This window comes from Tinamus guttatus, unplaced genomic scaffold (assembly GCF_059628265.1).
Source record: "Tinamus guttatus ecotype Peru unplaced genomic scaffold, ASM5962826v1 Tinamus_guttatus_pri_ptg000240l, whole genome shotgun sequence".
Taxonomy (NCBI): Eukaryota; Metazoa; Chordata; class Aves; order Tinamiformes; family Tinamidae; genus Tinamus; species Tinamus guttatus.
The window spans coordinates 3,371,565-3,443,653 of NW_028288774.1; the positions used below are offsets into that span (position 1 = coordinate 3,371,565).

At 38.7% G+C, this 72,089-nt stretch overlaps 2 protein-coding genes across 3 annotated transcripts; one reads left to right on the forward strand and one right to left on the reverse strand.

Annotated features, from left to right (window-relative positions):
- Positions 1-28,821: 28,821 nt before the first annotated feature.
- IFTAP (intraflagellar transport associated protein) lies at positions 28,822-55,570 on the reverse strand. 2 transcript variants are annotated; one of them, XM_088525767.1, is made up of 6 exons: positions 55,439-55,570; positions 43,483-43,643; positions 42,487-42,558; positions 41,375-41,429; positions 34,838-34,968; positions 28,822-29,038 (listed from the first exon to the last, which is right to left on the reverse strand). In XM_088525767.1, exons 1-6 carry the CDS (start codon positions 55,539-55,541, stop codon positions 28,874-28,876), a joined length of 687 nt encoding a protein of 228 aa, XP_088381893.1. In that variant the 5' UTR covers positions 55,542-55,570; the 3' UTR covers positions 28,822-28,873. The 2 variants fall into 2 exon arrangements, with proteins under 2 accessions (XP_088381893.1, XP_088381892.1); XM_088525766.1 differs by having other exon boundaries at positions 41,375-41,441.
- Positions 55,571-67,526: 11,956 nt separating this feature from the next.
- Positions 67,527-69,125, forward strand: RAG2 (recombination activating 2). Its single transcript, XM_010215589.2, has one exon. The coding sequence runs from the start codon at positions 67,527-67,529 to the stop codon at positions 69,123-69,125; it is 1,599 nt and encodes a 532-aa protein (XP_010213891.2).
- The last annotated feature ends 2,964 nt before the right edge of the window (positions 69,126-72,089 follow it).

Sequence of the window (72,089 nt, forward strand, 5' to 3'; positions counted from 1 at the left end):
GACCAGAGTTCTTTTAATTTCAGGATTTTGCTTTGTCAGAATATGTTATTGATAGTGAATCATGTGAAGATAGTATTTAAACTATTATATTGAAATACTGCCTTGAAAAAAAAAGGCTTAGATTCAATATTTGTTTGACATCACTGGATAAGGTCACTGGATAGGTCATTTCCAAATGTTTCCTAAAGCATTCTTCAGTAGCTCCAAGGATTGCTGTAAACATTTTATCTGGCACAAATTTGTCCAAGAGGTCAGTGGATGTACTGCCAGTCTCCAGTGGTTAGGAACATGTTTTGGTTGCTTTCTAGTAATCCCTGGCAGTTGCTGAACACTGAAACTTTTGTAAGAGAGTATTGATTTTCCAGTACATGCAGATATAGTAATTACACAGCAGAGTCTGTGCTAAGCTCTTATGCTCTGGCATAAACTAGAACTTATTCTGAGATTGAGAAGAAAAACACAGTATCTGTTCAGAGCCATCTGACACGTTTTCACCTCTTCTAACTTAAGGCACCTCACAAATTCCCTAAATTGGAAGCATAAATGCCAAAGTTTCCTTTAGTCAACAAAAAGAAATAAGACAGCTCCAGTGGTGTCAACTGGACAGAATTTCTCCTTTTGTGCCAACTATGCAAGACGCCTGTAACAACTATATTCCTAAGGTTAATAACTATATTCCTAAGGTAAGACACCTAGAGGTGAGGGGTGATGTGTCCCAGCTCTTGTCCTTGCATCTTACCTGAAGAGGATGAAAACAGCTTAACTGCTAAGAGACGAGTCACACCTCAGGAAAGCAGCTTAAATGCTGGTCTGCTGGGGACTCCCCTGTGCCCAGAGAGGGTCGCGCCTGCAGCAAAATGTCTAATGTGGATAACAGCAGTAGTGAAGATCTAGCAAAAGCACCTTCAGCTCCTACCCACAGTTCACCCTCCCGCTGAAGTCCCTGTAACTGTTTTCAGTGGAATCTGGCCTAGCTAGATTACTGTTCATGTTAATGTAGCCCCAGCACTGCAAGCAAACCTCTGATTGCAGGCAATGATTACTTTAGCACTCAGGGTTCAGATCAGCTTTTCTTTGCCTTATGCAGTGAGTTGGCATGAGAGCTATTTGATTAACATTAGACTTTGGCAAGTGCTTCTGGATGGAGCTTTTGTGGAAAGAGAGTAAAATACATTCTGCAAAACTCTCTGCTCTTACCAGTGGGATCTAAGGTTTCAGAATCTCCCAGTTCTTTCTTGAATCTTCTTCTTTGCTTCTTTATCAAAAACATCTGATGTAGTCTCCTGACAAGCAAAAATACACATGTTCTGTGCAGGTGCTGTCTTCAGCTAAATGCCAATTTATACTAATCTTAAGTAGCAATGAAGCGCTACCTATGCCAAGAACACAGGTATCTCAAATCTGATTAGATGTGTAAGTGTCTCTGTGGATTAATTACCCATCTTTTTGTGTTGAATTTGGCAGATACACTCCCTGACTAGAAGAACCAAAAAAAGCCTTTCTTGTTAATAGTTTAACATCTCTGGAGCAGTATATTTCTTTCTTTCTCCCCTTCTCCATTTATAAATGCTGTCCAACTTAGAGTGTTATTTCTTCAGTGTTACAAATGGCTGGTCCTTCTGACTAAGCTATCTCTTAAAATTTAGAGAGGAAAAGAAACCATATTCCTTTTTTTTATTTTCTTCTTTTTGTCTATTTGTAAAACAAATTTTTTCTATCTTAATAATTGTGTAATTAAATCTGATGATGCAGGCAAAGAAGACAGCTCTCTGATGCTCCCCGGCAAAGGCAGCAGGAGTGACCTGAGCTGCTTTGTTAGCTTAGCCTACGCCTCGAAAGACAAACTGGCTGGTGCCTCTCCTGAGGGGCGATGGAGCTGGTGTGGGACACGGGGAGGGCTGAGTGCTGCCTCTCCTGGGAGGTACATTTCTTGCCTCAAAGCCTGCGACCAAGGCCTTCTCCAGTAGCCGCTGGGGTGTCAAGGGAGTCAGTGAGGAGGATGGTGCTGGCCTCTTTTCACTGGTGGCCACCGACAGAACTATAGGTAATGGCCAGAAACTGAAGTATCAAAAGTTCCACAGGAACTTAAGGAAAAATTTTTTCACAGTGAGGGTGACAGAGCACTGGAACAGGCTGCCCAGAGAAGTTGTGGAGTCTCCTTCTCTGGAGATCTTCAAAACCCGCTTGGATGCAGTCCTGTGCCACGTGCTCTAGGTGACCCTGCGTGTGCAGGGGGGTTGGACTAGATGACCTCTAGAGGTCCCTTCCAACCTTAAGCATTCTATGATTCTGTGATTCTGTGATTCTGGGCAGAAAGACTCCTGGCTCATCTTAGGGCTCTTGATCCGAGATCCTTACCCATCTCTGACTCCTCAGTCTTAGGTCAACAAAATCACTCCTTATTCATCTCTAAGCCAGGGGTGTCCTCTGAGTAGATTTACTGCATGATGGAAAACTACTTACTGAAAACTTGGCAAGATCCCTTTCATTAGTCTGTCTCTACAAACTCCTGTCTTTCCCTATAAAACAAAATATGCAAAAATAAGCTAATGAATTTTGCCTGTGCAGTGTTGACAAACATACACTAAGTTGCCATCTGGTCTTATTTTTACATGTAAACCATTCATTTCCAGGTTTTGAATTTCTAAATACAATTTCTGAATAGCCTACTGCAGAGCAGTCAATATTGGACTTTTCTGTCATTTAATTTGTTGCTACCAAGTTCTTTCCATTCCTCCAAATTGACCTCTCTCACATGGACTGAGTGTCTCTCTCTCTCTCACTTTATTTTCATGACTTTGGAAATGCATGCTATTAAATGGTCACTGTCATGGGATTTACTTTTTGCGGTTCATCCCTGAGGATTATAGAAATGAATTTTTCCCTTTTATAGCAATCAGTTTGGTGGGCCTTATATGTTTTGTACCCCCATCCTCCCTCATTTTAGAGGGATGAAGAAAATTTAAAGACTTTTTCTTTTTTGCATTATTCAAAGTCTCACAAAGAAGCTAAGCCATTCTAAACTTTAAAGGGCTTTATATTAACAAACAAAACTCAGCACATGAATAATGTAGGCTACATGGAGCAGAAATAAGGACCAGTGACACTGCTGTAAACTACCTGCTAGCAGCAATGTAATAAAATGAGGCAGGAGCAAAAAGGAATGGTCTTGTGTTTTGTGTCTGATTAGACTAGTTTATAGAAGGAGAGATACAAACTATAATGAAGTCATAACTTTGTAATACAGTATGACAAGAAGGAACTACGTTTCCTGCCAGGCCAAATGACCTGCATTTATAAAGTAACGAGGCATTTTGGAAGTCATTTTTCAGTAACCAACATTTCATATCTAGGAGAAGTACAGGCTGCCATCACACTAAAAGTCTTTTGAAGATCTAACAAACCATGTAGAAATAGACAGACACAAAGTCACTAGATCAACACCTCCATAATATGCCACAAACTTGTAGGTAACTCATCCCTGATACCTCCTGCTGCAGCTCTCATTTTCAGGTCCTTGCACTCAGTCACATAAATATTGAACTGTTACAACTATCCAAAAACACCTATTTTTATTTTAAGTAATAGAGTTTACCTATGTGAGGAGACAAATGTATTTTAACTTCGTCGTTTTTTAGTGGTTGGTGGGTTTAGCAATGTATATCAACACATACGTCAAAAGTTGTCCCAAGTGTCTGTTTTATGTAACGGTGAAGTAGCATCAATGCAAATCGATTTTTTCATACTCTTTCTCATAGGCTAAAGTGCACAGTTCAGTGTATATTGAAAGTGAAGGATGCTGTTGTTTGTTTATTTCTAACACAGTCTTTTGATACTGTTTTATCTTTCACCCCAAGCTTTGTAAAATTGTAGGACATCACTTCTTCTCTTTGCTGTGTGTCCTCATCTCAGTCAACATCAAAGAGAAGTTAGATGTGCGCAGTGAAGAGACAATAGGCTCTGTATTTTGGCGAGCTCTGCTCTTGCACTTCCAGAGGACTGCGTATATATTTTGAGCCCTGTAGATGACACAAGCAAAGCAACTTTGACAAGTAAAGCAATCTGACTTGAATTTTATGAAGCCACAGGCAACGCTCATTTTCCAGTCTCATGAAAATGTACAGAAATACAGAACAGTTCCTATCTGTATGCTGAGGAATAATTAAAAATCTTGAAAGGAGAAAGAGAAGAACAGAATAGACTAATACTGTATATTTGAGATCATCTGTGCTACTGGTGCCTAGATGTAAATGTGAAAGTAGTGAACACTTTGTAGGCTCAGACAAAATATTTCTCCTTATAGGCAGCAGATTTGATCTCTAATATCTTACACAGCAACTCAGCTCCAAAAAATAGATGAAAGTGACTTTGCCATAGGAAAGATCAAGTTCAGCAAACTGTACTGCCGTTATCTGGGGAACAAATACATTGAAAAGGCATTAAGATTTCTTTCCCAAAGTTGCTCCAACAGTACTACTGTACTATGGACTTGAGAATACTGCCCACCAAGCCAGTATGTTATAGAGCTCATTATCCAAATAATCATAGTACACTCAGTGAGCAAGACCCTGATATTTTGAGAGATCTACATTACTGCTGCTTCCAACTTCTGCATTACTTCTGTCTCCAATTTCCAGGACACTAATCTGGATAGAACTCACTGATTCCTGCCACTGTTGGTATATATATATCTGTTGCTCTATATTCAATTTATTGTGATGGCACAAACAAAAAGACCTAATTTTGATTCAGCTTCAGTGCTTCAAATCAAGCATACCATCCTTGTAAGTGATGTTATCTCAATGAATAGACATCCAACTGTCTCTTTCTCCTCTTGTGAAACAGTTTTGACTGATTCTGACTCAGGGAGTGTGGACTACTCCTTCCTACCACTCTGTCTATCGGTCCTTGGTGGTGGAGACACACCAGGAGGTTCAAGGTGCAGGTCTGAGACCCTGCAAATTCAGAAAGGAACTGAACCCCAGGGAGTGGCCTCCTACTGCAGGGTCTTTCAGGGCAACAGCTGCCTTTAGTTTGCTCTCTCCCTTCTCCCCTCTCCTTACCTGCTTGAAAGTTGAAAAAAAGAATGTTCAGCAAAAACAAAATTTGAGATTGATATTGGGGCAGCTGAAATTCTTCTTACTATTCAGATTTACAGAGGAAAAAATATGTCCACCTCTAGCTAATAAGGCTAGCCTGGGAGCCCTTTAAAAACATGTGTTTTGACTGGGCAGTATGACAAATCTCCCAGGAAATGATGTTGCTTTTCTATGCAGTGTATTTACAGGTTGCTCTATCTGCTTAATAATGTATCTAGATTTAACTTCTCCTTTGCAACAGAAAAAAATTAAAGAGAGTAAATCTGTCTTGGGATATGAGCCTATTATTAATAGGGATCTGCAAACTGTATGTTAAAATACTACTGTGTTCCTTGAAACATTCTGTTCCATTTGCATTATGGAAAGCTAATGCATTAACTTGGTGATAAAAATGCATGGCCTTCTGAAATGAGTGTATTGGATGAATGACTTCTTCTGGTTCTGTGCACAGTTTCAATGCATTGCTCACATGGTCTTGTTTTTTGCAAGGCTGAGTAATAGAATAGTCCCATGTTCAGCAGCTCATTTTGCATGACTTACAAAAAGTAATAAACCAGTGGTGAATTTATCATTTTACAGACATTTCCTTATGCAGAAATCTATTGTATCCTTTTTTTTTTTTTAAAGGCAGTACTGCCTTTATTCTTAGGTGCCATAAGGGTTTCACTTTGTAAAAGTACTTTTCACTGCTGTTAAAAATGACAGATCTCCAAGACCTCTGCAGATGTGATTCTCTGTGCTTCACAAGCTCTGCTTTCAGTCTACAGAACAGTTTAAAATGTGTCAGCAGCTCTGTTCCAAGCTGTGATTACCCCGGAAACTAGAAATGAAGCACATTTACTTTCTAATGTTCACTGCATCTCATCTTTTCAGATTCACTACTTCACTGCCTGTTGAGTTCTTATGTTTCAACATGTGCCCTTGAGAGCTTTTGAATGAACTGGAAACATTAACGCAGCAGGGCATTCTGATGTGCAGCTACTGAGAGGGTATTAATGGCCTGGTATGTACATCTCCATACAAAGTTCTAGCTGACCTAAACAACTCGCTTGACTCTCCAGCTGTCAGGATGAATGGGTATTGAATAAAAGACCAAGCATCTGGTATTTGGCTAATGCTCACACCAGTTTTAAAGGCTACGAAGACTAGTTGGGGGAGGATCGTGCTTGATAGCGAAGTCCAGCATGGTTTTATTGTACTCCCCTTGCACGAAAGTAATAGCTCAGGGAAAGCTGCACCCAAAATGTCTCCTTTTATAGGCATTCACTTCAAGAGATCAGCCCCTACATGCAGCTCCTCAAGAGTGCAATGTCAATACTCACTCTACAACTGCCTCAGTACCAAGCCTTAACTCCTACCATTTTCATTACACTGGGGCACCTATGGTGCAAACTGGTGTCGTACCTCCCTTAATATTTCTAACTACATGTGCAAGTAGTAGTATCTCTGTGGTCAAATTTCCCAGTTAGACAATCTATCCACATTACAAGCACACAGTGAAGGCACACCAGAGTTCACTTAAATGTGCAAACCACTTCCAGCAATAGCGTATTTGCAGCAGCACTGAGCTGCCAGAGAGGTGTGACAGAGTTTGGTAGCTTGTTCAAGAGCCTTATTTGAGCTTTGCCCTGCCAATTAATAACTAGCAAATACCTCTCTCTTGTTTTCCTGATGTTGCTCACCCAGAAGATGTCTTTAATCCCTTAGCACAGTTAATTTTTTCATTAGCTTTTCTTGAGAAGCCCTGTTAAATTAATTTCATTTAAATATACTATCAAGTAGGTAGAAAAAATATACCTATAATTAAAAATTATTCCTATCCACTCAATTGTGTGGAAACAGACTTGTCTTTTTCTCATGTTTGGTTAAAAAAAATACTGTTTGCTTCCTAAATCTGTTTTGAATCAGTTGCAAACTACTGATTGCAAACTTTAGGCCCAAGTAGACCCTTTTTCTCTGTTTGTTATCTCAGATTCTTTGCCCTTAATACTCAGTCAGCTCCATACATTTAGGGATGCACAGTTAACTTCCAGAGCAATGCAATGGTCAACCAGTTCAGCCCGCACCGTTGTCTCCTTTCTCAAACCGATATTGCAGTCTGCTAGGAAAGGACAATCATACATTGCCTGGGAGCTTAGTGTTTTGGAGAAAGTCAGTGGAAATGGTGAAATGGTGAATCAATCCCATTATGGCCAGTGGAGATCATGCGAACAGGAATGACTATCCAATTGACACTTATTTTCACATACTTTTTCCAGACCATCCAGTGATCCTGGCTGGACAGTGAGATAAGCAGAAGTACAAATTATAATACGTTGACTGCAAACTGGATGACCAAAACTGGACAACACAAAACCTCTTGTGTTTGGTTTTCATAACCTTTTCTGCTTCCATATTTACCCTACCCAGCAGGACTGTTTTCCAGTCATGCTTTTTACTGCAGCCCTCCATCTGTTCTACCCATCCACCAGCTCTGCTCTAATCTTTGTACCCATCTGTCCCTGTGCCATCAAGCCTTTTGTCAGACCATACCAAATGTCCCTCTTTTCCAGTGATGAATAGGACTAAGTTTTAGTTGTCCAGATGATCAGTTATGTGACCAAAACTACAGTAACCAAAAAACTGTTTTCTACAAGTGGGACTTTCCTGCAATGTTAGAGCTTGATATGAGATAACAACTGAAAAAATAGCTGACAAGCGCTTTTTCATTAGTATAATATACTCCACAAAGTGCAGTGCCAAATCTGTACTACACGGTATACATTTCTGAGTGCCTGTAGAAGTCTGTTGCTAGACTTGCTAGAAGTCAGTTACCTCTACTGAATAATTTGATAAGCAAATCATTTCAGACTAGTAAAATAGCACCTTGTATTCCATGGTGATTAATGTATAAGACTGCATTTTCTAAAAGGAAAATCCTTTTAAAAGAAGGGTAGAAGACTTGTTTAATTGATGGTTCAGCTGCAGAGGGAAGAATAGTTTCAGACACACTTTATCATAAGCATGTAGTAAGCTCTGACTTCATACTTTGTCCTTTGAAATAACACTTACTCTGAGTAGTCTGTGGATGAAACATGTGCAGTCTTCTTCATAGGCCTCTCCAATGTCATCTAGAGGTATATATCTAATAAGCAGGGTAAGGAATTCTTCCATGGTGTTAGTTAGCCCGCCACAGCAAGGGACATAGCCATGCACACTTACCTAGTGCTTCACATATACATATGTGTATATATATATATATATATATATATATATAGAGAGAGAGAGAGAGAGAGAGAGAGATAAGACACAATGTAAGGGTTTAAGGGTTTTGTGAAGATACTCAATAGTAATTTCAACAGACAGTTTTGGAGAGACAAGGAAATGATCATCTGGCATCATTTACAGTGGGCTTTTCCATAGAGTAGCAGCAAAGAAAGAGAAGGAGGTCTCTGATCTAACTGGTAGCTTCGTGAAAACATGATTTTAGTAGTTTCCATTTCCCTTCGTGATTTATGCAGCAGTCTACTATATCAATTAAACTGTCTTCCAGGAGATATATAGAGAAAAATCTGAAGGTCTTCAACATGTTTATTTAGACAAAAGTTTTTCAGTAACTGTGATACATTGAGGAAAAACACAGCACACAACTATCACAGAGGCAATTCTTTTGCACTCTTTCAAGAAAGAACACTGTACTGCCATACACTATAAAACATTAGAGAAACCACCTACCTGGGCCACAGTCTGTGTCTGTGTTTGTGACTGCCTGATTCTTCTTTGAGCCAGAAAGATTTTGCGGTGTCTTTTGTAGCATTCTGTTCCGTCCTTTTTGGGAGGAAAAATATAAGAGTAAAGATATACATTAGATTCTGGAATCTGGGCCTACCCACAAACCCAGAGTTTCTGCATAGTTTGCACACTCTTTGAAAAGAGCATACCCTGCAACCTGATTTTCTCAATCCTTAAAAGAAGGCAGGTTTTTCCCTAGTTGCAGACCTGGCTTTACCTAAAAAAGAGAATAGAATCCCACGTTGAAAAAGAGTTGTAATTGAATGCGTTTCACCACCCACTTGGGAGGAATAATGACAGAAACGTTCTTTCCAAGAGAACTTCTAAGATGAAGATTTCTCCTCTGTGTCCCAGACTTTATTTTTATGATTAGGAGACTGTAGGAAAAATTAGAGCTACCCCCGCTTTCCAATACCCATTGCGCCTCATGCAAGGGGAAAATCATCCCTTTTCTTATCACCACTGTCCTCCAGAAATATGACTCCCAGCATCCCCTACACATTCCTCCAATTCTTCATTTGGAAAGAACGAAGAAAAGACAACAAGAAAAGAAGCAGGGGCAGTTTACCTGCAGACAAGTTATTTATTCTGCACCCTGTCCGCAATGGGGTCTATACTGGCAGGCTTGTTTCCCTTCGGCTGTGTCACCAGAACTTTTGACAAGCAATATAAGAGAGAGGGAGAAAAAGCAAGGCAGATAGAAAGTGGAAATGTCTTTCATAAAAAAAAATCTGTTTTGCGCAGATGATGCTTCATAGCATATTTTAATAGCTTCAGAATCAATCCCAGAACTATTCCAAATAATAAAGGAATATGGCTCAATTTCTGGCTGTAAGATAAAAGACATGAAACAAAAATTGTGAAGCTAAGTGGAAAGAATATAGACAGTATTGGTATGCTGGATGTATTTGAACAGAAGCAAAAGGAACTGAGGTACATAGTTATCTCTCAAAGATTAACATTAAGGAAATTGAAGAGAATTCATCAAGTAATAAAATATTTACCCAAAGTGGTTTGCTCTTTTCTCAGCACACAAAATAGAGATATTTGAAACTCAAGTTCTTGGAAAAAAAATTATTTGAATATTTTTCAGTATCATTTCTCAAGAAACAGAAAGAACTGGTAGATAATTACATCTGAAAATGCAAAGGAACCACAGATTATGGAATACTACTCAGGCTTAGTGTGTGATGATGCTATTGTGCATGCTGATTCAAATTTATGATGGACGTGGCTAAACATAATGAGATCCAAAGGTTGCACATTGGAAAATTAGGAAAATTAATAAAGCTTTACCATTTATCTGTCAATTAAAGCAGGAGAAATCACAGGACATTTAGTGAGTAGAATAAGTAAACTGGCATTTTTTGTCATTGCTGGCATCTCTTTTGGAATAACATATAATTTACTAAAATGTAAGAAGGAAATAGATGCAAAAAACATATACCTGGATAACCAAATTCAGAGGCTGATCCAAAACTTGTTTGGTAGAAGTATCTCAATGCTGTCTAAATTGTACCTGCTGAGCCGTATTTTATTTGATGAATGGATATACTTATCTCATACACATTTTGCAAGGACCAAATAGTTTCACCACAGTGACTTGAACCAAAATGCTGAAAGGATCCTGCTGGAGAAGGAGTCTCCGTTCCTCTCTGTGAGTCTCTCCCCACTCAGAGATGCTCTAGAGGGTAATTCCTCATCCAAACTGGCTGCAGCCTAGCTTTAGAGTGTTTGTCTTTACATGACCCTGTAAAGAAGGGTTGTTCTTTGGAGTAGTATCAGGAGCAGCCATGAGAATACCTGCTGATTCACTTGACATTTAGACAGTGGAGAGGCCACATCAAGTGCCCGACTGGGCATACGTGGCTGCAGCTGCTCTGCTGGCAGTGCCCTGGCGCAGAGAGCGCAGCGCGTCGTCCATCACCCACACACGGCCGCTGGGCGCTGCCGTCAGGGCTGTTCGCTGTGCGGGCAGCAAACACTGGTTGAGAGAGTCTGCAGGGCAACCTTCAAACTTCAAAAAAAGGCATCAAGAGAATAAGCTGTGTGATTTAAAGTTACAGAATTCAGTATACCAAGTTTGTTATACAACCTAGGGCAAAGAACATTGATAGAAATATATTAACAAAAGATACCTTATGAATTTTCATCCTGTATATATAGCTTAATTATCTTTAGATACTTCTCCCATATTTACCTGTGTGGGAGTCAGGAGTAAGAGTTACATACTCTACACATAAACAAGATTATTTATGGAGCCATAAAAAACGAAAAGTGTTTAAGCCAGTTTAAGAGTTATTCCAAGGAGAAAAGTACAAAAAGAAATAGTAAGATAAACAGGCTATCGTTAAGGCAATAAAAAGTAGGTACTTTTTTATACTTTCTTGAGAGAACTGTCAGTCAGTATGGTTATCATGAGGTTACTATGGGGAAAAGAAATGAGCCAGCAAATCTCTCTAGATTACTGGAAGCAAACAACGCTTAGCACTATTGTCAGTATGGTTGCTCCCTCATGGAGTAAATAACACTTGAAAATTATGATTAGTTACAATCACACATGAATGTTACAAAAGAAAACAGCCAGTATGCACAACAAAAGGCAGGAGAGAATACATTATTAAGAGGAAGACAATTAATGCATTTTATAGTAGTCAGACAGAAGATGTGCCTTCAGCACATATTCAAGAGGAATATGACCTCTCTTTTTGCTCTAATATACCCAAAGTCATCTGTGATACATTAGCTTAATGCAGCATTAGTGTAAATGCAGCATACCTGTTCTTCTTTAACTCATTTGCGACGACAAAAATAGGTATTTAGGTAACTTTCCCCGAACAACCTTCCCCAAATCTTGAACCCAGAAATGGATTGAATAGAAACTTTCAGTCCACTGTCTGAGCCTTGCAAAGGTCCTTTTTGTTCATGTTCATTCCTATGCAAGCCAGTTTGGTAGCTACTGTTGTTCCATTCGAATATCATATAATGTCCTGAAGCAATGGCAGAGCACAATACATGGCTTTTTCTATTTTTCTTTCTTACAGTAATACCATATATGTCATGTATACAGCAAAAAAGAATACTCTTCTATAGCTGGTTTCAAAATTAAATGTATGCTGTAGACATGTGGCTTACAAGAATAAAATAAATAAGGAACTTGAACAGCTTTCTTAGGTTACCATGTGAACCTAGAAATTATTTAAGGAAATTGAGAAAAAGATGGTTAAAATGTAGACCATGCATAATTCTGGTGACTGAGAAATAAATAATTGTAATTAATGTTTCCCAAAGTATGTTTTGCTAAAAAACATGCAGCTTCCACTCTGCAATACACTCTGGTATTGCATATGTAGCACCCACTCTTTTGCTACTTTTATGGGAAAATAGTTCCTGCTGTCAGCAATTCTGTTTACTGTTGGTAAAAATTAGGAATTAAAACAGGAAATATTTTAGTTCTTTAGTGTCTTTTTCATAAATCACACATATAAAGATTTAAACCCATATTTTCTGAAACATATGGATAATCACTGTGTAAAGATTCAGTATTTATGCATATTCAAATTCACAGTGCCTCAATATTATCACAGTACTTTTGTAGCAGTCTTTTCTAAGAGGGATCTTTGAGAACATTTTCTATCAAGAGACTGTATCTGAACAGCTAAATGTAAGATTTCCCTCCAAGGAGTGACTGTGGAAATGAAGCCACGAGCAAAGACAGAGCACCATGGGAGGAAATCTTGATTTCTGATGGACATTCTCTGGTTATAATTTTATGATTTCTGATCTAAATTCCATATGGAGACAAATCATTTAAACAGCCTTATGCTATATTTGTCCTTGTCCCTAAAGTTAATCTATATTTTAAATGTATTTGATGTATTTTAGATTAATATGAACTACAAAGACTCTCCGAACAAGGTATTGTGCATCTCAGTGAAACAGGCAGCATCTGTTCTAGCTCACAGAATGGCAGCTACCTCTGCAAACTGCCAAATCCCATAAATTTAATGGCCCTGTCTACAGAAAACAGAATCCTAATGGTTATATATCTATAGACAGATTCACGGTGCTAGAAAGGTCCATTCAATCATCTAGTTGGACTTTCTATATATTGAGGGGCTCTTAAATTTCACACTGTAGCCCACAATGTAGGAGTAAATACACAGCTAGTCATCTTTATCACCTATGGCAATTTGTAATGAGCTTCAGAAACCAAGCCAGGCAGGGTCTGCTGTGAGCACATGGAGACAGCTACGGCCTCTAGGACAGAAGAAGGGCATCAGCCAGAACAACTGTTTCTCTCTAAATCTCTTTCTTTGAACTTTTTTTTCATGTCTCCCCTACATTGACATAAAAGTCCAGGGGTCCAGGGCCTGCAACTGTGAAAAGATGCTGAATTAAGAACTGCCTTCTCCTATGCCTTAACTAGCTGTAACACGTGATGCCAAAAGTATCGGAGGACAAACAGGGTCTCCCATTATAGAAAGAAAGAATAAGATGGCAGGTCACACATTTCTGATGGCAACTTTTTAAGATTCTCAAAGCCTCCATCAAGCCTCAGCTTACTAGTTTAAGTAAAGGTTCAAATTAGACTGTGCCAATCTGTAAGCAGAGCCAACACAAAAGACTCCAGGAAAAAAATACCTGACTTAAAGGCCAAGAGCCTTACAGTGTAAATTCTGATGTTATCACAGACAATATTCCAGGCTTAGAGAGAAGAAATCCAGAGACTTTTGAAGCTGACCAGTATGGGCCACAGATAGTCCTATCTTTACATATGTGCTTGAGGATGTAAGCAGGTCTTTCCCAAACAGCATGCAGCAGTTTGTTAGAAATGCTCAGACTTGAAGACTGAGGTTTAGTCTTGCCTTTTCTACTAAACTCTATTGCAGAAATGGGACTTAAGAGAGATATAAAAATTTTATTTTAAATAGTCCAAAAACATGCTTTGAGATGTTATACCTAGGGGTATGAAATCATGTTGTCCTGGAACAAGCTTTTTAAAGGCTAACCTTTGCTAAACAACTTCCAGCACTAGAACTTGGATGAGACAAAACTGGGCTATCATAAGTATGTCCCTGCCTACCAGTGAAGAGTATCCGTGTACGTGAGCTCTGACATGAGCTCACATGAGATGATTCATACATCTAGTATATGATAACATATTCTATATAATATATAACATGCATGTTCTGCATATGATGTTCTGTTGCCGCGGTGTCTTTTTTTTTTTCCCTATGTTACACTCATTTCTCTCTTTCATTAAGCTTGCTTTCCAGGTAGTTGGTTAAGTTAATGTATTTGTACTTGGCTCATGCATTAATCTCTGCAAACTATATGACATTTTGCATACTGTATATCTTGTCATAAATTATTACTTAACTCATAATATGTATCACTCTCCATTTCTAGTTACTATAAATAAAGGTAAAGCAGTAAAGTGATGCATCGGCTGCTGATGACTCACGGAACAGCATTGACAGAAGGAAGCCACTCAAATAGAAAAAATAATGAAGGTTTCTTTTCATTCTAATGGGCACTAGGGAAAATATTTTAAAGTTCAGCAAGGAGCTTGAGTTTTAATATACGAGTTTACTAACAGAACTCCTGGAACTGGCCACAAATTCTAAGAAGGATAAGAAAATGTCACTGCACTACAAGATAAGGAGTCATTTAATCTTCTCTGTGTTATTCCTTTCTCCGTTCAATTTTCTTTTATTAACACGAGAACAACAGGTTTCTTCGGGTCTTGAAGTATTCTTATTTATTTTCCGCTGCTGAAGTTCAGTTATGTAGTGAAAAACTAACACAAGCTCAGTGTCTCAGAGCTCACTGGTGTTTTTGTGATTGGTTGCTGTGATATGAAACAAAATAGAGGCGCTCTTAATATATGCATTAAAGAAGATTAGATCTCATAAACTCTTCCAATAGGCGATACAATGTAACACGACCTAGTTGCACGCTACCCTGGCAGCACTAACGGTCCTCTGGAATTGTGGAATCTAATGATTTGCCCTCCTCAGAAAGACAAGTGTCCTAGAATCACACTGCAGTCCAGTAAAAATAAATAAATCAGTGGAAACTTCTTTCACATCAATCTGGTTAATCTGACATCTTTTCATCATCAAGCAAATGGAAAATGATATTCATCCTGGTACTCTTTTACCCAGACTTTTTACCTGTGGTAAAAAGCAAGTGTTGAAGGCTAATACATAAACCCTTCAGGACTTTAACAAAAGCCTCTTTTTTTCATAATAGGTGCAGTGAGATCTGAAATATTCCTGTTATTAAGGACATGATGGTCCAATCACTGCCATTCTCCTTGACATCTTGTGTGTTACACTGCTTTTCAATGCTGCTGTTGACCTTTCCCATTTTATTGAATTGTCCCAAAAATATCTTTGAATTTATAGAGCTAATGCAGAAACCTGCAGTTCTGAAGCTCAGAGGTGCTCAGACGATTGCAAAACACATTATAAGTTTGTTAGTTAAAAGGGACTAAACTGAGAATTAAGTTAATCGTGGAATGTTTTAATTGGCAAGTATTCTAGTAACACTTAAAAGTAACCACCTAAAGCATCATGTGAGACCTCTGCTCTGCAATTTCAGATGCAAGTGTGGTTCTGTTCACATCGATTTTAAATTTTCAAGTCTTATTTTTTAACAGCACCAGGAATACACATGGTCGTGAGGCATTTAGACACATGTGGACTGTAAGCTTAATACTTGAGTAATGTTTGAATAAAAGATTAGCCCAAAAATCAGTGTGATTCAGTCCTTCCTAAAGGCAGGAGGCCTACTATACACTTTGAGAATAATATCTATCAGTTCTAGCTTCTCTGATGAATTTTTTGTTCCATGTTTTCCTGCATTCTCTCTGACATATGGATCTGATACCCTGTCCAGGTGTAGGATAAATTTGCTTATCCCCTCTTCTTGCGCAGCCTCTTTTCATATGCTTGTTTTTCCTGAAAGAATGGCTGCCCTCGGGAAAGATCTGCTTTTTCCTTTTCTTAGTTGAACTTTGAAATAAAATCCAAACTTTGTTTTATTCAGTGGATTCTCCCACATACATTTCTTTTTATCTCAGAAGTCAATTACATCAGTTAATCATAAAGAATCTGACAACATTATGTGATATATGTGTGGGACAATATATAAATGTCAAGTCCTGTTGCTGCAGGCTAGAAAGGAAATGCTGCTTATAAAATATGTTTTAGAAACTGAAAAGGCCAGAATATTTCTAGGCTGGAGTTTACCAGCAACTTAAGTGCCCTTATCCCTGAAAGCCAGGCAACACATAAAATGAAGCAGAGTGGTGACATTTGCAATTATTTTCAAACAAATATGTGCACCTTCAGAAATAGCATTTAAAGAAAACAAAAATTTAGACGATAGCCTCTGCCTTTCAAATGTTTGAAATAACAAAAATCCTCTATGGTGATCTAAGCATTAATAAACAGATAGATGCTTTTATCAGGAAAAAAGTACATTAATTCCTTGTTATTGTCCAAGATGTTCCTTGCTAAATAAATCTACATTTCAAAAGCACAGGACATAAGATAGGACTAGAAGATGGTCTGTATTTCTGCTACATTTAAAATGTTCAGCTCTTCCCATTCTTCTCACTAGAAGCAAATCCAAGTAAAATTCCTTTCACTTTATATTACTGAATTTCATCTAATAAGTGCTTATTCTCCAGGGAAACCAATGTCCCCCCTGAGCAGTATTCTGGTCCTTTTCTATACTGTAAGCATTTCCCAGCACTGTTGCTAATATGTTCTATTGGCAGAGTCATCCTTTTCATATCACAGATATTAATGAAAGAAGAAAACAGATAATTATCCAGAAAGAAAAGAGTATGGCAGAGAGATGAAAATACTCTATTTATAGCCCACAGACGCTCCTTTGTTTTTAGTAGTGACAATGATGTTGAACATGTGGGCAAAAGCATGATAACTAGTGGAAATGAGAGTCTGAAGCCTAAAATTATGCTAAAATTATGCTTTGAGGAGGAAGCAAACCTCCAAGATCTTAATGCTCTCAGTAAAGGAAACCAGATAAACTTCCTGCCAGAACTGTAAAAGAGTTTACAGATGAAACCACCAGTCCAGTAGTAAGGTATTTTAATAAATTTGTCAGTTAGGATAGTATTATAAGGCAAGGAATAGAAAGAGAACACACATGTGCATGGGGAAAAAATAGATGCAGGCAACTGCTGGTCCACTATGCTGACCTCAATAAAGTACTAGAAGAGGTATTTGAGTTGGGAGAGGGAAAAGGTTGACCAGTGAAACATCTATCAATTGACATATATGAAATTATTCTCAAGGCAATAGATTAATGTGACTGGACAAAACATTTGTCAAAGAATAGCATAGCAAAGATTGGAATGTATTTTTAAACGTCTTGCCAGAGCTCTTTCCCCACCGCAGATTACCAGCACATCCAAGCAAGTTGCTTCTGCTGAGATGTACTAAGGCAGGAAATGGAAGTGACCGAAAGACAACCAAGCCTCAAGTGGTGGTTGCCACAACACAGGTTGCAGCCTGACTGCGGGGTAATAGAGAACAACGAACAGGAATACGATCAGTAGCATTTTCTATGCCTGTGACACTTTGTATGAGAAGAAGCTGGTTCAAGCTGCTAGTCAGGCTGGAGGATGGCATTTCCACCACCTTGTCCGAACTGCTAGTTTTTCATTCCATTCGCTCTTGCACAGGCAAACTGGGAATTTGCCCCTGTGCCTCTGAAAGAGCTTATATTACTTCTGAAACCCCAACAATAAATCATTTTTATGTACTTCATGGAAAGAGGATTGTTAATGCAGCATCTGTATATGAAGTTCACACTACTTCTGTGTGCTATTCCTGAGGAAGAAAAACATATGATGTCACTAAGGATTTTATTGTTTGTTTCCATCAAATCTTGACCAAGTGAAATATTATCAGGGCAGGAAAGCAAAGGTACATCAGCTGTGAACTCGTGATCAGCATTAAATATCACAGTCCATAACCTTCTGGCCCTCAGTCAGCACTCTACAGCATCTGCCTTTAAAGCTATGCTATCTATACCTACTATATTTCTCCTCTGCACCTTTCACTTGCTGAAATACTTCTAGCTGCAGAGTGGAAATAAATCTGCACAGCAAGGAGGTCTTGCTGGACATTCTGGAGATTCAATGCCTCAACTAGGAAAATGACATTCATACTGTCCTTTAAAAAGGCCTGGCAGAAGCTGCTGCAGATCATCCTGCCCTTAATACATAGTGCCAAAAGCATTTTTTTTATCTCAATCAATAACAAAGCAACTGATACACATTTCTTAGCACTTCTTTGAGACTAGGGATCTAATATTCCACTGATGTGTAAGGAAAGAAAACAAAAGTGATTTTTTAAAGAAGTGTAAGTATTATGGAATGAGTCTCTTAAGGCCCTTCTTTTTAAATTATAAATATTTAGCTTCTTGATTTCCCATATTATCACAGATTATAATTTTTAGAAAAGGGAATCATGGTTTACTTACTAACAGTGTTTGAGTTTGTTTCCTGTCAATTCAAGTTCAGAGTTAAATAAAAAGAGAAGGAAGTGGGTAAATCAGATTGTTTAAATATAAAGGGTTATGCATTTCTTTGTGTTTTACCATAGAGTTGGGTCAAGGGCTGATAATGAAACCTGATTTTTAATCAGGTGTAGCCTCATTAGTGTAGCCTGTAAAATGAAGAGTATAGAAAATCATGGAAAATAGTACAATCATACAGCAATATTCATGGAGGTGCTGTGCAAGTGGGGACTTGGCAGAGGCTGAATAAGGAAAAATAAATGAAAAGCAATGCTGATTGAAGGGTTATGGAAGCTATCCCTGTTTTTTCCTAAGCAGGGAAGAAGGGAAGTTGGAAAGAACTTCACTAGCCAAACAGAAAGGCCAGTCTTAGGACTGGTAGTAGGATCCAAAGACACGTAACTGTATCAAGCCATTCTTTTGAGACATCAGCATGCAAGGCAGGTGTTCTTTAATTTGAAGAAATTACAATATTAGAGGCACTACTTTGTTCATCTCTCTTGCTGAAAATTACTGGTATTAGAAATATATTACCATAACCTAGATGTTATTTAGTGCACTTGGAAAGGAATGCTGTGACACATTTCCTGCCTGAATATTTTTGAATGTCTTGGTCTTGGTTGTTATACTCAGTAAAGGGAAGGAACTACCTGCATATCTAACTCCTGGTTATCAGCTGAAGGCAAATTTCCCTTCAGTTTTTCTCCACTACTGCTTGAGCTGTACCTCTCATCAATAAAAACAAGAAGACCTGGAATTATAGGGCTCTTGATTTTCATCTTAGAAATGCAGACCTAAAAAGGACTTTAGACTTAAAAAAAAAAAAAAAAAAGGCAAACTCAATTTCATCACTGCTACGATATCAATTACTTTGGTACATTTTCAGTGTTTCTAGCCAGCTGCTATTTACAGCAACATTAGTAGAGACGTGACCCAAATACTTGTTTAATTCCTAATCTTTATTTTTTACTAGCCTGCATGGATGCCTTGCTCGTAAGAACCAACCTGTATCATTATCTGGAAGTGCTAATCTCCCAAACATGAATCTAACCAGTTCACTTCCTGTGAGTGCTGCCTCTCACTCTTTGATCTTTTTTTCTATTTTTTTATTTTGTGTCTGGTAGAATGGGGAGAAAGGGGCAAAGACAGCACAGTTTTATTTGTGAACTACAGAAACTTAAATCTCCTCCTTGCATAGTGCTTTCAGCCTCTGTGATTTTAAACCATTGCAGCTCCACTATTCGCCTAGACCTCTCCCATTCGGGGTGAGCTGAGCTAGGCTTTTCCCTCAAAATCATCAGTACCACACTGGGTAGTTAGCTTAGTTAAGCCTAGGCAGAAGCACAGAAAAGGGCATGCCTGCCAAGACACAGAGCTCTACAAATACTGGGAAAAAAAAAAAAAAAAGACATTAAAAAATGTGCCTTGCAGATGGGACCAGTGGCACTGCCACAGCACCATAGGCAGGATAAATAGGAAAGATGACAGACCCCATACCTGGAATACTTTCCAGTCAATATTGTTCTTATATATACCTACGAATTCCCCTCTGAAAAGACCTGCTGTCAGGCAGGAAAGGGAAGGTGCACAGATGAATGAACCCTTGGCTCCTCTGCTGAAATGATCCCCAGAAGGGTATGGCCAAAGCGCGCTAACTCGGGGGCAATTTGTTGTGCCCACAGCCACCTACAGCCCACTGACCCCAGCAACTCATGCTCCTGTGTGCCAGACATTTGTCTTGTGAAGAAGCAGGCAGTTCTTTCACAATGCCACCAGCTCTTTGTAGACATTTATGGAAGCTTATATTTAGACTGGAGATCTTTTTGTAAGTGAGAGTTCATGGTTAGCATGTTTGAACTGTAAAGCTTTCTTCTCAAAGCTTCTAAAAACTTACTAATATCTGTATGACACAGTTTCTGAATTCTCTGTGTTGGGTTCTTCTTTCTGTGCATTTTTTTGTTTGTTTTTTTTTTTTTTTTGTCCTAAGTGTTGCTCTCAGGCAGGTATGGTTGGTTATGTGGAATAAAGCTACTTAGAGGTTTTTGCAATACTGGGTATGTTATTGCTGCAAAATTTAAACTGTATCAGTGCTTAGCACACATTCAAATTACACATAGTGGTAAAAAGGGGAAAAAATATTTTTCCTATACCTTACTCTATATTTTAATAGAAAACACAATCAGTGCTACCAGGTACAAGTATAATATTCCCTGAGTAAAACACCACTCTACTGCATCTAACTATTTATTGTTTAGTAAATGAGTGTTGGCTGGGTAAGTACTACACAGAGTAGTTCAGAAGTGATGCAACATTGCCACCGTGCGTTGTAACCTGAGCATTATTTTTGTGGTATCTGTACAGTTATGCTCCTTTCCATGTTATTTTAGAAAAAGATTTTTTTTAAGAAGAGGAAAGACTGAGTGTTTTCTCCCTAACAAAATAGCTTTGATTTGGATTTAGTTACTGGAAAATGGTTGCTCCAAAAGACTACCAACAACCGTTTGGGACCAGAGCGAGGGGACAGTTACTGGGTTAATACTTTCAACAAATGGACTCAGTGGGTGAGCCACAAGTGCATTTGAAAACTGTCCTCAGGAAAAAGTGAATCGCGACTGAATTTAATGGTGCAAAATGCATCTCTCTACCTAAGGTCAGAGAATGTCATGCTGCCATTCTAGTTGCTGGCTTTGTCTCTCTTTTAGTTTTTGTCAATCCTAAATATTTTTATTGGTATATGAAGCTAGAGGGTGCGTTTGACAGTGCCCCTTGCACACGAACATTTACATTCTGTCACAATTCAAAATGCTAGCTATTAATTCAAGGCTCCAAATAATGTAGGACGTACTAGCTCAGAATATGCAAGCCTTTTTGGACAGCATTTGTAGCATGGAAAATGCTGTGCAGGTGATTATATATCTTATAGAAAAGATCCATGAAGGAAGCTAAACTGACCTACTGATCTACTATCTTAGCTTGACAAAATATTTTGTATTATCAACAGGGACAAATCAAAAAGAGTATTATTTCAATAACATAATGCAGTATTATTAATGATATAAGAACATACTCTTTTTGTAAAAACATAGACTACCTGATTTCTTTAAATATGCTGTATTTTGCATATTTGCATTAATAATGTAATTTAAAAATCTTTTTCTTAGCAAACATAGCAAATACAATCCTTTTCAGCTAAGAGCTTGAGGTAAAATTAGGGTTTAAGAAGCAGTTTACTGTAGATACTATACAATGTAATGCCAATAGTTCCTAGCTGAGCAGCTATTTGCCTGTCATCTGGGAAATGATGCAGAATCATACCCACTTCTCATTTCAATCCAATTTCAATCCAAAACCAATACCAATACAAATTATATTTCGAGTCTGAATATTTCCAAAATAGATACTGTGTTGGAATTTGGGCTCTGGAAGTTTAACTCATGTTTCTCCAAATTCTGGCCAAGGGAGGCTTGTTTGAGACTCTCTACTTAAACTGGCTTTTTGTTTACTCCATTTAGCCTCCCTAGCACATAAAGGGCCCTAATAGCTTTTATGTCACATGCTCTGCAATGAACAGATAATTGCGTCAACCCAGCAAGAGCCTGACTCACTAAGTGAGCAATACCCATTTTCAACAGGGCAAAAATATTGGTGTGGGCCCACTTAATTGTTCCATGATACAGTTTAGCACTGCTGTAGTATGTATTGAATTAATTAAAAGGCTTTCCTCCCCGTCAAAGGTATAATCAAGGCAATTTGCTTCCAAACATAATCAAGAAGGAAAGCTTAGCATTATGAGCTATTTTTTCATGTGGAAAGTTAATTGATTTTCGATCATTTTGTTCCTCTGGGATTCAAATGAAGCTTCACAAAAAGTTGTTGTTCTTTTATGTATAATTGGTCCACTTGAGCTTTTAGAGGTTACCTGAAACTAGGCCAGTGAAGTACTTTTTTCTCCTCTTCTTGTGAGAGATTGTATCAACCATTATAAAAAAAATGACCTAGAGGCCATGGAAAACTCCAGAGCACTTAAAACAATTAACATTTAAACCAGAGAAACTTCACTGTGAGGTAGCAATCAGTTTCCTCTCTTACTGAGTACATGAGCAAACGTCTTTCTGAATGTTAATAGGATGCTGCTGGTTTGAAGAAACATAGATTTTGTTTCCTCAGTGCTCGGCACTACACATAAAATTCCATCTGGAAAAGAAAGGTTAGGAAAGGTGAACTGAAAAGCAAAAATGAAAACTCGGTTTAAACTAACAAGTGGTAAATGGTCTAGGCGCTGATAGTACCTTCTAGCAATTCCTTATGGGAGGATAGGGCAAGACAAGGTTACGTTGTGGTGTATTTTGGAACATAAAGAAAAATAAAAAATACTTTCTATTCTGAGGGAGCCTCTTGGTAAGCTGCAGTTGACTGAAAATGTCCCAGTGAATTACAATCATATATAAGAGTCTAATTACAATAGACAAATGTTTGGTGTGTTGCTTCTGATGCAACTACAGAGGAATTAAAGTACCAAGAGGAATAGGTACCAAGAATTCCAAGATAAATTCTTCCTAGGTCTAGCAGATTTCAGCAAATGCTTACCCTTTTTTTCAAAACTTAGCACTATTTAATTTTGTGTTGTTCTTAATTCCATCATTTCTGTTCAGAGCACTCCCAAGTTACTTACTTTCAACATCACTTTTGAAGGATGACCTTGTTCTGCTGGTTCTGGGGTAGCCTTAATGAAGTGAAAAGTATCAAAGAAATATACATTCCAAAAATCAAATTTTGTGAGGTATGAAATTTCGAGCAGTACCAGATAAGTGCTCATTTGCACATCTGTGATCAGGGTTTAATCTCATGAATTGGTAAATACCCTCAGTTTCAAGTAACTTGTAAAACCTGGCCCATAGTGAGCAATATAACTCTTGGAATTTGGATAGCATCTATTTTTTTCTTGGGGTGGGGGGAGAACTGTTATTCAGCCATCTCTTTTGACAAACAGAATTCTCACACTAATATTGCAAAAGAATGAAAAACAACACAGCAAACATTGCATACAGAGCACAGTCAATACTCTGCTGTCCAGCCAACCACTCTCGCCATTATTTCCCTTCTTTCTGCTCTCACCAGAGAGATACCTGCTGAGCCATTATTTTTTATACAGTCTACTTAATGAATGTTCACGAATGACAAAAATATCAGTGGATTTCAAGAAGTGTTTTGCAACCTAAAACAAAAGCCTTAAATGGATTGCAGGGAGGAAATGTTATTCAGCTAGCACTAGCTGTCAGTGTTTTTGACAGTCTGGCTTTTGAAATACACTAGTTAACAGAATCCTTGGTGGGCAGACGAACTGAAGTGTGAGCAGCTGACTTAAACAAGGGCAATCTGGACTATGAGTTTCATTCAGTACACAGACTGACCATCATTTACATTTTTGGTTGTTTTTGAAAGCCTTGCCAATGCTAAGCTGGTGCAGGAAATGGTAACAGTGCTTTGATTTTTCCTGGCTAGACACCAGCCTTCCATCTTTTTTACTGTAAAATTTCTTCCAGCAGGAAAGTAGCTCATTGGATTAATGCCTTGTCATGTTTGGGGAAGTTAGTTGTAAATCTGATACAGGAAAGACAAAAAATAAAAAATAAAAAGGAAATGAGAAGGAAAACATGCATTTCAACATTTCTCCCTTAAAGAACAAACGTGCAATCTACAGCAAATCTAAATGGCAGAATCAACACTTCTAAGTAAGGAGTAGAATTTATCCTCTAGCTGTATTACTCTGAGGAGCATAAGCAACACGATAAGTGATGCTTGCCTCCTTCTAAGAATTATGCATACCATGTTACATATTACATGGTTTTGTATGCATGGCCAGAAAAGCATGAAAGTTAAAAAAAAAAAAAAAAAAAAAAAACAGCTATTAAAGCTTACTTGCTGTAAGTACCCACCTTGTACACTCCAGAAAAAGTGGTGACCGCATGTGCAAGCACAACAGCTCCAAAGAGCAAATTCTGTTACAACATCCAATATGATGAGGCTAAAGCTTTAATTTATGGTATTAGCTGTGCCACAAAATACACTGAAGAATCCCACACAGTTTTAAATCTCTTTTGAATGGGTCAAGAGATAAATGTGTTGTAAATCCAGATACATTACTAAGTGAGTAACTAATTTTTCAATAGGGTACTGAAACATTTTTGAGAACTCTATCAACAGAGTATTTTACTGTTTGCAATTGGTTCACTTTCTAAAAATATGATTTCCCATTTGATTCTACTATATTAAGAGTTATTTTATAGAGTAATAATACCATCCTATAGTGTGCAGTTATTCTAATTGTTACATTCTGTAGATGGTTTTATATAGGTATGTCCTTGATCACTTTGCTTTTGGTTGTCTGGATAGGTACTGAATGGTTGCTTGAGAAATACTTGGTTAGAGATTTTTAGAGTAATTTCTGCTTCCCCAATGCTTGAGAAAGCTCAATATTCCCAAATATATCAAAGAGGGTTTTGAATACACAGTTGTTACAGCCTGAAATTCAGTGTGAAGTTAGATTTAGGCATTTTTTTCAGATCCATCTTTGCTTATTATTTTGAAACATGTTTCTGTGGATATATGTAGTGAGAAAGCACATAAAATTATAGATCGTTAATCAGGGGAATTTTATTATCTGCCTTTTTTGGAAGTGCTGTAAATGAGAAAAATATTTCTGCATTTTCATAAGGCATTGAAATTGATTTCCATTTTAACTGTGGGACACTGCAATTGCAAATAAACTTAGCCTGTCTATAAAAATGACACTACCTTTTAACACTTGCTTTTCTTCTTGCAAACTTCTCATAAACCAGCACAAAGGTATCTCCAGTTTAACTCCGTGGCATTCCACAGCTCATATACCTGCAACTTTGCCTTATCGCACCTTGAGGACACAGACCCAGGTGTCACCTCCAAGGTGACATATTTACCAGACTATAGTCATTTGGTGAGCTCCAGAACTCCGTCAGTTTCAGGGAAAGCAGCCGTCCGTGCTTTCCCAAGGGGGGGCAGACATTTAGCCCTTGGGAGGATTTCGCGCCAGGGACTCACCTGGCCAGGCTGCTTTTCGGCGAAGGGTCCAGGGCCTCCGCGAGGAGCCCAGGGCACCCACCTGCGCTAACTGCCGCCGCGCCACAAGAAAGGCCCCGGTGCTGGGGGTGCCCCCGGCTATCACCGCAGCTCATCTCTGTGGCGCGGGGAGCTCGTCTCCTGGGGCAGCCCAAACCCTCATCAAGGGTTTCCTTCCTTCACTGTGCAGCTCCACTGATCCTAAGCTGAACCATAGGTGGGAACTAGGTGGTGAGTTCAGCAAGCAGCCCAAAGAGGCAAGCAGCTCCAGGGAAGTCGTGTCCCACCCCTGTCCATCACCACTTTCCAGTTTGGCACCTTCAGAAGTATAATGCTCACAGCAGTCGTGACACAAATCTTTACATACGGAGCACTGCAGAGAAGAGGCGAATAGCAACCACTGGTTTAGCTTCTTTGGTCAGTTTAACTGACTTGTCTCTTTACAGGGCTGTAAAAAATTGTACCTAAGTGGAACAAAGCTGTCACTTAGACTCCTGATTAGAAATAACAGTCGAGAAGACTCTAGGATATTTATCAACCTGCTACCCAAGCAGACTGTCTGATAACAAGCGGCTGTTCAGCCAAACTACGTTAGGTTGCTGAAGAGCTAGAAATTTAGTCCTATTTTGATTTCTGCAACAGGAAGATAAAAATCCAAACTCAGCTCCATCACTAACTGAGAGAATCCTCCTTTGTAATGTTTTTACAGAGAACATGAGGCCTTTTTGAATCAATTCCAAAATAAAGCAAATTTGAACCTTTCCAAGATGAACAGAAAAAAAAAGAGAGAAGGAAATTATTAGTATCTATTAGGATCTACATATATGCACAAGTTTTGTGATTTGAACATGACTTGAAAATATAGCTGATATTTTTATTAAAGCAAAAAGCCGATGTTCTGAACAAACAACACTGGAGGAACACTCTAAAATGGCCTGTGTAAAATTAGTAATTGAACAATTAAGATATGGTTTTTACATTTCATTTGCATTGGTTCTGCATTTAAATGCTTTTCCATAAAGATAATGGGTCATATACATTGCTTTATATTCAGTAAAGTTAAATGAGGAATTGATTTGGCTCCATATTCTTTCAGCTATGACTGTAAATACCAGGGTCCTGTCTGCTATGCATGAATATAAATGGCTTCAGTAGAGTTCTGCCAGTTTATAGCAGCAAAAAATCAAGGCTAGAGGATCAAAGGGTCTTTTCTGTAAGAGCAGGTATTTGTTTCTGTGCCACCTTCTTCATAGTGTTCTCAATTATCTTGTGAGTGCTCTCTACTCTAGAATTACTTGCTTTCAGTGGTACTGTGTGTATACAACCATATATAAACATACCTTTGTGCATTAATAGAAATATATTTAAAACTATAATAATGTCTGAGTCAGATGTGTCTGCTCCTCTTTTCATTTTCTTAATTGTTATCTTTTATTTTACTATCATTATCTCAGCAAATAATTACTTTTCATCTTATATCCACGAGGAATAACTCTTGGCATTTAATATCCATTCTTGGATCATGGCCAGTCAAGAAAATATCTCTTCAGATACCTACTTCATTCATCTCAGAATTCAGGGAGCTCCTCTCCATGGCCCAGGATCTATTCAGACTGTGAACTTCTGCAAACACCACCTAAGCAATAAGTTTAATACTGGTAAGCTCTGTGACTGGTTTGGATTCATATGTGTACTGCACTGCAGATATTAATGAAGCCAGGAAGACAAAGGGATTAGGGAGATGCATCAGACATCCTTGATTTCCAGTGAATTCACCAGCAAGGCTAGGTTCATAAGCAAGTCAAAGATAACAGAGGCAGGTCATTAAAATGAGATGTGCAGAAAATCTAGCCTATATGTCTTGATCTCCACTGTGATCTTCATCTCAGTTAATAAACAGCAAAAATATAACTCATTAGTGGTGTAAATGTAAGAAGTGGATTATCCCCATTTCTTTGCATAAAATGAATGCTATTATAGGGCTCCAATTTTGTTGGGATATTCTGCAGTGAAGAAGAATCTAACAGAACCATATAATGAATAGACTGAATAACAGTTAGGGAGCATAATATGTAGTCTGAACATTTGGTAAGAGAATCATCAGCCTATGAGAGAAGGAACTGAATGGCTGAATGTATCCCTAATGTACAGGGGGAAATTGCTAATGAAATGAATAGAAAATGCAGTTAGAAATTCCAGAGTTGATTTGACTTGAAGATTGTTTTGAACCCTTGAACAAATTTTGTCATTGACTGTAGTAGTAATCAGACTTCAGTAGGACTGATCTGTAGTTTGTGTCCTCCACATCTTTCTAGCAAACACGCAAAAAAAAAGTTCCTTTAGTAAGCTGAGAAAAGTTGAATTTTAAACACCTTATGGCAGCAGTACATACTATCCTGTGTTAAGAGATCTTCTCTATCACCTCTCCTATGCGTACTTTCTCAAATCTAAAGCTTCCTGTATTGGGTGATGGTAAGTTTCAGTCCTAAACTGCTATCTCGAATCATGTCCTGTAAAAAAAATTTACAATCTGGCAGCACTTCAGTGCCAGTTTCTTTCTGGAAAACTTTTAGTAGCAGTTAATTTTTTAATTACCAGCAGTTACACAGAGTCAATTTTGATCATCTGTTTTAAAATGTTTATTGGAAATAGGAATATTTATTTATATGCAGAACTAAAATCATCCAGAGACAAAAAACATTCCTGGATTTATTTGCTAGTGTAATTCTCTATCTTTGAATAGAGATAGGGAGAGGTTAAAGGCCGATTCCTCGGCCGCATAAGGTTCTTACTTGCCGTGCTGAATGAAACAAGCAAAGGCAATTTTGGGACTTGCTTTGAGTTAGTCAGGAACTGGAGTCACTACCAAGTACAAGTTAGAGCACTCAAACGGCTATTCTGAATTGCACCAATTGTGTTGGTTTTAAGGAGCAGTTATTCCTGCATGCCTCACCGGAGGCAGTGCAGGCTTCGGCCTACTCAAGGATTCTTCTAGAAGAAAGAATTCATGGCTGTCATTTGAGACATGCTTCCAAATGCCTCCTACAATCTGAAAAACAACAAGTCCGTGTACATACATATAAAAGAGAAAGAAACACTTCCTCACTGGCTGAGGGGCTACTACACAAACAGCCCTTCTGTTCTGTGCATGTATGAACTAGAAGAAGGTGGGTAGGTAGGAAAAATATGTTAGGGCTCCAAGACACTTTGAAGGAACAAATAAAAAAATCATGAGGATGTTACTTACAGACTACACAGATAACAAGATTAAATAGGGAACTAGATTTACCCCCTAAAAATATTATTCAACAGCACTGCTGTTGAATGTCATGCAAGGTGCATCTGAATCAGTCTTTAGTTCCTGCTGACTTTACATCTGTCTCCATTTTCTTCTCTTCAGACAAGTCTGTTAGGGCCTTCAGGTCAGCTTCAGAGAACTTAGGAGTCAAAGGCACATTGTCATAATCAAATTCTTCATCAAGTGAGAATGGTTGAACATCATCCCCTAGTAGCTGCAATGAGGAAAAACAGATACATAAATAATATTGTTGCAAAGTAATGACAAGGAAGCTCAAAGTATAAACTTCTAATTAATATTTAATTAACCTATTTTTTCAAACTCCAGCACTCTCAGCTGATTAAGTTGTTTTTAAGTAAAAGAATAAATTCAATTATTCAATTTGACCTAATTTAAGTCATTTAATGTGCCCCATTTGTACTGTACTGTATCTGAATGAATATCATTAGCTAATTTTGCTTGAGGCGAGGAATCTAAAAACCTCCTTTGCACAGATCTATCACATTTCTAGCACTTGTAGCAGCAGGGCTGCAGGGATATGAACAAGTTATGTCCAGCTATGTTAAATTTCAAAGACAGATTCCATATCCTTAAAATCAGGGCTAATATTACATTAAATTTCAGTGTACTTGCATCTGATACTAATATAACATGTTTCCCAAAACAGTTCCAGCAGAGGAAATAAAATGCATAAAATGAGTAGAATGATATCTAATTGATTTTCAGACTCTAATAATTTCTTTTAACTATCTCAGGAATGAGGATTGGCTAGTTCAGATATCTTGGACAATGAATGAAAAGTCTTGCTGCATTTGCCAATATTTGCTCAGCTGACATATTGTATAGGATTTCTGTATTGCTTCTCATTGAAATGTCTTAGAAGAAACTCTTTGCTTATAAAATAATTTAAAAGAATAACTATGACAAGCTGCACACTGATAAGAAACTGCAGGGGGCCACGGCACAAAAGGTTTATGGTAAGTAGCTGCGGAAAACGAATTGCAGAACTGCAGGGGGAGAGGCATAGTCACTGCCCAAGCAGTAAAGAAATGCTTCCTGAGGACAGGAGAAAATGTCTAGAAACTTCAGCCGTGATGATAGACAGCAGATCTCAAAGACAGCCCCAAATCGGCAAAATATTTAAACACATGCTTATTTCCAAACGTCTAATGAATCCATATTCAAACCAGCGACTACGTGTCTGAAGTTAAGCGTACACTTGCTTGTTTTGTTCAACAGAGGAAAAACACTCAGCATCCTACAGTCACTACTCAATTTAGAAACACAGAATCCCACACAATTTCTGGTAACATTTTGGAAGAAGATGCATGGATTCAGTTAATGCCATCTAGTAAGTGATAGGTGTAGTAGGTAGATTGCTTGCCAGTGGCCAGGCATCTGACCATTAGACATGGTGGTGAATATTTTTCAAGTGTCTACATCCCTGTTAAAAACTACTGCCACTACATGGGATTTGTAGTAACATAGCCAGAATATTCGTCTGATTTTACCTAATTTTCACTAAGTGTCTATATTTTTCAATGCTTTAGGGACCTGGCTTACATTGTCTTCCATAGGTGCTGTAGCATATAAATCATCTTAGTTGCAGAACTGCGAACCATATGCATTTATGAATAGGCAATGAACATTTGTGGAAAGAACTGGTCTAGCAAAAGGTATTACATCTGCATGCAAACACTGTCTTGCTTATATCCACAGGCTATTACAGGTAAACCATAGTTCACTCTTATAAATAGCACATTCAAGAAAAGTTTTCATGGGGCAAGGCAGGCGGATAGGCTCTCTTTCCCCACCAAGGCTATGGTCAAGTCCTTCCACCTGCTCACCAGTCATGACCAGTTTCATCTTTCCCATGGGCATAGCTTACTAAATCGCCATGTCAGGAAGGGTACCAGCAACTGGGTAACTGGTACCAGTAACTGGGTTTCATTGCTACCTGCTTTTCCTTCGTTGAAGACCAGAACATTCTTCTAAAATATAATGCAATATGCAAATATTTTTTCAGCTACTTTGGCTGTAACAGTGTTTGCAACCACATACCATTTATAGATAATTTCAATTGCAGTACTTTAAATTACATTAAAACTTCATTGGGATTCCACAAAATCAAATCTATCCCTCCTGTACTCAGCATAGCAATGGAAAGTATAGACTTATTCATGTGCCTTTGTCTTGACCTTCCCGTCACTGCAGTAATATTTGATGCAGATGTAGAGAAATATTAGGAAAACTTTTGTTAAAAAAAAAAAAAGTTATCCATTCACTGCACATTCAAAACAGTTTATTCACACTGCATATTTATCTGTGTGCTCTCAAAGCACTGAGGATTCTTTTTTCCTTCTCCCAAGAAGCCATTCATCTCAACCTTCCACACAGACAAGCAGTCTAAAATATGGAGAGTGCGAACTGCAATTCTGATCCATTTTAAAAGGAACACATTTTGCAATAAAGCACCAAATCCTCTGAGCTGATCAAGTTATTATCTTGTTATTTTTGCCTAAGGAGCTAAGATAGATATGTGAATTCCAGGTGTCTCATTTAACATCTAATTTAAATCTTTTTGGAAGCTCTCTTGGAATAGAATGTTGCTCTATTAGAAAACTGCCAGTTTGCTTAAGATTGCCTATGTAATTCACTTGAACAGAGACACATCTGAAGAAAGAATCATTTTAATTTACAGTCCCTCCATGTCCAAATTAAAGAAGAGAATAATGTAATGTTCATATTAATAACAGGTATTTTTCTGGAGGCTGTTTTACAAAGTAATCTTGTAAATAAAATACCGTAAAGTTGAGACTTTCAAAAGTCTATTAATAATCGGCAACTTGGTTATCTTTATTAATGTGTGGAGCTACAGATAACTAAACAGCTCAATCCTGTCCTTCTAAAACCTGTGTTTCTGTATAATTATGGGAACTCTATGATTCACTTACTTAAATTATGTCAAGGAAGCACACATACTCATTGAGGAGTTCATGTCCGTTCAAACTGACTTAGTCAAAAACAAGGAGTAAAAAAGGTGGGAGGAAGGCATGTATGCCATTACCGGGGTCCTTGGGAGAAAAAAAAGTTTGACTTGAGCATGGGGCACTAAACTGTGATCAATGAATCTTGGCCCATTTGCTACTTCTGCTTTACCACCTGAACAAGTCACTCAGTCTGTGTGTCTTTATCGTTCTCCCAAAAGAAATAATCCCTCCATTTTCTTTCAATGCATCAATCCTGTCTTCAGGTTATAAATTCTTCCTTGTTCTTTTTGCATTTATGCATAGCAGTTAGCAGAAGCAAACTTTAGCTGAAGCCTATCATTAAAATCTTAAACCAAAGGAAGTCAATGAAATCTGCCTTTTAAGTCTCACTGGTACCCTTCCACAGATAAAGCTAAAATGAAAGCCACTGTAAATTTTTTTAAATGCTCAAACTAAAGGTAAATGATGGAAAGTGGAAGAATTTATCTTTCCTAATCCCAGACCTGTAGAGGTTAGGCTTCTACATTCTGGTAGTCCGTCAGCCAAAAAATGGAGGTAATTTACCTCTTAGGACAAATGCTTGCAGCAAGTGGGATGAATCATTTTGTGGAGGTGTTTATGTCTTCCCATGATGACAGGACCAAATGAGACTAAACTTAAGGCTATATTTAGGTGAGATGAACCCCACTTCGAATACATGTGAATAGTGAGCGGACAGAAGATACGTGTTCAACTTCACTCTGACATATGTGGGGGGAAAATAGCAACAAATAAATGAGCTACAAGGCAGATACAAACTTATACTGTTAATTTTTTAAAACTATCTTTTATAATATAAATTTTTAAGTAGAAATAGAGGAGGGCATGAATCTCTGGGTAGAGGAGGTAAATGATCTGTAATAAGTTACTTCAACCACGGAGTGGATGCAACTTCAGTTTGCAGTGGTCTATGCAAGGTCATATATGCTACAGCATCTATGGGTCATATATGCTGCATATCAAAACCCAGGAATGTATCTATTTCAAAAAGACAGGCAAGGAGATGAAGCAAAGTTGCTGGCCAAAAACAGTTTTCTGTGTCATTCACTAAGTCTCTGCTTGACAGTATTTGACAGAAGAATCATTTTCAGGGAGAGCAGTTTTTCTTTAACAATTAGGCAAATATATATTGGATCTTAATAGAGTTTATTTTTGTAGATTAAACATTCACTAGCAATACATTAAGAAATACAGACATTCCCCTGAAGTTTTTGACAAATATGTCCATGGCACAGACTCTCTTACATCTACATTGCACTATTAATCTTGTTTATTTTTTGCAGCGCATGGAAAACCAAACTACAGACTAGGAAGCCTTTCCCTAACAGGTCTGTTTTGATGGGTAGAGAACTGTGTTGTTTCAAAGTGGGGATGTCTCTAGGGAATATCTTCTCCCATTTCTGAACAAGTCCTGCCATAAGCAGCAAAGCAATGATAATTTGAAACCTTTAGGGATTTTAAAATGGACCTGTTCAGGCTTGACAGTTCTGAAAAGCAGGCCACAATTATAATGTCTAAACAAAGGCACACATTTGTGTATAATTTACGGGAAAGAGTGCCTTCATCTTAAGTATTGAGAAGTCTGGCACAAACCAAATGCAGTAAGCCCTTTGCCAATGTAAGAATATTCAGCTTCTCTTGCCTAACCCAAGTTTTTCTCAAATGGAAATGAATTTTGCATGCAGTGGGATCTTCGTCTATTTCTCACAAATTATAGCTTAGAGTCATATGCAATCTTTTCTGAAGATGTCAGGCTGCTACAATCCTATTTCCTTTGTGGTTCTATACAGATGTCATCAGATGAGCAAACTATAATACCTCATTCTAGATCTTCTTGTGTACCAATGGATATTTCTAAAGGCAAAAACCTTGAATCACATCAATGCTTGGAGAAAAGAGTGATTTTATTCACAGAATGGTGGGCATTACAGCTTGAAAAGTCATTTTAAAACATTTACTTTTTCCCAAAGCAGGCTTGTTCTTCATGGTATTTTTTTAAAGTGTTTATTGAGAAGAATCAAATACAAATCAGCTCCAGAAATGAGGAACCATATGCACTGCAAAATCATCAATTTTTCAGTGGTCACACATCATTTATAAACTTGATTTAAGCCCCATGGGACGTCAATAAACATATGAAACTATCAAAACTGCCCAGTTTTAGCCAGAAGCTAGCTGCAGATTCTGTTGTAATGATCAGACGAGGGTAAGAGTGGTGACGAATTCTTTTCAATAGAAACATCCCTGAAAGTTAATGCTCACACCAGCTGTTTGGATAGGAAGCTTAATGACTTAAAATAAGCCTGTGAGTAATCCATACCTCCTTCTTACCGTTTGAATGGGACTGAAATTCTGAGGGAAAATGGCAATTTTAAATAAAAGTTTTGATTATTTCTGATTAAAAGACTGAGACTCCATAATGCAAACCTTTCCACAACAGGCCTACACAATGCTGATCCTCAGCACACCTTGCTGCCACTCATTTCCATGAGATCAAATCCCAATTCTGATCACAATATACCCTAAAATCTTTTTTCTTTTAAATGTCACATTAGATGTATGACTCACTGACTGCTTGTTGCAGAAGATGATTCCTACAATCAGCCCAAATGAGAATGGCAGTATCTTGTAAAATCCTGGAATCACTGGAAATTAAATGGCGTGTCATTCATCGTTATGGTTTTTTAAAAGTTCAAGAACTGAAAAAATTAATACTTAAGTATTCTATGAGTTACATCAATTACATATAAGAAGTCCACATAGAGCTTAAAGTCAGATATAAGGATAAAAAATGTAGGCAGCATGCAACATAAAACTTTGTGTCACAATATTTATCTCATCTATCTTTTAATGTATTTAAGAATTATAATTAATTTAACAATTCACTGTTAACTCACAGCACACACTCTATCTATATCCTCCAGTTCTTCAGTGGGAATATGGTAAGAAAAAACAACAGTGTTTAAATAAATCTGAGCTCATACCTCTTGTGTTTGGCTGTCTGATGCCTGTATAACTGGCAAGGTCCTGAACTTCTGTTGAACAGGCTGATCAAAGGAAAGTGTACAGCATGTCACTGTCTGCTCCACCTCTCCTGGAAGAATGAATGACCCTGCTGAATACAAAATATTCAACTTTATCTTTTCATGCAATTTATAAATTAGCAAAATTATGTCTAAAATCCTGCAATATTCAGATGCAGAAGCTTGTTAATCAAAAGGTGTTGTACTCTCATTGTTGTTTAATATATAACACATATTGTGGTTTAATATATAATACAGGTAGTTCTCTTTAAAACAGATGCAGTCCTGGGCCAAAATCTAGATAAAAGAGGAAAGGAAAAAAACTAATTTGATCAAAAATTGATAGCTGACTCTTCTTTCTTGAGAATGCTTAACCCTGATCTAGAAATTCGTAAACTCAGAGAAAATGTAGGATTAGATTAATCTCTTAACAAGGAAGGAAAGCCCTGATCTGTAGTAGGAGATATAAAATGCCCAACTAACCCCTCATCTTGCCCTTGATTGGCGAATCAATCTGTTCCAATTCTCTTTTGCTACAGTTTCAATGTCTGTACATTGGGTATAAAGAATCTCTAGAAAGCTTTTTCTACATTCCCCTAAAATGTTACCTAAAAGTATATAGTGCCTGTTTTTTAAGGATCATAGAATCATAGAACCCTTAAAGTTGGAAGGGACCTTTAGAGATCATCTAGTCCAACCTTCCTGCACATGCACTCTCCTAAAGCACGTGGCACAGGACTGTGTCCAAGCAGACCTTGAAATCTTAGATTCTCAAACTTCCCCCTCATCCTCAGCCTACCCACCAAAAGCCTAACTTCACATGCCAACAAAAAACTGGTCTTATTCAGAACTGCCCAAATCCAAATTAGAGTCAGCAGCTACATGGTTATCTCATACCTAAACATGAGATCTATCAAGGATATTTCATTGATGTTTGTTCCTTTCACAGCTTTCTAAAAAAGCAGACTTCCTTATATCTGAGATGTGGGGATTTGTGTGCCTTTCCATGCTAGTAGGATTTGGTCCACAAATCACAAATTTGGTCACAAATTCCTCCAATCACTTTCCTTTTGCACGCTTCTTAAGCAAAATGGTCATACTGGGAATAGTGGTTTGCTTTCTGTGGCAGTACCAAAGGACATACCTTAGGTTTTGAAATGTCTTTTCACATGAATCAATTTCAGATCTGCTATAGCACAAATGTGTCCAACTTGTCTTAGTAACGTTTTTATGAAGAAATTTAGGGAGACCATATGTCTCAAAATATAGGTGGAGGATTATGTAAATCTACCTGCTATCTTTTATGGCTGATGTACAAGCTTCTATACAGCTTTATACTAGATTTTAGTAGCTTGATTCTCTCTTGAAATCTCAGAATAAACTTTCAAAGTGTTGCCTAAATGTGAAATAACAAGACTGGACATAGATACAGTATAAGAAGGAAGAAGTGACCATGTGTCTCTACTTTCACACCTTCACAACAATAGCTGAGTTATAGACCTGTCATCTTCCCATAAATCTGAATTTGAAAAAAAAAATCTAGCTAGGTCTTTCTGAAAAATCCATGATCAAATTCCTCATTTAATTTTTATTCTGGTATTTGTATATAATTTCAAAGCCAGGAGGACTAACCACTTTTGATTTCTTATGTGGAATATTCTTTATTAAAGAAATGCAGTTCTTGCTCTTGGGATCTCCTTCCCAAATTTTCATCTTTTGATTCATGATTCCCATGTAAGTTGTTTTCTGCTTTTGGCCCTATTCTCTTGGTTACTTATGTCTATATCTAGCCATTTACGCACTTTCAGTACTTACTCTGTTTCAGTTATTTAAGAAAGTTTTCTGAAAAACAGAAAGTTTTGGAGTCCAGTCCATAGGTGCATATTACATCCTTATATTCTCTGCAACTGCTATTTTCATTCTTCATGACTGGAGTGAAAACTATTTGGACAGGACACAGGGAAGATGTGAATGTTCCTCCAAAGGCAGTGGGATTTTCCACTATTGTTTCAATGGACATCAAGGAGTATCACCTTCTGATACAAATACTCATTATTTCTGTAGTAGGAGCTAATTCCCTTCTCCCTAACCCAACAGACCAATGTGTGGAGAGAAGATGTGCAGGAAGCACTGTTATGTAACAGCCTTGGCAATGGCTCAAAAGAAAACTCTTAAAATTAGGGCAAGAGAAGGAAATTTATTTTTGCTTTTAGCAAGAAGTCCTTGTCATACTCAGAATGTCAGTTCCAATTTTGTAAGGCTTGTTAGTAATGCAAACAATGTTTCAAATTTCCTTCAATCACTTCATGAGAATGTGGTAATCAACCTTTGTTTGCCAGTAGACATGCCAGAAAGGAGCTTCGTCTCTCTATTCTGGCTGTGTGACAGCATATGAAAGTCTAATCGGTAAATGCTGCTTTCCCTGATAATGTTTAATCAAGAAACTCCTTCAGAGAGAAAAATTAGGGAGCTTTGACAGTCGTCCTTCTCAGCAGGAGCTCCCAAAGGAACTGTAGGCTATTGTAGGTTCTAGCCAGTATACCTCACAGCTGGTTCAGGCCAGTGCTACAGCACTAGTGGATGATGATCCTAATTAAGCTGCTAATTATGTTCTCTGTGGAGGTGATTAATTAGCAACAGGAATGCCTTGGATACTGCCAATGGCACCATATATAGAGATAATTGAGGAGGCAGGGATATCAAAACAGAGAGAAGAGGTTTGGAATATGCCTCTGTCCTAACTGGAGAGAATTGGCTCCCTGGCTGAGGTGGCAGGGATGTCCTGGGACCTTGCCCAGGCTCAGCACAGGGCAGCAGGGCAGGTTTGGTAACTGAGCGGTTCTCTTACCCTTAGTCCCTTCCCTCCCTTGATGGATCTCCAGCAAGCAAGTACCACATCTGTGAGAGCCACTGCATTGGTTTCTTTGCTCGTTTCATACCACTGAAGTATTAATTAAAATCATGGGGCAGGAGGGAAGAGATGATGTTGGACAAATCTGATTTGAACTCACAGGAGTGAAAAAGTTTGAAGTCTTTTCTATGTCTTTACTGTACCCAAATGATGCCTACTTACAGACAGACCAGATCAGGTTTTACCATTTTCAGATGCTACATTTGACAAAATTAGTGTTGATGGAAGCTGAGGAGAGGGGAGTGCTAAAAGCAAAAGCTCAAAAGCTAAGTTTTGTTGTCTCCTCTGATTCTCCGGCCTCAGGCTGCTAGCCCCAAAGAGCTGCCTTGTGTGAAATCATCTCAAAGCAGTGTTAAATACGTTGTGGAGACTGGAGCGGGGAAAGAGAGAGAGATTCACAGATGGGAGAGGAGCTCCATATTTCAAGAAATCCACAGAATTTAACTCAGACTCTGTTCTCCAAGCTTATTTTCTCGAATGAAAATATGGGCCCAAAATACAAAGGGGAAAACCCAGATTATGTAGACAACAGATATGGACATAATTTGCATAAGGAACTGTTTGCTTATTTAAATAAACAAATAGTTGTGCTTGGCCTCAGCGTCAAAGTACCTGAGTCACCCAGGTTTTTCTTCTGGGAGGTTACAGATAATGGGGACTTTGAAAAAACAAGTTTGCAGCATTTTAGGCTTCCAAGCCAGATTAGGACAGAACTGTGATATTCTTGCCTGTGTATCCTAACCTAAACAACATTCAATCAGTCCTGCTCTCATTGCTTCTGTATTTAATTGATAGCACACTCAAGGTCTCTAGGTGTGTACTTCATATATTTTGTGTTCTATGCAAATATTCCATGCTATTACTCAACTTTTCTTTGAGCCTGCAGAAAGTGATTTGTCAGCAGCCCCGGAAAGGAAATCTAGTGCCAAAACATGGGTGCTAAGCATTCTCCCAGGAGAAAGCCTGATGATTTGTATTGTTGCCTTAAGCTACTTACAGTTGGAGATTAAATTTAATGAGAAAGAGAGATTAAACAGCCCACCATCGACACGCTGTCTTTACACTCTGGGCTAAAGCTCTGGCTTAGGGAAGCAATTTTACTTTGCCAGTTGGGCTTTATGTGCCAGAGTCCCACAATGCAAAGCCCGGCCTTGGTTTCAGGCTTTCATCCCAGGGCTGTCTGTGGGAAGCAGCCACAGTATGTTTGCGTCCTGGCTAAGTCTAGGGGCTGTTTTGTTCAAAAGCAGGTGTTCACACCTTAAAAGGCATTGGGCATAGGACAAACAACAACAAAAAAGAAAAAAACAGAAGGAAAAAAAGAATAGTAGAAAAACCTACAAGAGTGATTCTGCTAGAGCCTCCCCGCAAAGCATTGGCTTAGATAGGATGTTTTAAGGTCTGTTCTCCGTAATGCATTTCACACTGCCAATTTTCAGCCACTTCCCATTGAGTGTGAAATTTATTGTTCTGATGTACAGTTGCTAACTGGGCTAACAGGTCTGCCCTTAAAGCTAAGTGGAGGACAGAGATACTGAGATGATGCCAAGATGAAAGAAAAAGCGGAGATAAAACCTTGTTGCAATTCTACTAGCAAAGTATGGTACTCTTTACTGCATGCCCTGGCTTGTTTTGCCAATATGAACACCAAGACTACTGTTTATTTTGAATATAGGTGGCAGCATATAAAAAGGCCAGCAGAGGAATGCTGTACAAATTTGTGTATCACTTTGCCTTATTTATAAACTACTTGGAATCCTTCAGAATGAATCCTTCATTAGGGTGGTCATTAGGGATATTATTTTATATTACTTTATTATTACAAGCAATAACAGAGCTACTATTTTCTGGTCTAATTTGCATTTTGTTACCGGGCCTTCTACAGGGGTGAGGGTTATACCTCTGTAATCTGGAAGCCTATCAAGTGAATTTTATCATTTAGGAGAAATATCAAACTATGAGGTCTATTTTCTGCATGCTAACTTAGAAGTCAAGGGAAATTTTTCATCTTGACTCAGTAACTATCACCAGTGAAGCCTTGGGCAAGACCCAAGCTGTGTGTTTTCCAGGTATAAATTTGGATGCTGTTTACTTTCCTTACAGAGCTTACAGGAATAATTAGCTCCTGGCTGTGCAGTGTTTCAAGGTTATAATATACAATATAAATGCTTAATGTTGTTGTTATGGGCCCTGCAGATTGCTTAGGGGTGGATACGGCCTCCTTCTGCACTGAGGCAGTTTGTGTAGAGAATGCTCTCTCATGGGAGAAGCTGAGGAGAGCAGATACTGGAAGCCAAAGCAAGTGTCCCATAAAAAGCTAGTAGTTAGCACAGTGATAATCTACAGCAGCAATGCTATAATATGATGATTATTATTTTTATGATCACCAATAAAAGCCGTAACTGAAAGATTTTTCAAGCATGCTGGCATAAAGTGATATTCAGACAGCACAAGCAGATGATCGTTTCGGTAATTCTCAACTTGTTTAAATGCAATCTGTTTTACTACATGTTTCGAAATATTTCTAATTACCATTGACTCTCACACACAAACACAGACATGCACACAAACACACATGAATGACTGAAAAGAGGCAGGCAAGGTATGGAAAATGGCAGTGTAAACTATCACCAAGCTCTATCAAAGCTCTTTTTTCCTCACTGACATAGCTGGTATTTAGGTTTTGGGACTATCATTCAAATTTGTGGCCTGTTTTGAACAAGAATATCTAGGAATTTTTCCACTGAACTGGATAGGACCAAAAACCTCCTTGCATTACAAGAAAAAAAAAAAAGTTGAGCTTTCCTCCAGCAAGTCTCTTTTTTTAAAAAATAGATTTTAATAGAAATTGAAATATAAACAATGTTCTAACAAAGGAGAAAAATGCTGCATGTGAAGGCTATACAGAAGAGAAATCCTTGATTTCTATGCTTAATAAAGGAGCATTGTGGTGGTCATAAAGACCACATAAGCACCTCTGGTAGATAAATATACAAGCACTGGATTTCTGGTTTTTTTTAAGAGTTATGAGAGTTAAAATTATTATAAATGTGTGGAATAGTTCCACAAAACTTGAAATGCTTACAGCTGAAGTTCCTAGAGAACTTCACTGTAAGTGCAGAATTATTCCAATCTATATTCAGCCCACGATGAGAAGAATAATTCTAAAAAGTAGCAACAATATTTTCATTAAGTATCTCCAATTTATAGACCTTTCCCTTAGCAACCACGTTACTATTAAGAAATCCTTTATAATGAAAATAAATTCAATACTAAACAGAGGTGTAGAAAATGTAGAAATGTTACTAAAAAGTGTTTTATAATTTTGAAAATCTTGAAAAAAATCACTTCTCACAAGGACACAGAATTCTAAAGAATGTTTGAAGCATCTTGTTAGGTGTTAGAGTGCAGAAGTAGGTGGTTTGATTTTGGAGTAGTTGGGAATTTTCTAGCAATGGAGGAACTGAGAGACTCTGTCTTTTTTAGAGGAGAAACGGTTCTGCAAAACTGTCCCAGAATCATGAAAGGCAGAAAATCAATACACTTGAATCCAAACGTAATGATTGTGAATATGAAGGTGGAAAACTTACCACTGTATGTCGCTTCATCTGTGTCTATATCTTGCAAATCTAAAAATTTGTCCACCTGCAGGAAAAGCTCAAAGTCAGAAAATAGAAGAAATGTACCAAGTCCATTCCTTTCAGTAAAAACTAGAGGAAATCACTAATTTGCTTCCTTCATCTTCTCCATTCCCCCCTTATTTTTCTAAGACAGGATTTATTCTTTTTGAAATGTATAACCCAAAGGAAATGCTTTTAAGCATAGCCAAGGAACTGTTGCCAAAGTTGTTGTGCATTCAGGGCAGTGAACTTTCAGGAACTTGGTGGGAACACGGAGGAATAAAACATTTCCACAAAATGCATTTAGGTGGTAAGTTCCTCAACAGGTTTGCAAGCTCCCTGTGTGTGACACAGACACAGCACGGGCTACACGCAAAGGACACCCTGATCCTCCTATTTTGACACTAATGGTGACATGAATGGGAAATGCCCAGAACAGGCCCCTCTTACAGGAGGGGCTTTAGCTAAACTTTAGCTAACTTTAGCTAAAGCCTAGGAAAAGAGTTTCTCCTTGAAGAAGAAAATGGAACTTAATGAATTGGAACAAAGTGCAGAGTAATTTAAAGAACAGAAATTGAGACTGTTCTTATTCTCCCTAAAAAATATCCCCCCGCCAGAAGATCTAACTTACTGAGCTGAAGCAGTGGAAGAGCACACAAAACACCTTTTTAGGCAAAATTAGCACCTACAAACTGGAAGCCTTTGGAGGCACTGGAGAAAAGCTGTGAGCTCTGTGAACAAGGTTGCCAAGGCGGATTTACTGCATGCACGAGATAGTTTTCTGTATTTCTATGTAGTAATTAGAGATGCTCATAGATCATTTTTTCCAAAGTGATTTGACACTCATTACACAACCCACATAAGTGTTCTCATTAACACTTACACAACCCGTGTACTATAAAAGTACATATTCATTAACATTTTTAAAAATGTTGGATTAAAAATGTTGTCTCATTCCCCTTTCCTGCTGATGGGGAAGAAAAGCACCAGCAAATTGTGAATACTTGGTAAATGAATGAAACAAAAATTAGTCATGATCTACTCATAATCCTCATTTCAAAGGAAATCAAAGAAAACCTCACCTTTACTCTTTCAGTCAGTCTGAGATTGTTTCCATCAGGACCACCAGCTTTCCAGCACTCACTCATCTCTGTCTGTACGTAGGCAAACAAAAATGCTTATGTGCATGAAACAGAACCAAAATCACAATAAAAGCTCCTCCTAAATTATGCATATGGGCTCTTTATGCTATTTTAAAAATTCTCCTGAAAATAGAACATACATAGGTAGTCCCCTGAAATCCTGCACAGGTTCAGACTGAATCACTTGGTCATAGTATACCTAAAAATCTGTGTTTAGAACAAAAGTACTATTTTTAGTAGTAGTTTTTTCCTCAGGGAATACAGTTTCTACATGTTTACAATACAGTTTATTGCATTATAAACTCCTTCTGCTACTATGCTAGCAATTTTCTAATTCATTCTACTGCTACTGTATTTGGTTCTCAAATTGCTAATGGGACAAAAATGTGCTGAAACTCACAGATTTCCACCTCACTCTCTCTGGATGATGTCTATTGTTTTCCTGTCCCTGCGCATTAAATCCCTAATTTCATGGGTTTCAGAAGATTAAAAATGCCTCCTGCCTGCCTACTGTTTGCTTTAGGTATTGAAGTAATCTAACTTCAGTAACACAGAATTCAGTCGCTGCTAATATCCACCAGAAGCAGAGCAGATCTGTGCACACTCTGTTCTCACTGTCCATACTCTCAAGACTTTCTCCCTTCTTGCCATGCCAGCCTCGACTGTTAACTGCAGCCTGTAGTGAAAATATTACAATGGTCTTTGCAGGACTCTTTATTTATCAGTCAGATTGTGGCAGCTCTTCAGTAGAGCAAATGCCACTGCCAAATGTGATCCCAGCAGGTACATCTGTGTTACACACTAGGGTAGTACTTTAAATATTTGCCTCAGATGGCATAATACAGTCAGCCTCTAACATCTGAACTGTTTATTGCCCCATATTTTTATCTTTTGGAATATGATGCTTGTTCACATCGACAAATACTACCTCATTACCTTATTCCCATTTGGCATCTGTGGTGGGAGAGGCACTGACAGCTCTTCACTTCTTCCAAGTGAACCATCATCCTCTTTAGCTCCGCGTGATACCTCAGATGTGGAAAATGTTTTTCTTAGGGAATCCGCTTTACATCCTTGTATTGTCTTCCCCTCTTCTTCTGCGCAGACCCACATCAGATAGATAACATAATACACCATCCAACAAAAAAAAGAAAAACATTTTGTTTGATCTAATATGGACTTTTTTACATAGACATTTTACACTCTCCCTCAGAGCATCCATGTACATCACATGATGCATAGATATCTATCAGTGTTCACTGAAAAAGGTGAAAATGAAATTTGAACTTTAAGTGCATAGAGTATCCCCTATGCCTTGACACTTAAAAGCTTATGCAATACACCGAAATCTTGAGAAAATAATCCAATGATTGAAAATAACAAAAGGAAGACAATAAGAAAGGTTGTAGCTTTGTTTTTATTTAAACCTTTTGTATAAAAATTATCTGATTGCTATGCAAAATGGCACACATATAGGCGTGTGCCTGTGCCTGCATTTGGCACTGCAAAACCCAACACATATGAAGACATAAACCTTTCTTGTGACACCGTTATAAAACCTAAAGCAACTGCATGCACTCAGTAAGGCTCTTTTAGATGTATGCTGTTTGAATTAAAACCATACAAAATCAAATGTTCCTCATTCCCTAAAACTAAAATATGCTCCAACACTTATATGTCTAGTTCCAAAAGTAAGAGTGTGTGTGTGTGTGTGTGTGTGTGTGTGTGTGTGTGAGTGAACCTCAGCACACACACACCCCGCTCAAGGTGAGTGCCAAGACAGGCTGAGCTCTGCCCAGGAAGATGCCCAAGCCTCAGTGTCCTCTTACTAAGGAAAGGATAAGAAAGCAAATTGCAGAAGTTGGCTTACTACACTGCATTTGACACTGAGCAAGGATCTACTCTCCTCTTCCTACAGTGTATCCTGCCCTTGTTTCTTTATTTGGTAGAGTATCCTCTCATTTCACCTGAGTGAACTGGGGCCACTAGGCACTGCAGCTTTCAGTCTTTAACAGCTGTACTATGATCTTGACTTACTTCAAGAGCATCACTTGTTTGATTTGCCCCAGTATACCTGCAACCTCACTGTGTGAGGGAAAAAATTATCAGTAATTATTTATTTTTCGGTCAGACTAACAAACAGCAGCATGTCAGTGATATTTGGTTGCCGGAGGTTCAGTTCCTGAGATTAAAGATTAAAGGCAGAAGTTTAAGCAGGGTTGGTTTCCCTAAGGGATTTCTCTGATCTTGAAAGACAGACTGGATAAAAGATTTTGACAGGGCATTGACAAAAGATTGGAATACCTTCTCTCATGTTTATTTTATCCATCAGTGGTGGCTAATTGGGCCCTCACAGAAAATGCAGAAGTATTACAAAACAAAAGCGGGGCGTTCAGGGAGAGCTTGAGACATCTCTCGGACCTTTAAAAATTTCCTTCATAACAGGAGCACGGTTAGGACAACCACTAACTCTGCTGACAGTCCTACCGGATCCACAGGGCACAGAGCAGCCAGCAGAATTAGGATATGGCTGATCACCAAATCTCAACACTGCAGACTGGATGTAAGAGCTCATTAAACATCAGGACAAGTATGTGGATGGAAGTATGGATTTCTGACCTCATGCTGAATGGTTTTTCCCTACCATATAGTAAAAAATATATATTCATCATGGTCAAAATAAAACTGCATGACTTTTTTCTTTTAAAAATTCCATTATCAAATATGGAGCAGCTGCAGGACAATAAATTCAAATGGACTTCACACCACATGTACTTAATGAAAAATAAATGCTGAATTTAACAAGTTTCATGCTTTAATTTGAAAAATCTACTTCACAACAATAAGAAACACTGCCGTACATTTTGAAGGCCTAATTATATGTTATGGGCACTGACTTGGTTCTTGTAGATATTCTTAATGATGCCCTTGGGGTTAGTACATTCAGCAGTCCCCTTTCCCAGAGAGTTATTAATGGCCATGGACAGCTCCGTGCCCCAGTTATGATGATGCTGAAAGAGTTGGCATTCTGGACACAACTTCAAGTCCATATTTATAAGAGTCAGGGTTCATAAAAAGTAAATTGCTCCAGATCAGAACAACCTAGCAAGCAGACTTTAACTCTGAGACCAGAGATAATTCCTAAATCCCAGGTTTTTCGATATGACATCTGGCTTCTGTCTGCTTTTTAACAAATACTTTCTTAAAACAGTATTTGGAAGCAGCACTACATATGGGCAATCACTTCTTCCTACACACCCTCTTTTTCAAGCTGTGGAAATGACATATAACACCAGAAGCCCTTCTTGAAACTCCTGACAGGTAAAATAATCACCCACTACTTGAAGAAATTATTATTGTCTCCCAACTTAACAGCAAGAATCACACAAGCTGCTCACAGAGCTTCAATCTTTTATTATTGTAGTGATAATAGCAGGATGAACTTCCTACTTTATACTAAGTATGAAACATAAAAGTTTCATATTAAAGGCTAAGAAGCCAGAAGAGGATATTATGTCTTTCAGGCTATACCCGCATTAGTAAATTACACAGCCAAACATAAGTAGATGTATAGAGTGTAATTATAGGTACCGAGGACTCAGTGTCCTCACTGTACACATTTCAGGGAGCTTTATGTATGTGAACTGGGAAGAAGCTTCTCAGAAACATCCTTTTCTCATCAAGGTCCACAAGGAAACTGGTAATGGACTCACTATTCAGTCACAGCACTCAACTTGCCCTCGCCCTAACGCACAACACTGGCCTTTACAGCCCTGACAAAAGCCCCAAATAAAGGATACAAATGCAATAAAAAGTAGCAGAGGAAGGAGTGCCCCCATATGCACGTATTCCCTGCACAGAAAGTTTTTCAGTTTTACTTTGGAGAAGTTCCACTGTCAGTACCTTTACAATGACATAACCAGCTTAGCTCTCCAGAAAAGTAAATCTGAGTCTCTCAAGAGAAATATTTATCATAATTGTGTGTCACTGGAAAGTATGCTGCAGACTTCTGAAACATATTTCTATCAGAAAGTATATCCCACTTGATACCTTCTTTCTGTCCATCTATCTGTTCTCTATATTGCTTAAAATTCTTTTTGTCTTCCAATTTGGAATGAAATCTCTTGAAAATGTCCACTGATCACGCACATATTTCAAAGAATAATGGAGTCACTTATCGCAAGTCAGACAAGAGAGCTATCAGGATTATCAGGAAAAACTTCCTGACAGTGAAGTCTATCAGATGAAATACTAGCCCCAGAAGAATGATGAAAGTCCTCTATTTGAAACATTGCAAAACAAGAGCAGACACAGCAATCAATAATATACTGTGGAAACTGGCTTGGCAGAAAATGCTGGACTATGCAATATAAACTACCAGGTATTTCCCTCTATGAATTCATTCCAAAAATCTTTATAAAAATTTGGTGAGCATGAGATACAGTCCCATTTAACTATAAAAATATAACATAGCAAAGCTATTATCGTAAGTTCTGATTTATTTCTTTGTCCTCAAATTGCTGGCCAGTGGAAGGCGTATGAATCTGCTAAACCCCTTCCAAGCTGCACTTTAATGGAACACTTGGGATTCAACTGATAGAGTGATTTTGTACAGGACTCCTGAACAAAAGATAATTTTACTCACAGTAGCATGGTATCTGTCTTGCACAGAGATCGAGTACAACTTTCATGTTCATTTACCGTCTCCATTCTTCAAGCACATCCTCAGCAAAAGTATGCTGTGAACCAGAGGCATTGAGCCACATTTTAAAACCTGACAAAGACCTGTCACTGAAATGTTTCCATAAAATATCACTTTGAATGTTCAAAATCGAGAACGTAACACAGGTTAGCGTAGGAGAATTACCTGTATTTACTTTTTTGCAACTGTGCAATCTCTTATATCGTACTGAGTTAATTTACTCTAAATATCAAGCCATAGGAGGAAAAAAAATTCCCAAGCCAGAAAAAACAATTGGTTGGGAGGGCAATTTTGATTTTTTTAATAATTCAGTCAAACCTTCTCCCACACATAATTCTGCAGTAACTCAGTGAAAATTTAGAGCCTCCCTCTGTGTATTGTACAGCTTAGTGTTTTACTTTAAATTTTCTTAGCCTAGAAAATCTGCTCTGATTTACATTCTTGAGCTATCTTCCTATTTCCATGCATTTAAATGTATAAATCACTGTAGTAAATAGGCCCAATTCAAGTATTAAGGGCCTGTACATCCATCCATAACTAAGAGTAATCTAGGTGCAATTCAGATGCCTAAACACAGTTGTGTAGTGCTGTTTTATGTGCTTTAGGGGGTATCCTGCCTGGTCTCCTTCATGCAAGAACCTGTGGATTTTCCATAAATCTTATATACTGTCTGCTAATCCTTAGCATCCAAATTATCTATCACCCAACTATCCAAAGTCTAATCTTACTTAGGTACAACCCTCACTAATTTCAATGACAGTGAGTTCACAGTGGCACTGGGAAAGCAGAACTACGTGAAAGTAAGCCTATCTATAAAGCAGAGAGAATAACAACTTAATTGCCCAAGAGTGCAAATTAATATATATAACATATCTTGGACATGCAAAATGTAAAACATGCTAGTCTTCCTTTTCAGTACTTCACCTCCTTTTCAGTGAACAAGGGCATTTCTGCTGCTCACAGTAGATCTCCTCTTGTGTAACTCATTAATATCCACAGAGTTCTTCCCAGTTTGCACCAGGGCTCTTACAGCCTTTTCCCTGAATCTCTTTAGTCTCGCCCCGATTAAAGCACAAATAGTTAGCAAAAAGTGTTGTTTTTCTGATTGTTGTTGTTATTGTTGTTTCATTTAAGAAGTCAGCTTTTACTATATTTTGTATATTCATAGGCTGGTTCTTTCCTCACTAGCACCAGTTTACTACAAAAGGCTCACTAAGCCATATTCTCAGATAGGATAAAAAATATATGGACAAGTCATTTCTGTGGGACTGTTATTAACTTAGAAGGGTAAACTATTTTTATCTTTGACTGCCATTTTTGTATACTTCCCTGCAACGTGTTTAAAAACCACAAAGGAAAGGACTTTCTCTCCTCCCCCAGGAGGAGGAGAATGACTGCTAGTCCGAAGTGTGTTTCAGTCACATAGCTAACGCAGCTCTAAATTTTCAAAAGTAGAGCTGGTCTTTTACTGTATCGGTATCTCTTCTTCCTTAATGTAACCTATATGTTGTGGTTTTATGTGCTGTTTATCTATATCAATATATATGTCTGTGTTGCTCTTTATGTATTGTGTTAGAAAAAGTGGTTATATTTCCTGTTTATACCACATTCAGCCCAGCGGATCATTTAAAAACATACATTATTCTGCCATGGTTCAATAGTGCTGTTGCCAGATACATACATTTAAATACTTTAATGCAAGCAGTTAAATAACAAGGCAAAGGTCCATTTGACCATTTCAGCATCCTGGTGAAGACCAAAATCTTCCTTTCTCCAAGACACAATATCCAAAAATAATATTTAAAAAATCAAAAAGCCTATGTCAGAAATATTTGGGCAAATCTTCAGCTGATATTAAACAGCAAATTCTTATTAAGAGATCTAAGTCTGTTAATATGTACCAGGCATCAGGCTCAAGTAGTGCCATTTCACAGTTGTAAGTTGAAAGTTTATCAGGATATAGGAGGTATAAATAGACTTTTTTTTTCCAGAAGTTGATAAAGAAAGGTAGGCCTGCTACTAATGGCTTCACAAATCTACATTATCTTTTGCTGAATGCAAACAATGATACAGTTTAGAAAATATATTTGAGGGATAATTTAGGAACAAGATTAAGTCTGACAGTAACTTGTAGGAAAATCTTATTCAGTGTTCAGAAACCTGCTACTTTTTTCTGAATCTTGGCTGCTGTGAGCCATACTTCAAACTTAGCTGAAAGAAACAGAATGTATTGGGTTTATTACCAAAAGAAATACAGTATTTGTTACAGTTGTTTTTTCTGTCTTACTATGAAAGGAAGCACAGATGTGCTTAAATTCTCCTCAGCATAAGGAAACTACATTAAACACATACTTTGGGAACACTTTAAAAGAGCAGGTGATATACTAATAAATCAGGACAGAAATGGTTTCAAAACCTTCTTTGTAATTGCATTCTGGAACAATTCAGCACTAGCAGATACAGATATGGGCACTGCAAGAAGCAATTAAATTGTTTAAAGGACACAGTCATCTGACACAGGTCCACATGACACAATCCTCTCATAACAGACAATATCATAAAAAAGATTGCAGCAAGCAGGTACAAATGAATAACCCATCATAAAAAGCCAGATGCTGAAATCCTCAAAAACACTTTATTTTGGATGTCAGAATTAACACATACCCAAATTAAGAAGCCTGATTTTAAAAAGACTGGCAAATATCTACTTTCTTTAAGTCAGACATTTCTGTGTGATTTTATCCTCGGTACAGAAAATCACCCCGGCTTAGGAAAACCTTCCCAGTACTTTCTATAAAGAGTTCTGCACACAACTGGAAATAAAATATCCTGAATGATTTCTGATTTTCCTGCAGAGCCATTAAGCAGCTCTGGTCTCTGACTATTCTCTCTGTGTCAGTTCCAAACGGACTAAGAAGGATAGCAGGATTCCCACATCCCCCCGGCAAGAGCAGCCAAGAGCTGCATCTTGCCAACTCTGGTGCCCTTCAAGGAGAGGCGAAGAGGTAGAACAAGGCTTCATTCTCTGCTACTGTTTGATGCACTGCTATACAATTCAGCCACAGGCAATATACGTCAGCAGAAAGAAATCTGAATAAAAACATCAACCACAAAATTACTAAAGAAATCCTTTTATTCTCTAGAAAAAGAAAATGCAACAAAATAAAATAAATCTTTATCCATTTGAATCAGTCTTTAGAAACTGCTTAATAATAAAGGCATCCCACAAAAGAACCAACAGTTGCTGCCAGGGCTCAAGGGCTGTCAGCAGTTCAGGGCACCAAGGTGCCTCTGTCCTTATTTGCTGCTGCCAGCGAGCTGCTGTGCAAACTTACAGCGGTCCTCTCCCTCTTCACACCTCAGTTTTCCCTGTCCATAAAATGGAGATGAAGTACTTAACATAGCAAATACCACTGAGATCTAAGGACAAAAAAATATCCACAAAACAGATTCCCTGTCATTATTTCAAAAATAATCTATTGTCTGCATCTCTATGTCTGTTTGTCTTCATTTGGGGGCTCTGTATAATATTTGATTTTATACTGTATTGAATGAAGGTTACATAGGGATCGCTACTGAATTTATGATCAATAGAAAATTGCCTATTTTTCTCCCAACCAATTCTTTCCAATGATCCAGCAAAACACATCAATAAAAAGCTCTGAATTGACGCTGTTTCCCTATTTCATGCCCTGTTTAAGTTCCCTGGGGATGACAGATTAATTTAATTAGTTTTATTGAGCTGCCTAGTTGCTTTTATTGGCAAATCTACTCATACAAAGAAGGCTGCAAATTTCTCTTGAGGTTAGCATTGTCCTACTAGTCCATTTTTAAAAATAAAGTGAATTTACTGTCATTTCTTATATAGCTTTCTGTTGTGTTTTCATCTGTTAGGCTTACATTTGTAAAATGCCTTCACAGGCACTTATGTAGGAAGTTTAAAGTTGTTGTTTTTCCTAAACGTGGTTAACGAAAAGAGGAAGCAGACAGCTACTGTCAAATGGACTGTGAACTAAATACATCTCCCAGCCTTCACTGGGGAATTCAATTAATCTAATGACAACAAGAGAGGCTCAGGCCCTTGCATGTCATCTGGGAGCAGGGAAGTGGTCACTCACTTTCCAGCCTCCTCTACTTGTCAGCTTGCTAGGCACAAAAGCTTCAGAACGACAGCTCTCAGCCTACAAAATACGCATCCACGGTTCCGTTTACTTGTAGAGGCGTCTGACCAGAGGTCTGAGACCCAAAGTCAGTGCCAGGCAGCATGAGGTATTTGAAATAGAGACAATGGAACAGCTGGATTTAATGCCAGCAGTTAAATGCTCAGCACCATGGAAAAACTCTGAACCTAAACTTGGATAAGAATTGTGTTCCTGGAAGCATTTCTGTATGCAGCTGACTAGCTTCAGGATCTCACAGCTCTAGAAGTGGGAGAGGAGCAATTGCTTGGGCCCTTCTTTATTTTTCTCTGTATTTCCTGTAAAAGGTCAAAGGAGATATTTTATGCTCCAGGGAATTTCCCAATCTTCTGCTGAATTTAGAAAAACAAGCAGATGCTGTCTGCTAATTTTGGATCCCACAGTTCTTTTTATCACGTTTCAAAAACTCTAAGATCTGAAAGAGCCTCCTTGACCTGTGTGGTATATTTTAAAAAGTAGGGATTGAGTCTATGTCAAATGGATTTTGTGCCCAAAGTAGCCTTAGAAGTGTGTAGCATCGAAGAGCCCACTCATTGAGCACAGCTACACAAACCTGTGTCATCAATTTCTCTGTAATTTCAACTCTTCTGAGGCTCTTAGGGCTCACAAGACTGAAGGGTCAACAGATAAATCCAACTGCACAGTCAACACATCACTTTTAAGATTTTTTTTTGACTTAAACAGCATAGGAGGGACAACTGCAAAGTAAATGCTGGTCAACTGTTTTACTATCAGATTATTCAAAGCTAAAAGCACAAACAATCAAATCTAAATATATAATGTGACATAAGCATAAGAGGTACAGTGATTCTAAGGGCAACAAAAATGAATGTATCAAAATCAATGACTAATAAAATTATTCCTCTTATGGAATGTCCTTGCTCTACATTTGCACAAAAGACATGGTCAATTTTTCTCCAGAAATTGCAAGCTTCTGCAAAGCTTTACAGACAGCATGAAAATTTCAGTCCTCTGGTCTTGTGCTGAACTAGTTAATTATATTACAATAGGTTCACCAGCCCTTTCACATATCTATACATCTTGTTAGTACCATCCTTTCAACAAAAAACATACTTTAGGTCCCGTGCATAGGAAAACTACTTACAGTCCTTACAAGAACTTACAAGAATTTTAACCTAAGCTTCAAGTGTAGATTCACTACACGATCAAAAAAATGATTAAAATTAATACCAATTGGGTAAGAAGTTCTGCCATATTTTCTAAATGTTATGCATTTAAAACATACAGACCACTTTCTGTTGGAATAGAAATGCTTTAAATGCTGGCACTGTTTTTAAAGGATACTTAAGTAAGTTTATTCACCATCTATCTTTAATAGATGTGGTAGAAGTGAGGTAAAAGCCTTCCTATAAGAGCTACCCCAATCCTTCTGTCACAACACACTTCAAAACAAGCAGATTCAAATCGTTACTTTCATAGGAATACCAATGTCAGGAAGAGTAAATTCTTATATCAAAGATACAGTTATGTATCTATTTAAACTACACACATATCACTAAATAAATTACACATAGTTTTGAATTACTTTATTTTATCTCCAAATATTGTTCTATTAGAGCTAAAGGAATATTCTCTTAACTACCAAAAGAGTAGGATCTCTATTCCTACTCTCTAGAGTAGTCAAAGGTAATGTCACACATTCAGATATACACAGACAATGTTATAAAAATAAGACTTTCTTTTATAGGATATTAGCAAACCTTCAAAAGCCTATAAATTCAGGGATCTAAAAATGCACTAAAACTCATTTTCCCATATTTACAGGAATGGGAATAGTGTGTCAGTAGATCTTCCAGGAGGATATTCATAGTCTGAAACAGCTCTTTCTAGATATCCCAGAATAGACAAAGATGCTTATTTTTTTTATACTTGAAGTATGTATTCTTTTTGATTTCATTCTGTGTGAATATAACAAATGAAAAAAATTAAACAGTGCTTGGGAGCTCAGATTCCTATGAGATGCTGACCAGAGCAATGAAAAAACTTCTGGTGCAAATATCTTTGCAATCATTTGTAATCCCTAGCAAGGGAACTAATACAAATTCATGCGCAAGTAAAAATCACTTTATATAAATATGGTAGCTGTGAAATAAATGGGATCTAATTAATTATGTTTGTTTTTTTCTGGTTCTAGTACTATGACAGCCAAAAATCTCAATCAGATGGTAAAGATATTCAAGGAATCTTTTTAAAGGCCTTATATATGTTTACGCCCAAGCCTGAATAGACGTGTAGGTTAATTGTGGATACCAATAGATTTCTCCATACCGAATTACGCACAAGTGCAAATTCTAACACTTGAGCACATTGTGCAAAGATGCAGTCTGTTCATCTACACCATTATCAGGTCAAATTCAAAAAGCTAACCTGAAAATGGTCAGATTTTTTTTTTCTTAATATAATAAACAGAACCACAAACTTACCCCACAATAGGTAGATGAGCTTCTGACATGGAAATGAAAAGTTCTGGAGCCTACTAACAGCCTTATTAAGATATCACAGTTGTTTTATTTCAATTATTTTGTTGAAAGTCAAATGACTATTTTTTCAAATGCAAAATATGGAAACTAAGACTGTGATATATTTTAAAGTATTTTTGCACTCTTCTGATGCTAAAACGCCTTGTGTTTTAAGTGGAATTTTTGCAGGTTATTAGTTTATAGTGCAAACCAGTGCCTTTGGGTATTTTTAAAGGAAAATGAAGATAGGAGGAAAACAATCTGAATTGTTTTGTTTATACCAGAATAGTATTTCTTAGTATTTAATTCAGCTAAAACTCCACCTTTTATACATACACTCTTGGTGGCAATGCTGTAGTGACTATCAAAGCAACTGAACTACATGCTGAGGCTTTTTGCAAGTCGCATCATGATGTGCAGCATCCTTTTAAGATAGGAGTTATCCCCAGTGTATCAATCATACATAAAGAAGCCTGGAACCTAATTTCCAGTCCTCTTATCTCATCCCCCAGCGCCTCTTTTCTTTTCTATTTTTTTACTGAGAGTAGAGACAGAAGGCTGCCATAAGATTATTTCTGTGGCAGCTTCCACTCTCCCACCGGTTTTCTGCTCAGTGTCTGTGACTGACACTTAGTTCTGCCTGAAGGACAAGGACAAGGCAGAGTTCTGAGTGCCAATCAATGGAGCATGCCACATCATGTAATTGGAAAACACAGTGCTTCTGAAATAAAATGAGGATATCATTCTTAGTACAATGGTCTTAGCTGCAGTCAAGAGAATTATAACTGAGTAATATGTAACTCACATTCATTTTTATGACTTCTGATTTAATGTGGCCAGCAGAAATGAACCTGAGCTACAGAATCTGGGTTCTAAACTTTCTATAATTCAGCAATGTTCACATCAGCATTAAGCATCCCCCTCCCCCCTGCTCTTTAATACTTTCATTTCATCTGCAAAGCATGAGACCTTTTCAGCCTAATCACCCTAATCTGATGTCTCTTCATCCAAGTTATCTGCACAGCCAGCTTGATGCATACCACAGCATAGTACAGCAGCCCTGTGTTAATAATACAATGAAAGTATTGAAATTGCACAACCCTAACCTCAGGCCATCTCGTACTGCTACCTACCCGCATTCATTATGCTCTTCCTCTTTCATGGATGCTTCCTTAGAAAAATGATGCAAGATTTACTTAGGAAGAGCCAACCTGTATTTCCAGATAGTCTACAATGCTCCGCCTTTCTAAATGGAGTGAAATGTGGCTCACAAAGATATGCAATTTGCTATGTTGACCACCTCTGGAGCCATACCTTAGCAGTCTCCTAACCAAATTAAGGCAACTTCTTGTTGGGGATTCCACTGCTGATAGGAAAAGCAAAAACATATGCAGGATTTGCCTAAGGTCACAGAGCAAGTGAGTAACAGAATGACAGTAAACAACATTGCTGCTCTTTTTACTTTCCCTTCTTTCTGTAATTTCTAATGGTATATTCTGGAAGTTACATACCTTTCAAAAGGTAAGTAAATGTATTTAGAAACTCTTCATACGACTGCTCATGGCTATGGACAAATTGATCAAGGATGCTGTTGTTTGGGAGTTGTTCTTCCATGATCCACAACCTTGATCAGCTTTATCAGGTTTCTCCTGCAATAAAAAAGAAAGAATCCCATATTTTTGTAGGCAGAAAAATTAACTGAAGAGTCCCTAGCTCACACGATGAGCGTCTGATTTTTCTTTCCTTGTGAAGGCCTGATCTCTCTCATTGGGAATTTATGCAACAATTCCCCCTATATTTCAGTGAACATAGTTATTTTAAGTGTAAAAGGAGAGGCTGGCAGCATGTTTGACTAAAATTTATGTTCTCGAGTAGAATGTGGGCCACAGAAGTGCCGACCTCTCTCAGCAGTGTTCCTTCCCCCTATTTTAAGTTGCTCAGTTTTACAACCTGTCAATCCCCTGCTTTCTTTGCCGAAACAGTGACAGCACTCACCAACATGTTGGATTTCATGACTGGGACACCTGTACATTCAGAGTTTGGACTGAATCCATCGTTTTGCAGGTGCACTGTTCACTCTAAGCCACTAAAGCCACTAAACCCAGATTTTGGAGGGACACATTAAATCATGCTGACGTGTGCACGCTGAGATAGCCCATGGGACAGAGGGTATGATGGATTTTGGCAGTTGCAGAGGAAAGCGTAGATCCCATCTTGCCAAGGGAATAAATGTTGAGAGCTGAAGGAACACTGTGGATGCTTTTCTTCACTTGAAAGCTCCACTCTTCCGTCAGTCAGCAACAGCTTTCCAGTTGATCTTAATTACTTCAGCAGACTATAAGGGAAGTAATGGCCCTGAAAGAGCTGTCAGTGAAGTATGCTGAAGTTAACATTGCCCAGCACTTGTAAAAGCTGTGTAAATGCTGTTGTTAACATTGTTAAATACTTAATAGCATTACTGATTTTTCATATATATATATAGAGCCAGGCTCCAGAAAGTAGAAAACTCAGACCAGGGCATGAGTACACATAATCAGCACATAATTAAAACACAAGTGTCTCAAACATGGTGGCAGATTAACTAAAAATATGTAAATAACCAGTTGCACACATCAATCATGATAACAGCTCAAGAATGCTTTATACACTTAGTGGTTGCTTTTCATGTGTCCCCATGTTTCTTGACTTGATTTATCACAGCATTAAAAAGTGTCCTTTGGGAATGAAAGCTTAATTCCTCAGCAAAACTGCAGATCAGCTACACTAAGAAAGGGCTGTCAAGCTTACTTACGAAGTAAGATCGATCAAGAAACGTTCAGAACCTAGCAGGAAAAGAAAGCATGATTTCCAGTGTCACACTAATTCTGTTGGACTGCCAGCTCATAAAGAAGGCCCATGTTCTGAAGATATAAAAACACATGCACACCCACATGACCTAATGCTTGAAAAGTTTTTTAATGTTTTACTAAAAACAGGCCAGTATTAATCTCTTTGTGGAATGACCAAGGAAAATGTCATTTAGTAGACACTCAGAGTGGTTTGTGCAAATTATGGTTGTTTCAGAGGGAAGCAATGCCCTCCTATTCCTCATTACTGTGCAGTTACCACAAGCACTGCTTCAGATACATTTCATTATATCAATAACTCTAGTGACTGGTAAGCCCACCATCAAAGAAAAAAACATATATATCTCCATATATTTAACCAAGACTAATGGTAATAGCAACCTTTTGTTTGTTTTTTTGGCACCTGGCATGTAGGCTCTCCAAGTCTTTCATAAACACTACTGAAACAACACAGTAGTCCTGTGAGGAAGAGCAAACAAATATTATTCTCAGCTTTCTCATTTATTATTGAGTTACAGAGGTTTAAATGACTTAATAACAAATCAGAGGAGGGCTACCAATACAGCTTAGGCTCCCTTACTCTAAAATGTTCTAGTAGGCTAGAAAATTGATAAGCAATTTGGGGGAATATTTGCATCATTAACCAAACACAACACCAGCTTTCTCAGTGAATGCTGTATTTTACAGACACTTGAGCATCAATTTGAGAATTAGTGCCTAGATTAAAGTTTTAGCAAAATATTTCAGCTGAATTTTCACTCAGCTGCCCAGCTTCTATTTTCTACAGAATTTGGGAAACTTCACTTCAGGTTTTAACATCCTCTTCTGGTTAAGTTCAGGGGGGTGTGCACTTTGGAAAAACACCATATTTTGACTTCTTACAGTTAGCTAGGAACTGCAGTGCTGAATTCAACTTGACAAAGTGTAGACAAACTACATATGTAAAATCCTGAACATCAGCCCCATAAAAAAGCATACTGGATGCCCTTAGAATCTAATCCAATATTTAATATCTGAAATCTCATTACGTACTTTAAAGAGGAAGTTATCCCAAAGGTTTTACATTAATATATTTCACTGAGCCTATATACTTCCCCCTAGCATGCATTTCAAAATACACGCACTGGGGGAAACTTCCAGTGCTACTTTTTTAAAAAAACTAGTTGAGAAAATTCCCCAGGTTTCAAAGCATAGACAAAGATCACTTTCTCAAGATTGGCAACTTTTTTGCAAAGGAAGGGACCAAATTTTTATCCAAGTCAAACCACCTACACTGAGCAACTGCCCTGCAGTCAATACAGTTATTGCAGGCTGACACTAATATAAGGCAGACACTAATATATCAAGGCATCTTGGTAAAGGAAATAAAATAACATACAATCTGTATGCCACATTCCCTTAATTTTTGTTCTGAAAAGCACAAAGAACACATTGAAACATGAGTTCACTTAACTATTCATTCTTTGACATATCTTAAATTGGAAAAGAAGGGAGAAAACAAACCCAAATTGTGTTACTGACATCGGTCTGCTCATTCATCGCCGCTGCGACTGAAGGACTAATAGTCCAGCACAGATCTACTCTTCTCTTCCACTTCCATAATGCTCTAATTTACCTCTGCAGAAGACTGGAGAGCACAGATAGGAAGAACCAATAGATCCTAAAGAAAGCTTAGTTTCTATCAGGCAAACACCCATTTACTCACACAATGGAAAGGAGAGATGGACAGCTAGAACTACCTGTCCCAACTGTTCTCAATTACTTTGAAGAACTGCAGGGTGCCATTTTGTCACTCTAGATGAAAGCAAGCACAGAGATTAGTATTTGGAGAACATCCACTATTCCTAAACTGGACATATGTTTAGGATGTATGGTACTAGAGATGATTTCAGCAACTTATCTCAGCATTTCAAGGTTTTTTGCATTTTTGATTTTCCTTCCAACTTGATTTTCTGCTGCTCCCCACCTACTTTATCCCTGAGCCTATATTAAATGAACACCGTACTGTGTCAGCTGCTGAGAAGCTTTGTGTCATGATCTCCTGAAAGCAAGCTGACCAGGAGCCTTTGCTAGAGTGCTCCACAAAAATAAAGGGCTGCAGCAATCACCTAGTTCACAGCATCAAGGCAATGACTTCTTTGAACTTTTAGAGAAAGGAAAAAATCTAGGTTCTTTTCATTTATAATAGTGGATTAAAATCACCCCTAACCTATGAACTGGACACAACCAAACCTATAAGAATGAAATGACTGTCTTTTTCTGCTAGGGAGTAACTACCACTGAAATCAAGAACTTACCTTCTTTCTCCCAAGAGGTATCAAAGTAACTCAGAGGTTTCAAGGAGAGCAAGCAGGGATATCTGATGATATCTGATCCTTCCCCTGTGTTAGCTCTGGAGAGTTTTAGAGTCAAATACCACTAAATGATGCATTCAAGTAGCAACTACACTTTCTTTTTGCATTTAAATCCTGCTCATCCATCCAAATTACTGTAATGAGGTTTCTTGAGGCGATCATTCATTAAGCCTTGCTGATCATCAGCAGATTGCGCAAAATCAATTTTATTTCCCAAAATGCAGTCATCTTCCCAGCAGTTTAAGCCAGACCAGAAATCTCTGCAGTGAATCACAGAGGCAGGTCAACTGAGTATTAGCATGATTTCAATTACACAGTTATTAATTCTATTACACGATGAAAAATGTGGCAGAACATCAGCTTCCTGTTTTACACTGCATTTTTGAGTGCTTTATTATATTTCATTTAACTAGAATATAGGTAATGAAAGCAAAATCACAGTTTTGATTTTTTAAGCTGAAAGAACAGTGAGCTGTCCATCTCTACAAACTTACCAAAATCTTACATAGTAGTAGTATTCATAAAAAAATTACTAAGAATTCTGGCATAGGTTAAATTCAGATTTCCTTACTATGAACTTGTTCTATTAGAAGTCATTCTCAATAAAACTAAGGTTATTCAGAAATATTTATTTGAGATCAGTATTTGCACATGTTAAAGATGTTAAAGACTTAATCCACCTGATGTTCCCAGGATTTTGTAACCTATGTCTATATAAGTTAGATTCAGCACAGCTCCATTCTTGTGACACCTTACACTGTGCTAGCACTGGACAGCGCCTCATCCTTTTCCCTGCACACTGACTTTACCTGTCACAGCTGCTTTTTTTAAAGGAGTCTTTAATATCTTAGATCTAACTAACATCACATAAAAGCAACCCTATTTTACAACCCTCAAAACCAAACTAGCAACAAACACTTTTTTAACACCTCCTGTCCTTAGAGTTTTGATGCTTTGTTGTGAACAAGCAACACCTTCACTGCGGGGGCTCTTTTGGCCTGGCTGGTTCAGGAGGGGAGAGGAGGGGAGGGGAGGGGAGGGGGAAGGGGAAGAGAAAGGAGGAGGGAAGGGAAGGGAAGGGAAGGGAAGGGAAGGGAAGGGAAGGGAAGGGAAGGGAAGGGAAGGGAAGGGAAGGGAAGGGAAGGGAAGGGAAGGGAAGGGAAGGGAAGGGAAGGGAAGGGAAGGGAAGGGAAGGGAAGGGAAGGGAAGGGAAGGGAAGGGAAGTTGTTATCGCCAGTGAAGCGGGGGAAGGCGATGAGGAAATACCTCGGCAGGGTGTCCTCTTGGGCAATGCGGCTTGGGGATAGGCAAGTCTTAAGAATGCAATAAGCTCTCAAGGGACCACGTACAGATTCACCTCCTTGCAGGGATGGGGAAAAAGGAGGCTGTGACTGAGGACATTACAGTCGCCTGCCTGACACAGTCCAAGAGCCACGTAACAACAGGCTGTCTCTTAAAAACAGCATCCCAATCTGCCCACCAGGCAACAGTACCAAAAGTATCATCCCATCTATCATTTGACAGTAATGTATATACCCATGTATTTCTCTATAACTTGCTCAAGGAGACTGGTTTAGTAGACAAATGCAGCACTACCAGGGAGTGTCCTAGGTCCTAGATTGTTAACAACTAAAGTAAATTCAGTCTGAAGAGCAAGGATGAGTGTTTCTGCTGGAAAAGTTCTGGAAGAAATCTGATTTCTATCTTTGGTTATCTTACCAGCATTTAACATATCAGTGAGTAAAGAAGATGCTAGATGAGTATTTTCTACAATATTACAGCAATTAAAAAAATGCAGTAGTATCATACTTCTGTTCAAAAGGAGTAAATTTGCATCAAAAGACTGTGGAGTCAAAATCATTTTAAGCCTGCCTAAGTGCTGTCTGCTCCCGAAATAGGCAGCACGACCATCTTTCCCTCTCCATCCCCTGGCAATTAATTCCCCTCTTTTGCAGCCAGATAAAATTAAAATCCACCTAAAAACTGAAACTAAACTCAGCAAATACATATGTCCTTTTTTAAATACATGTGTTTTCTGATGTGTTGTACAGCCATAAGATCACTATTGCCTACACAAGGGCTCAGTGGGAACATGCAGTAGAAGCACAGTAGAGACGCAGGATTGCCTTTTCTTTGGCAGTGGGTTGTGTCTGTTTATGCAACTCTGATAGCAGCTCTTCATCACACACAAGCACGGCTTGCAAACGGCCCCCAAGCCGTGTTTCTTCCACATTAGCAGAAGCAGCTGCTACCAGGGCACACATACCTGCAGTACCGCTGCAGCTGCTACCAGCAGCTCTTCAGCCACCGTGGGGAAAGGAGGCCGTGCGCAGCTGGGACTCAAGCTAAGGGGAAGCCTGTCTGGCATATGTTTTTGCTGAGTACGGACCATGCTTGCATATCTTAACAAACACCCCAGAATGGCACCTGGAAGTGGACCAAATAAAAGGAGCTAGCTGGGGAGCACCTTGAATGAAGATTAAGTGTCCCCTGCGGGACAGCACAGACAGACAGGCAACTTCTAGCAGGCAGATAACTCTCTCCTGGCAGCACTGCCACTTGTCATCCTGACATGTGCAAACCTACAGCTGCAAAAGCAAAGCCTCCCTGCTCTACAGTCCTGCCCTACTTCTCTCCTTTCCCCCACCTCACCACCACCTGCAACTCACCAGCAGCTCCCAAAGCTAACCTTGCAGTAGAAAGCTCCAGTCATGAGCAGGTGTGGGCCAACTGAACTATGGGAACAAAGAAAAACAAAAAATGCTTAAACTGCAAAGGACAAAACATTCAAGTGATGTTTTTTGCCGCATCTCTCAATTTAGCATGATCTGCGACAGCTAAAGGCCTCATTCCACTCCTGTTTAAATCACCTGGTTGTTTGTTGCTGCCTTCAGCAGGTCTTGAGGCCACACACACAGCGTAGCACCAATCTGCCTGAACAGGAGCTGCATCTGTTCAGATAAAGCACCTCGAAGCTGATCTTTGCGATGGTCAAAATCATGTGCCTTTCATGCGCGACTAGCATGGGCTTTTAAGGGATATACCCACTGGCATTCATTGATCTTGCTTGATTTCCGTGCTATTATCTCAGTCCTGTGCATGGTCAGACAGTTGTTTTTCATGAATTTCCACTTGCTTCAAGTGTACTGCTCACTTTAAAGACCACCCCGTGGCCTACGACAAGGGTAGCATTTCCCATGCACCAAACACAGTTCTGGAATACAGTAGCCACTTCTCCCTGGAATGTGATTTTCCTGGATTGTACAGTCAAAGTATAGCTGAATTTAATCAGCTGTTTTAGATGAGGCCTCTGAAAAAAACATGGTCACTCACATGTTAAAAATCGTATACTGATGTTTTAAGACAAGATAGAAAATTGAAGGCTTTAGGACTCCCTCTGCCATATTTCACAGGTTTCAGCTTGTAGATCTTGGCTAAATTTCTAGCAGAACATTTGCATTCTGGCTGGCTAAACTTAGGCAAACAAACAAGGTGGCCTTCTCTCTCTCTGCCTAACTGGAATGTGTTATTGCAATCTGCTGTGAGCCAGCTAAGTTTCATCTCAGAGATAACTCTGCTTTACTGGCAGCAAATATGCTGAAAAGCCTGGAAATATCTGAATGCAATTTGGAATTATTTGCAATGAAGAAAATGTAAACGACATATTATTTTTAGTAATTAACTACAGAAGAAAATCAAGCGAGACAAAGCATTTCCATGACAGTGAGCAATCTCTTGGAAACAGACTACCTATGTCAATGTTATTAAAATGTAATTTGTAAAGAAAAAAGTAGTTATATATTTTTGCATGATTTCACTGCCAAATAAATTCAGGATGCAAATCCTAGGTGTTATTGCTATAAACTGGGCAGTTTTGAACATGATTTTTCTGCCTCATAGATTTATTCCAAAGCTACTCACTGCAGCTCCTCCAAAGCAGTTTGTCACTGACAGTTATTGGAGACCAGCTTGGACAGACCATTTCCTCATCCAAAACTGACATGCTATTGCCAAAAAACTTTAATTTTTCTGTCCTCTCATCTGAAGTAATTGGAAAAAGAATTTGTAAAGATAAGATATGTTAACTGGCAGAAGAAGAATAAGACAAATATATTAAATGAGACACAAGGGGGGAGTTTTTTTCTTTCAAACATTTCTGCGTCTTCTACCAGCTGATCCTTTGATCAGACACTCTAACAAGAATCACACTATGTCAAGCACTTGGATAGGAAGCTGCCAAATATCACCTAGGCACTACTAGAAATGGAAATAAATCTGATCCGAACATCCTTAAATTTGATGGAAGTTCTTTAGCTCTGAACACTGCAAATAGAGTCTACTCTTATCCTTGTATCAGTAATACAGTAATAGACCCATATGAATGTTATAGGACACAGTGCCTTGAAGCTACTGTATTTCACATGAGACACATCACCACATCCTATCGACATTACAGTTTTTAAAGGTCTCAAGACAATTTCCACAAATGTTTGATATGATTGCTTTCCTTTACTAATCAAATTTCATTTCTGTATCTCCTTATTTATATTCTCAGTGCAGTTTCAAATGGAAGATGAGATCTTTCTAAAATACTACACAGCAGATGTTGTAATTCAGGGACAGGTGAAGTAAGGCCAGGACACCAAAACCAGGGAGCTATGAAAAGCAAGGTTTTTCCCAGCTTCTTCCATTTATTTGCTGTGTTATGTAATGCAAGTGAATTATCCTCTGTGCCCTGCACTGCTAGCTGTCAAAAGGATATGTTCCCAGAGGACTTAGAAGTCTAATTATTTTTGTTGGAAATAAGCTCTGTGAAACTGATGGAAAATGCCACAGAAAGGTGGAAAGTATTACTATTCTTTTCAGGTCTGATCAGAAGGCTATAGAAGTAGGGAAAAAAAAACATTTCTAATGACTTCAGTGGACTTTGGATTAGACTTTTATTCAGTCTTTACTCATTGGGTTGCATGCGTTTGTCATTTCCTTTGTTCTATTTCAATGTCACAAGCTACTTATCAGTGAGAATTTCTGGGAAAGCAGTACAGCAATCCATAAAACATTTACTAGATATTGGAATTATGCTTTCTTTGAACTCAAAAATTATCTTAAGTTTTTTGTTGTTATTATAGTGGCACTGAAAAAATCAAAACTAAAAAGATCAGGGGCTTGCCAAGTTTACCAACAAGTAGAAATAAAATAAAAAGGAGTGCAAGCTGCAAACCATTTTCAATCTAAGTAACAGACATATACTTTCACTCTTGTCTGGGTCTACCTCGAAGAGTTAAATCTTCTAAAGAGACTGTCGGGTTCCTTGTTATGCCATCTGAAGGCAAGAGAGGAAAGAAAAACAAAAACGGTTGCAGCCAGTTAGCCACAGCAGACTGAGTTCCCAGGAGCACATCTGCAAATTAAGCAGATAGATCCCCCTGCATCAGGCAGGCCTCTCTATTCCACAAACCCCCTGTGAAGTCAGAGAAGATTCCTCAAAGTGCTCACATTTTAATCCCAATTACATAGAAAGATTTTGGAGGACGCAAAAACCCTCTTTCAGCAAGGTATGTCTAATTTACTGTTTTGCTCAAAGCAAAGTTGATTCTTAGTTAGCAAATGTTTTGAGAAATACTATACAAAAACTTACTTTCTTAACTGTTTTCATGAAGGACTTCAAAGCTCTTCAGCTGTCTGGATAGGATTTTGATTGTGAAGAATTTCAGAGCTGCTTTTCAGGGGTATGCTCTTTTGCTTTTGTAGAAGGATATCCTGCAGAGCCATCAGAGAAAAAGAAAAAAACATATATAATATTGCAAATTAAATTTAATTCCACAATGTGTTCATGCCAAGTTACAAGTAACTGCTGACTGCTGACAGAATTTGATGGACAGCAAGGAGCATTTATAAGACTCCATGTCATCTTGTAATCCATTTACTTAGAGTACCTAATCAGAGTTGTTCCAATAGCATATTTTTTAACTGAAAGGTACTCTTGGTTTGCTGCAGTTCATAAGATCAAATCATACACTATACAGTAGCATTCCAGCAGTGTGAAATTGTCATGAATATGGTATTTTTTAATGTTCACAAAATAAACAGTAATACGAAAAGTCAGTTTAAACAACAATATTTATTATTCTGTTCTCCCATTTAAAATGCTTTTGTGGCCTCATCAAGGAAAAGGCACAAAACACTGAGGACCAAACAATTACTTCATAGGATCAAAGAGAAGAGTAAGTTGGAAACACACTTTGGGAGTCACTCAGTGCCTAAACATAGGCAGCTAAGGACATTTTACCAATCCTAGGTAGTCTAGGCAGGGTCCTATGGGAGATTTTCAGCCTCCCATAGCTGTAGCTGGAAGACAAGGCAGTGTATGAAATGACACCTGATGTTTAGGCTCCTAAATCTATTCTTTGTTGCTAAAATCTATTCATCTCGTATTTTCTAGTGAAGATTTATAAAAAGACAAAGACGTATGAGCTGACATAAACTGGCCGGTAAACCAGTTTCTAAAATAATCCCCTCCCCATCATGATTTTAAATATGCCCATCTGTTTCTATACTAATCACTACAAGGCATTTCAAATCATATTAGCTAGTTCACCTAGAAGCTCCTTCTCTCTTCGTTTGATCCTCATGTAAATAGTTCTCCCATCAAAACTATCTAAATCTGAATTCATTGTAATTGTCTTTTTGCTGTACAGACAGCTGCTAATTAAAAAAGCACTCACAGAATCTTTAGCTTAGTTTTCAGAAAACAGGGTAGAATGTTAAGTTTCCTTCTCCGATTTAGCTTTCAGCTCAGATCTCTGCTTCTCAAATGCAGGGGTTAGAAAATGTATCCTTGTTAAATTTAGACTGTGATTCTCACTTTTGTCTATGATCTTTGCAGCTCCGTCTTTCATAAAAACGGCTGATATGATGTGGCACGACTGAGGTCACCATAACTGGCAGTTGTTTTTTATTACTCCACCCATGTCTATTTATCCATCTTTATTTCTTGCCTTTGGCCCTCTCTCCGCTGCTGCACCACAACCAAGTAATTTCTCTGTTTCCCTGCACAGGCTTTTGTAGGTTTCCTTTCCCTTTCCTCCTGCTGCTCACAGGGGCCATTCCCCTGTAACCTTCCTGAATTATCATCCTCTTTCATTCTAGCACTTGGTACCAAGTCTATCCCTCGGAGTAAAATGTGGATACAGAGATTCAATGTGCATCTGATGGGGCTTGTGCATACACCGGGGCACCCAAAGGAGCTGCCAGCAGCAGGGCGGGCTGAGCTGCGAGCACTGCCTATGCACAGGCTCACTGAAGAGCACTCCAACTCTTTCACTGCAAATTGGCAGTAGACTGAGATTTCCATCTGATACCCCTGTTACCCGGAGCTAGGGGAGAGCGACCAGCCCGCGGCAACCGCCCGTCCGAGCGGCGCCCGTCGCTACCTGCGCACACCCAGCTCCCCGGCCGCACCGCGCGGGCCGGGCACCCTGCGGAGCCAGGCGCTCGGGGCCGCACGGACCCCGGGACCGGGCAGTTCCCCGGGGCCGCCCCGCCGCTCCTGCCCGCGCCCCCCCGCCGGCCCGGCCCGGCCCGGCCCGGCCCGACCCGGCCCGGCCCCGGGCCCCGCTCACCGCCACGCCGGGCCCGGCCCGCCCGCCACGACCAGGACTACCGCCCCCACAAGGCCCCGCGGCCGCGGTTGCCATGGAGCCGCCGAAGCCTAGAGCGGGGCCTGGCCCTGAACATGGCGGTGCGCTCGGGAGAGCCGCTTTTCCCTTTCTCTCCTCTCTCTCCCTCTCTCTCTTGCAGCTCTCTCTCTCTCTTTTCTTTCCTCTTCTTCTTTCTCACTTTTTTTTTTTTAATAAAACAAGCCAAATAAGTGCTGTGAAGCACCTCCTCAGAGCTGTCATGGAGCAGCAAGCTGGCAGCAGCCATTGCGTGCACCGCACAGTGCGTGTGCGTCTTGCCCTCTTGTTTGGAAAGATGGGGAAAAAAAAAAAAAAGGGAAGGAAAAAGGCGTTCACAAAAGCATGGTTTCTGGGAACATTTTGCAAGTTTCCTCTTTCCTGGGCATCTCTCTTTCCTTCCTACTATGCTGCAGGTCACCCTTACAAAGGGTTTTCTCTTTTAAGTCCAACAATCTTGAATTTTTACAATATTCCCCAGAACTGAAGAACAATTCTCACTTTGTTTATACGTTAAGTGGTAGAAGACACTCTTTTTCTAAGTCTCTGGCTGCCTTACAAAGCTTGATAAGTATCAATATTCCCATTTAACAGACAGGAGAACTGAGCTGCCAACTTGATACAAGCTACTCAAGAAAACGCAGCCAGTCTGTTGTCAGTTTAAATTCTCTTGTAGTTTTAAAGGATGTTTCATGTGTTTCTTTTGCAGACATTGATCATAATATGACCCAGCCACCAGGTGTAATGTCCTTGCAGATGGTGTCATCTGTCAGTAACTCATCCTTGCTTCAGCCAGGCTTTTCCCTGCTGAATTTTGATGGGCATGTTTACTTTTTTGGGCAGAAAGGATGGCCAAAGAGATCCTGTCCCACTGGTGTCTTCCTCCTCAACATAAAACAGAATGAACTCAAAATGAAACCGGCAGTCTTCTCCAAGGACTCCTGTTATCTTCCCCCTCTCCGCTACCCTGCTATTTGCACATACAGAGGAGACACAGAGTCTGATAATCAGCAGTATATAATTCATGGTGGGAAAACCCCTAACAATGATCTTTCTGATAAGATTTACATAATGAGTCTCGTAAGCAAAAGTAGCAAGAAATCCACATTTAAATGCATTGAGAAAGATCTGGCTGGTGATGTCCCTGAAGCAAGATATGGCCATACAATTAATGTAGTTCAAAGCCGAGGTAAGAGCATGAGTGTTATTTTTGGAGGTAGATCATATGTTCCTCTTGGACAAAGAACCACTGAAAAATGGAATAGTGTGGTTGACTGTTCGCCATCTGTGTTTCTGGTTGACTTTGAGTTTGGATGCTGTACATCATACATACTTCCAGAGCTTCAAGATGGACTTTCTTTCCATGTTTCGGTTGCCAGAAATGATACAATCTATATTTTGGGTGGTCATTCGCTTCAAAATAATATCAGATCCCCCAGCTTATACAAGCTAAAAGTTGATCTCCCATTGGGCAGCCCAGCTGTGACTTGCACTGTCTTGCCAGGGGGGATATCTGTGTCGAGTGCTGTTGTGACTCAAACTGGTGATACAGAGTTTGTCCTTGTTGGGGGCTATCAGTCTGAAAACCAGAAAAGGTTGGTTTGTAACACCCTAGTTTTAGAAGATAACAAGATAGAGATTGTTGAAAGGGAGAGCCCACTCTGGACACCAGATATTAAACACTGCCGGATGTGGTTTGGCTGCGATATGGGCAAAGGGTCTGTATTGCTGGGCATTCCAGGGGACAACAAACAGATGATCTCAGATGCAAACTACTTCTACATTTTGAGATGCAGAGAAGCAGAAGAGGATGAGGAGGAAGAACTGACAGCCCAAACTTGCAATCAGACATCTACTGAAGACCCGGGAGACTCCACTCCCTTTGAAGATTCAGAAGAGTTTTGTTTTAGTGCCGAAGCCAATAGCTCTGATGTTGATGACACTTACAATGAAGATGATGAAGAAGATGAATCAGAAACGGGCTACTGGATCACCTGCTCTGCTAGTTGCAATGTTGACATTAACACCTGGGTCCCTTTCTATTCAACAGAACTCAACAAGCCTGCAATGATCCTGTGTTCCAGTGGGGATGGCCACTGGGTCCACGCGCAATGCATGGACCTGTCAGAGACCATGCTCCTGCGTCTCTCAGAAGCAAACGTCAAGTACTTCTGCAATGAGCACGTTGACCTTAACAAAGGGCTCCAAACTCCCAAGAAGGTGGGGCAACTGAAAAAACAACCCATGAAACCACTGCGCAAGAAGAAAGCCATGAAGTTTACACCAGTGAAAAAATCCTTTCTCCGGAGGTTATTTGAATAGATTTAAATCACTGATTTTTATTTGCCTGAGAGCAAGAGAAATCACTGTCAAAGACGATTAGTACAGGTTGCAGTAGAATGGATGTTAGGGCTCCTAGAGATCTTTTCAATTGATTTTAATTTTTTCGATATTTCAGGTGAATTCCAAAGCTCAGGAATTTCTTTTGTTTCTTATGCACATTTTAGTAACATTCAGATCTAAAAATGAAGATAGGAACCCTCATACAGGGCATTTTAAACTAAAGAGATGTTTTAAGTTCCTGGTATCAGAAATATGTAGATACTGAGGGCCAGTTTTCTTAAGGGACTTCCATTATGGAAAGCTTGCATATTGATCATTTCATTCTGGATAGTTACTTTTTGATTTTAAGAGATACTGGCTGATTATATGTTTGTTAGAGGTGTGGAATATATTGTAACAAAAATGAAATTGCTATTTCAAACCACTATGCTCGAAAAATACCTTGTGTTTGTTTGCTAAAAGTAAGCTAATAAAGTTTTAGTAAAAATGACTTTGCATTTTTTTCACCTGTTCATGGGGTAAATCAAATGCTATTAACACAAAAGTGTGTGAAAAGACCGCAGACAGCATGCGCGCTTGGGAGGTCCATCCCAGCTCTGATGAGGGATGTGGCTTCACAGCTTCTCCATCCTGTGAATTCCCAAAGACTTCACAGCTTCTTCATGCTGTGAATTCCCAGTGACTTCAGAAGTTCCTTCTGATGAGCAGGACTTTGTCACTTGCTTCGGTCCTGTGCTGCGCATTTCTTCCTCTGCTTCCCTAGGGTGCCTGTGGAGCGTGGACGTCTCAAAGCGTGTGCCATGGCTCCGAGTGACTCACCGAGCCGGCGGGGCGTTGTGAGGGGTGGAAACAAATGCAGCCGGCTGCTAAAAGCACAAGACAAGATTGGAATCAGACTGCAAAGGACACTGGCAAGGTCGACCCAAGAGTTTACTAACTTTCTTGTGGATGTTTTATTGGCTCTTTGTAAAGCCTCATCATCCTTCACTTTATTTTTTATTTTTATTACTGCTTCAAACATCTTTTCAAAAGATCAATACCATCAGCTCCACATTTGTGGACTACAATAATAGCTCAGTATTCACAGTCTAGCTCTCATGCTAGACCCCTGAATAAAAAAGAAAAACAACAGGAGCAGCCATCAGCAATTTGATCCATTTGTGCAGGCACAGAGCAGGTACTCCTTTGCCAAGCAGCATGTGCAGCTAAATGTTCCTGTAATCACAGATATGTGTGTGCACTACTGTGTCCCCTTAAAATATTTACAATACAAGGAAACAGTAGAGGAAAATTAATATCTACAGTAGAAAATTTCAGTTCCAAACCTTTTCACATGCAAACTCATAGTTTGGGCAGCACTTGTAAGTGGGAAGAAAGTCATCTTGACTTCTCTCTCAACAGTTTAATATTGCTATGATTTCAATGCCAGCTTCAAGTTCCCTCTGTCATACTATTTTATTTGAGTCTACTGCTATATGGTTTTCCAAGGGATAAAGACGACATCCATGAAAAGTCCCTTCACCCTGGTGAAACTAGTCATGTGTCTTACTCAGCTAAAGCACTATTAGCGCAGACACACTGAAGGATGGAAACATTTTCCAATGGAAAAGCTCAACACTAGGGTAGCAGAAGTGACATGAGATAATGGCTAGTGGCTCAGACATTGATGTTGTGGTTGCAATATTGTTAAAACAACCCCAATCCCAAATTTCCGGACTGAAGCTTGGAGCATCAGTGGTTTCCGGAGCCAAAACTGAGCATTTGCCAAGCACCAGAGCTATTTGCAGCCACCACAGATTCTCAGCCAGCTTGTTGTCCTTTATGTTAAGGTTCCTTAAAAGAACAGTTCACAGTGTGACTTTACCATGCTCCTGGTCAAATCCATGACATTAGTATATTGTGCATTGAACTGTGCCTTTTTTAAACATATGTTTTACTTCAGAAGGAGCGAAAAATTGCTTAGTCAAGTCATGTCCCAGCCTCAGTGGCTTAACAAGCATTAAATCACACTTCAGACTCTATAGTCATTGCAGGAACAGGGAGGTGGCCACAAACAGAATAAAATATAATGTTCCAAAGGATTGAAGGATAAAGAGATAGATGATCGTCAGTCTGTAATGAAGTGTATGACATTGTCATAGCATTTGAAAGATTGCAGAATATAATTAATTTGTGATAATACTGATGATTTGAGTGCAAAAGAAAATCATTTTTATCTGACATAGGTGTTTTGGAACTACAATGAGCAGCATCTCGGTTCCCAGTCGCGTTTTAGAGACTGTATGTTGTCATTAGCAGCTTTTAAGAGAATTTACTGCTAGTGAGAAGTACTTGGACCCTGAAGTACTGGATTATTCTACAAGAAGAGCACAGCACAAGCTTCAGTGGTAGCACTAAACTATCTGGCATGGTTCGGAGTGACTCACTGCACCAATGGAGCATCGAAAGGAGTGGAAATAATGCAGCTGGGAGCTCAAAGTAAAAGGGAAAGATTGAATCCAGGTTGAAAAGAAATCCTCAGAGATAGTTACCACTAAACATTAAAGACGGAAGGACTGACCTTCATTTTTTAATTGATTGGTGGCTGTATGCCCCTCCCTATTTGCCTATGCCATTCCAAAGGAGACTAACTTCTAAGAAGGGCTTGAGCAACACCCTCTGAAAAATTCCAGTTTGGTGTCTCCCTTTAACCTTTGAAAAATGTGACATGCACAAGCCTCTGATTTTTTCTTTAAAAAAAGCAGGTCAGGCAGCTTATAAGCCTTCAGATTTCTCATCACATCCACATATATAGAAAATGAGAAGACTGTCTGCTAGTACGTGTGTGGAGGACCTCTGCCAGTTTATGGTTACTGTGTATACCAGGGTCTGCTGGCTCACAAGTCCCATCTTTAGAGGTAGAACTGGGCATTGAAAATACAACTATTTTACCTCTCGATCTCT

What these genes read in the sequence shown, in the direction of transcription:
- IFTAP (XM_088525766.1), bottom strand. Translation starts at nt 55,541, where the DNA reads ATGGAAGAACAACTCCCAAACAACAGCATCCTTGATCAATTTGTCCAT. An exon ending in AGATGCCAAATGGGAATAAG is followed by an intron (nt 42,559 to 43,482) that starts GTAATGAGGTAG and finishes GCCTACGTACAG; the next exon opens with ACAGAGATGAGTGAGTGCTG. An exon ending in AGATGAAGCGACATACAGTG is followed by an intron (nt 34,969 to 41,374) that starts GTAAGTTTTCCA and finishes TTTTGTATTCAG; the next exon opens with CAGGGTCATTCATTCTTCCA.
- RAG2 (XM_010215589.2), top strand. Translation starts at nt 67,527, where the DNA reads ATGACCCAGCCACCAGGTGTAATGTCCTTGCAGATGGTGTCATCTGTC.